This window comes from Talpa europaea (genome assembly GCF_964194135.1).
Source record: "Talpa europaea genome assembly, chromosome: 8".
In the NCBI taxonomy this organism is placed as follows: Eukaryota; Metazoa; Chordata; class Mammalia; order Eulipotyphla; family Talpidae; genus Talpa; species Talpa europaea.
The window spans coordinates 56,883,108-56,953,654 of record NC_140075.1 but is presented as its reverse complement, the minus strand read 5'-3'; the positions used below and the strand labels follow the sequence as shown (position 1 = coordinate 56,953,654).

General features: G+C 47.8%; 2 protein-coding genes across 6 annotated transcripts; both read left to right on the top strand.

The window, feature by feature from the left end:
• Positions 1-13,619: 13,619 nt before the first annotated feature.
• PKM (pyruvate kinase M1/2) lies at positions 13,620-30,972 on the top strand (the record flags this gene model as incomplete). 4 transcript variants are annotated; one of them, XM_084240549.1, is made up of 10 exons in its annotated part: positions 13,620-13,653; positions 15,769-15,935; positions 20,245-20,376; positions 20,854-21,040; positions 21,561-21,831; positions 23,044-23,194; positions 23,493-23,645; positions 27,999-28,165; positions 29,980-30,161; positions 30,866-30,972. In XM_084240549.1, the coding sequence occupies 10 exons, from the start codon at positions 13,620-13,622 to the stop codon at positions 30,970-30,972; spliced, it is 1,551 nt and encodes a 516-aa protein (XP_084096675.1). The 4 variants fall into 4 exon arrangements, with proteins under 4 accessions (XP_084096675.1, XP_084096673.1, XP_084096674.1 ...); XM_084240547.1 differs by lacking the exon at positions 13,620-13,653 and adding an exon at positions 16,482-16,573; XM_084240548.1 differs by lacking the exons at positions 13,620-13,653; positions 27,999-28,165 and adding exons at positions 16,482-16,573; positions 27,454-27,620 and having other exon boundaries at positions 15,782-15,935.
• A 1,901-nt stretch (positions 30,973-32,873) lies between these two features.
• Positions 32,874-63,954, top strand: GRAMD2A (GRAM domain containing 2A; the record flags this gene model as incomplete). 2 transcript variants are annotated; one of them, XM_084241005.1, is made up of 11 exons in its annotated part: positions 32,874-32,914; positions 57,415-57,507; positions 58,643-58,697; positions 59,058-59,133; positions 59,790-59,893; positions 60,498-60,596; positions 60,691-60,762; positions 61,309-61,371; positions 62,381-62,525; positions 62,757-62,856; positions 63,734-63,954. In XM_084241005.1, 11 exons carry the CDS (start codon positions 32,874-32,876, stop codon positions 63,840-63,842), a joined length of 957 nt encoding a protein of 318 aa, XP_084097131.1. In that variant the 3' UTR covers positions 63,843-63,954. The 2 variants fall into 2 exon arrangements, with proteins under 2 accessions (XP_084097131.1, XP_084097130.1); XM_084241004.1 differs by having other exon boundaries at positions 61,309-61,383; positions 62,360-62,525.
• Between the last annotated feature and the right edge of the window lie 6,593 nt (positions 63,955-70,547).

Sequence of the window (70,547 nt, the reverse complement as noted above, 5' to 3'; positions counted from 1 at the left end):
TGGCCCTTTTAACCAAATCTGCCCAACTCTGGGACCTGAGTTCTTAACCACTCTTTTACTTCCTCAGAGATTCTCAGACATTCCCACTGGTATTCCAGAAACAGAACCTAGGTGCTACATTTTTGCTCAATATTCAGAAATTGTTAGTTTTTCTCATTGTAAGAATTTCTTAAAATTTTTCTTTATCATTGCCATCTAACTCAACAAATACTAGCATAAGAAATAAGAAGTTATGAATAGTGTTTGTTACAGAAAATTCAAATACTGAGCAAGCCTTAGAAGTGTCACTTTTTTATAACAAATATATAATTGTCTTATGTCAATAAAATTGTAATGAATTAAATATACCATTTTATACTGTTCCACCAAAAAAAAAAACAGGACTTTTTGAATTTGAGAAGTTTGAAAGCCATACAGAATCATATCTGAAATTCAAAACATATATGGTATAAAGCATATCTTATTGAAACCCACAGCATTTCTGTATAAGAATGTCTTCGTTGCAAGAAACTTGCAGCAGGGGGCCTTGCTTCTCTGGAGAAGGTCCTTTCCCAATCCTGGAATGGGAAGGAGGTCCCTTTCCCCCACCTAGGTTTGGCTACTGTGGAGATAGGGAGGTGAGTCCTGTGAAAGCCAGGACTGAGCAGGAGATCATCCTTCACAGAGGCCAAGGCTATTATAAATACTGCACACAGAGGTTGACAGTGGCCTCTGATCTTTCCCATAGTCCTGAACTTAAGCAACCTTACTTCTTTTAAACCTGGATGTACTTAGAGTTATGGCTAGCAGAACTATTTTACTTATAGTTCCAAGTGGAGAGTAGATGGCTGTGATTTCTGGATGGAGAGCTCAAAAACCCTTGGAGTTTAACCTTCCCTTTCCCTTGCATGGTAATTTTCCATCCAGGCAGGGTGTGGCTATGACTCAGTTTGTGGTGAGGATGTGACCATCCTTGGGGAGGAGCCTTCTGTTTGATTCTGCCTTTCATTATGGCCTGTGGGGAGACAGAGGCATGGTGCTGAGTCATTACTGGGTTACTTACCAGCTCCTCACAGCATGGATTCTGATATGAATTTTTGAGAGTTGTGTTAGCTTCTGGCACCACTTGTGAGTGGTGGGTAGGAGGCTTCGTGGGTCACATAACTCCCCCAGGGCCCAAGAGGGGTGAGAACTAAATGGAGCTCCAATTTATTTGAAGATATATCAGTCTCCTTGAAATACAGAACTTGATATAAATATTTCATAGTTCCCCTCCCCAACAAAAAGAGGCCAAAGATAGCACCCTTTAAATTAAAGCACTGCCTACAAAGTCTCCTTAATTCTAGCTGTCCTTCCTGGGATAAGTGGATCAGGTTAGCTGGTAGCCAGTAAACATGGAGGTAGAGACTAGAAGTAGGATGCTAAGGAAAAAGCAAACTTTGGACTGTAACAGGAGGACATGTAAAGTAGGGAGAACTTAATCTATTATTCATTGATGCCTTTTTTGGTCTTTATCTTGATTACTTTGGCGGGGTAGGGGACCTGTTTATAATTCCACTTGCATTGTAGAGAGCCTGAGGGAAAAAGGAGAGAACATAGGGCCTCCAAGGGAGTGGCCTGGTGAATAGGATTAAATCATCCTAAAGAGGTTTTGTCCTGAGATCCCTCACACTTCTGGACTAGAGAAAGATTGCTGAAGGAGTTTTGGTTGGCACGTTGGAATGGACTAGATTCCTGGAGCTTCTTCCTTCCTGCTTCTAAGTGCTGATGAGGCATTTCTTTAGGAGGAAGAGGAAGAGAGTAGAGGCCTAAATACACAGAGGCAGTTCTTTACTGTTACTTTCTGCTGGAATAAATTTCACATACCTGTCTATCCTCACCAACCCTCCATGTCTCCTCCACCATGAGACATTTCCCTCTCGTACATAATCTGTTCTGTATCCCTAACTCCAAAAGGACAACTTTCTCTTCCTTCCAGGATTTGTCTGGGGGAAACTGTGGAATTAAGATTTTGTGCCACCCTGGTAGGCCTGAAGAGATTTTGGGAGTCTGAAGGAAGCCGTAAAATAAAAGTCTACCTGATCTGACTCTGAAGAGGGCAGATAAAGTCCAAAGTAACTATATCTGCTCTAAACCTGACATTCTGCACCCGTGGGCTGCCCTAGAAATCCGTATGGCCCTGAGAGAGAACTAACAATGCTGATTTAGGCAGAGGTCATGTGATGGTTAAAGTGGTACGTTAACCAAACTTCAGGGCTGAAGTTTGTCTTTGTGTAACCAAACTCAATGTGTCTCTTCTCTGGGTGGGTGTGCGGGCTCAATAAAAGACACTGCCAAGATGGAGTGCTTAAAGGACAAGTATTGATTTCCTTGTGATAAGAAAAGGAGATAGCAAAACTGGTGTTTTCAAAGAAACTCCTAGAGGGGGCAGTGAGATGAAGTTATGTAGTATTATCCAGTGTGGGAGGGGGTCTCCGGTATGTTTTTGTTCCTGATGCTGGCATCTTCTGGTCCTTATCTTCAGCTTGAGAGGTCTGCAGAAAAACATACCTTCAGGGAAACATGAAAGTTTGCCATATACAAGGTTTTCTCGGGGTTTTTTTGTTTTTGTTTTTTATCTTGTCTAGGTTTTACTTATGGTCAAGAAGCTTGGGTACAGGGTGACCTATGCCTGCTGACCTGGGCCAGCCAGGACAATTTCTTGTCTAGGTTTTATTTATGGTCAAGAAGCTTGGGTACAAGGCGACCTATGCCTGCTGACCTGGGCCAGCCAGGACAATTTCTTGTCTAGGTTTTATTTATGGTCAAGAAGCTTGGGTATAAGGTGACCTATGCCTGCTGACCTGGGCCAGCCAGGACAATTTCTTACCTCTTACCACCTTCGGCTACAGTATTGTTTGCTGATATACCTTCTTTCCACAGTCTCCAAATGACCTTGGGGAGTTAAACTATGAAACTCCAGAATCTGTGACTAAGAAACCAAGCAGATAATAGCAGTCTATACCTTCACTTAGCCCCAGTCCAGTGAACCTAGCAGCTTCCCCTCCCATCCTGCCAGCTCAGTGGAAGGGCTGGCTCTAAGGGGAGAACTGTGGATTCTAGGGGAGTCTGTCTCCCACCTCAGCTTCCTCCAGTTTCTATAGTCCTGGGATAACTTGCTGCTGGGTCAAAGGCATGAAGATGTAGGAAGCTGACCCAAAGTAAGGCAACCAATATCCTCTGGCACTAGTCATAATGACAACCCTCCGTGACTAGTCAATTCCCAAAGGAAGGATGCCTACTGGACACTGCTATAATCATGTACATATTTTATCTGGTCAAATCCCACCCTATGAAATAGGTATTGTCTTCATTTTACTTAAAAAAGGCTCATATTAAACTACAGGATATAGGAGTAAGTGCAGTTGAAACGAAGATAACATGGAATCGAAGATAACATGGAATTGATGCTTCTGTATTGTTGCTGCTCAGTGAAACAATGAATCACCTTAAAACTCAACTATGATAAATTTTCACTATGCATCTAATTTAAGCAAGAATATGCTGGACTAGTCTCTGCCAGAGATCACAAGCAGCATTTTTATAATTGATCGATACTGGTAACTGAAAGGCACTCATTTGAAACCAGCTCTCCAATTTAATGCATTTGAATTTCAATCTTGGGACCATATCTAGATTTAGAACTTTAAGATGCGACATGGTTCAGCATTGACCAGCTGGCTGCTACCCTAGGGTTAGTCCATCACTGTACCTGGTTGGTCCTTAGCTTAGGGCTATGTATGCCACCCTTCTGGGAATCTGAATCTATCAGAATCTGAAACAGGAGAGGAATCTGATTGTCCCTGGTGAGCATGGTTCATTTTCCTCTCAACTTTGTGTTCTCCCATCACCTCAGTAGCTAAACATTTACTTCTATCTACAACTAAGGGTACAGGAAAAGGCTTACAGAAGAAATTAGAAGATCTTATTTCAAGCAGAAATTTACTTAGGCTGTCACTTTCTCCTCCCAGCTTATCTGAGCTAACAGGAAAGTGTAATGAAGGCCTGTGATTCAGCTGCAAGCAGGGTGTCTCCTGGAGCAAGTCACACCCATTGGTCTCTATTCCAGGAAACGGAAAGAACCTGAGAATAGTCTTAACGATTTTTGATTAGGCAGCATTTTGTCTGCGCTCAAAACTTGGCTAAATGACGGCAAGAGTTAACAGCTGTTGCATTGATAACTGCTGTCACCACTGGTTGTAGACTAACGATTGAGAAATCAGGAAACAATTCGGGGATCAACGTAAAAAAATCTCAATACTGCTTTTAAAACCCAGGGTTGAAAACAAGTGCAGATTCCTGCAGAGGTCGGCTCTAACGTTCTGACTCGATGTTTCCTGACGGTCAGTTCTGCACCAATATTAATAACTTCTGTTCGTTTTCTACTCTCAGGCTCTTGCTCTGCAGAGTTCCTAGTAACCACGGGCCCCAACCTGTCCTTCCCCATACCAGCCCTAAGAACAAAAAGGCCTCGGGCTCTGTGCACACGCCCCTTCTCCCTGGTTTCCCTCATCTCGCCCCAGTGCCGGATCCCCTGGGAATGCAGGCTGGCTTCCAGCTATTCTCTGATCCCCCCTTCTGATCCCGTCTCGGGCTCCCCCCCCCACCTCGTGCTGTTTAGTTCACCCTCCGAGGCGTGAGCTGGAGCGGACCCCAGAAGAGAGGGGAGTCGCAGGGCGGGGCTGCGGGAACGCTGCCCGGGCACCCATAAATCTGGGCACCGCCCGGGTAAGTCCAGGCAGCGGCAGCGGCCTAAGCCGGGGGTCAAATGAAGAAAGAGGCCTCCCTCAGCAGCCTCACCGGGCGGCGACAGGTGGCCCCGGCGCCCGGGGGTCTGGCGGGCGTCTCGCAGGCTTCGGGGGCGGGCCCCGAGCCTCGCCGCTTTCCCATTGGCCTGCGAGCGGCTCGTCGGCTTGTATGTGAGTGTCCTTCCGCCAAAGAATTAGTCCCCCGCAGCAGCGCGGCCCGCCCCGCGGAGCTTCCCTGAAGGTGACTGCGCGCCGCGAGGACGCGGGGGCGGGGCCCCTCGAGCCCGGAGCCGGGATTGGGTGGGGGGCGGGGCGGCGGAAGGATTGCGGCGGCCCCGAGTCGGGATAACCTTGAAGCCGAGGCCGCGGATTCCCGCACAGCAGCTGCGCCCGCGGAGACTCCGGCCCTGCCTGCGCTCTCGTCTCGCCCCCGAGCCGCCCCCGAGCCGCCCCGCCGCAGGTGAGCCGGGGAGGAGGCCGGGCCGTCCATTCCCGCTTGGCCGCTGCCCGCCCCGTTGGAGCGGGATGCCCGCCCTTCCGCTCTTTCGGGTCCCCAAATTGGGGGCGGCGCAGGGTCCTTGGGGTCTCGAGGAGGGCGCTCCGGGCCCCCCGGCTCGTTTCTTCCAAGATCCGACGGGTCCACCCAGCCCCTTTCCTGCTCCTGTCCTCGCCCGCATTCTGGTCCCCTCCTCGCCGCCCTCGCACCCCTTCAGCTGCTTCCATCCTCACCCCTCCGGTCCCCTCCTGATCGGATCCCTTCCTCTCGCCTTTCTTCTCAGGCCACGCCGCTCCCCTCCCCGCCCCCTCCTAGCTCCTGGGTGTTCATTGCCTCCGGGGCTGCACTTTGTGGGTGCTCCGCTCATCCCGATGCTTTGCTTGTAACCCCCTCCCCCGCGAGGTCCTTCTCCAGCGCCCCGCCGCCCCCCCACTCGGGTTCGGTCCACTCTCCCCGCGCCCCTCGCCTCCTCGTGCTACCCCTTCCCCATCTCTACCCCACCCCCCATTCAGGCCCGGGCTCCCGCCCCTCCCCCTCCATTCTGGTCACGTCCGCCTCCCCGCATCCCGCTCTCCTCCAGTCCTTGGCACTGCCCGGCGCCTCGCCTCGCCCCTCCCCTGCCGGCTCCTCTCGGCGTCCGCGTCCCGCGTCTCCCTTCGCGGTCCTGCCCCCTTGTCCACCGCGGGCTCCCGGACCCCAGGCCCGAGGAGCGGGGCTTGGGGCTCCGGGGGGCTCGTTGTGCTGAGGTCTGCGGGGCTCTGGCTGACCGCGCGGCCCAGGGATGCTGCGGGCGTTCGGGCGCATCTAGGGGTTACATAACCCGTGGCTCTCCCCGCCTCGCTGCAAGAGGAAAGGGTGGCCGCTCTGCGGCGCGCGCCTGTGCGGGGGCGCGGGGGCTCCATGTGGGGGCCGCGGCGTGGCACGTAGCCGCCCCGTCGCGCCCCCAGCTTTGCCGCAGACCTCAGCTGTTGCAGGAAGCCCGAGGATTCTTCGCCCCAGACCTGTTTCACTTTGCTTAACAAATAGGATCGTAGAACTCGGAGGCCACGAGGTTGGGGAGAGCGGAAATATTTCTAGAGCTTTAAAGCAGTAAAAGCTACTCAGAGCTGTTTAAGGGAGGGGTGGAGATTAGGGTGTAGAGTCCACTGTGAAATTAAAGAGCGATCTTCCCTGGGGGGTGCAGTTGGGACGGCGGACTCTTCTTGATTTGGGGTGGGACTGAACAGGAGTCTTTCCAAAGTGCAGTCACACGGGGTCTAAGGAAGCTTTTGAAAAGCACCTTCAGGTCTGAGGATTATTTAAAGTCCCGAGTCATGGAAAGGCAGGCTTCTTACCCGTGTTCTTTTCCCATCTGAGTAAAGGAGCCTGATAATTAAGGTCCAGACTTGCTAGACAGAGGCGTTAGGAACTTGGAAAGGGGCTTTTAGAATCTGAACTCATCAACATACTGACCAGAATGATGGAGGGAATTCAGCCCTAGGACTTCTGTTTCTGGTGTGTAAACCGAAAGTATATTTTCCCCGTGGTTGTTGAAAGAACTGGTGTCTATGCACACACCTACAGGAATATATATTCTCACTGCAGTGTCTAATCTCTGGTGAGATTTTTTTTTTTTTAAGATTTACTTATGCATGCAAGAGGTGGGGTACAGGCCAGAGGTGCAGGGGTGAGAGGATTCACCAGAGACAGAGTGGGGAGCAGAAGAGGCACATTGACTGAAATACACTGCTGAGGGGAGCAGTGGGCAAGACAGGAGAGGTCTGCCATGCCACGTGGGTCAGCTTCCTAGCTGGGGATCTAACACAGGCCAAAGCGGTGGTAGTGCTGGGCCTTAACCCCCACTAGGCCACCAGTGAGACCCTTCTGGTGAGATATTTAGAAGAGATGCCTTCAAATGTATTCTTTCGGTCATTGAGTACAGTAACATCGTCCATAATTGAGCATGAGGGCTCTTTTCTTTGCCTTCCCAAACACATAGTCATAGTTACTCTTTGGCAGTCAGACTCTAAATACCAGACATCTCCAGGAAACCAATCCCCCTAGGGGTCTGGGTACAGTGTTTACAAGTAGCTAAGAATTCTCTTGTAACAGGGACTCTTTGGTCTCCTGAGAATGGGGACCTCTAAACAAAGGAAGGAAAGGAGTTGTAGCATTTTCTCAGCTGGGAAATAGGTTAGGTTTGGAGGTAGGACACAGATGATAGCCACCTGTTGGTGGTACAGAGGATGTGGCCACCCCTTCGGGTACAGAGGGCCTACTCCTGCTCTGCAGCATTGTTAGCAAATAATTTACCCTCTGGTTGCCTGTGGATGCTGTTGGGACTGCAGGGGGCTGTTCTCAGCAAAGGATATGTGTGTAGCCCATCACTGGTCTGTGTGTAGAGGTGAGGAAGACTCTGGGCAAGATGACTCAACCGTTAAACTTCTCTGCTGTTGAGAGAATGCTCTTCATTGGGTGAGTGGGGAAACTGCATTATGGTCTTCATAGATTTAGAAATTCCCCTTTCCCGGCTTGTGAGTCAAGCAATGAATCATACTTTTCCCCCCCAGTTGAAAATTTTTCAACTAAGTGAAAAAGGCTCAGTCCAGGTTGCTCAGGCACACTTTCTACTGCCCTAAGAGCTGGACTGCAGAGTGGCTGAGCCCATTCTGCAGCAGGCATGCCAGTCTTTGTGGAATAAGGGCTGTAGTGGACATGAATAACGATAACTTAAAAATGTCCTTGAACTCATTCTGAGCTTCTAGACTTGCGTCAAAATATATGGATGTTAGTTTCCTCCAGTCGAGCATAGTTGCTCCTATTTTAGGCTCTGCATTAGAAGTAAATAATTTTAGTGTTGAATTCATAGTTTAACAGAGAGCATTGCTGGGTCTTTAAGAATTGCACCCCCAGTGGGCCTCCCCTGGTGGCCCAGCGGTTGAGCCCTGGGCTGCGGGGCCCGCAGCCTCTGCAGCGCCTTGTTCCCCGGCTGCCCGCAAGGGTCCCACAAAAAAAAAAAAAGAATTGCACCCCCGGTGAGTTGGCAAATTTGGTAGCTGTGGTCCAAACAGAGCTTGCACCTTATGGGTGCAGCCTCTCTGCTTTGAATGTTGTGACATTTATGTGGTGTCATAGGAAAGGGCATTTTATTTCTTAAAGCACTCTTAATGTTGAAACAGTGAAAGAAATGAGGACGTGGCTTTGAACAGGAAGGTGAAAAAAAATGCAATTCTTGCATCACAACTCACAGCATACGAGTTTTATTTTGCCCCAACTTTTATGGCGGCAAGTCAGGATATGTCATCTTGGCCAAGAGCTAAGACTGACTTAAAGGTAAGGAAAATTACTCACTTGACATTATATATATTTTTTGAATTATTATGAATGTCTACATCAAATCCCAATTAACTGCTATACCACAAGAATGAGTCCCTTGTGTGAATTGTTCCCATGCAACTTTGTTGAGGATCTTGTGGGCTCTGTAGGTAATCTATTTGGTAAAAGATCTTAGAGGCCTCAGTGGCATCACTTTAAACATCAAATCCACTACAAGTAGGAACAGAGCTGAGGGAACACCATACTTTCTGGGAACTTTCATTTTTTCACCAAAGCCAGCTGCAGATGACAATAAGATTTGATTATTTGGAGCTTTGTTAAAGAAGCTGTTTGGGTGTGAGCTAGTGTGGGTGGTGAGGGGCAGTCTGCAGCCTCTCTTGGCCTTTTGGTATCCTGTTATGACTGTTCAGCTCTGGAAGAGAGGTTGGCAGAGTGACCAAGCGGTGCAGCCACACCCCTTCAGCGGTTTGTCGCGTTCTGCACGGTCTGCACGTAGGAGGGAGCCAGGCTGCAGTACCTCCTGTGGCCTCTGAGACTCACTTGTGTCTGAAGGCAGAGCTTCTGACAAAAGAGCTCTGTCCAAAGCCTCTCCTTTCTGGTACCAGCCAACTCTCTTTGGAAGCCAGCAGGGGGCTGTGGTGGGAGGTGCCACCTTTGGTAGGGTGGTGAGTTGCTGGTCCTAGCACTTCAGAGTATGGAACAGCCTCGCTGGTCCAGTCAAAAAGATTTGCTGAAAGGAGCTCATCCCTTCCAAACATCTTTAATCAACCTGCTGAGAATAGTCAGTTCAATCTGAAAAAAAAAAAAAAGGTCTCTTCCATATCTTCAGTGATAAGACCAAAAGAGTCATCCCAGTCAGCTGAGTCAGACATGCTCATGAGACAAAACCAGGCACATTTTGGAGGAGTTTTAAGTTAGGTGGTGGGGGAAATAGAGACTTTGTAACAAAACTATTACTCTTGTGTTACTCTACTAGGGAGCAGACTAACCAGTTTCACCCAAGAGATGGGCAAACATTTTAAACTTCTGACAGTCTCAAAGTCAATACTTTGGGAAGGCATTCCTGGTTGGTAGTAAATGTATATAATGACTTTGAGGAATTCAGCAATATTTTATAAAATAGAAAATAAACATGCCTAGTGACTCATGTGTTCTGGATTATATATAGAAGTGCAAGAAGACTTGTTCTAGGAGAGTGTTATGGTATTGATTAATAGGGGAAAAGTTGGTTTGGGGGCAAGGAAGGGATGGTCAGCTAGTAAGGAAATGCTTAAATAAATGGTCTACTTGTTCAGTGGACTAGTATTATAGTTCCTATAAATCAAGATGTGTACCAACTGGATGGATCTTAAATGGAGTGAAAAACAAAGTTCAGTGATACTTGAGCAGTGTATTACTTAGGACATTTAAAAAAAAAACAACCAAAATCTTATAGTCAGTATAGATATACTGTCTCTACAGTATAGATATACTGTCTCTAAATGAACTGGAAGAATATACAATTCACAACAGTAATTAGAACTCATGGTGGAGAAATGAACTGTAAAATTGTAACTAATTTTTAAAAGAAAATCCGCTGAATGTTAATGGTTAGCTCTGGGTGGCAGAAATATAGATATTAATGTTTCTTTTCTTCAGTTCAAAACAAAATGAAAAAGAAGCAAACCTGTGAAGGTCAGTGCAGGAAGACCAGTTTTACTAACTAGGTCACTGCTCTTGGAGAGTTGGCGCTGCCCTTCTTCCTTCAGCCCCCCTTCTTTTCCCTCCAGCCGTGGGCAGCTCTTCGTTTAAATGCCGAGCCACCGCCTCACTTGGCTGAGGCCAGGTTGTACCTGATTTGAAGGGCCAGGAACGATGTCCCTTGCTGTTCCCAAAGTATGAACACCATGCCCTGAGGGTCTGCCCCTTTTGTTTGAAGGAGGTGCCATGCCCCAGCACCACAGAAGTTTCCTTTTTCAGGCTGTATTGCAGCGTATGGACTGAGCATCTGTGATCAGACCAGGAAATCCTCTGAAGACTCACAGCTTTTTCCCTGACTTGGAACTTCCTGCTCTGGAGCTGAGTGGTCCTTTGGGGGATAGGCCCATTTACCATCAGCTTTGGTGCTTTATTCCCCTGGACCTTACACAATTGCTTATAAAGTTGTTTTTTTTTTTTTTTTAAGATTTATTTATACAAGAACCAGGGTACAGGCCAGATGCGCGGGAGGGTGAGAGGATTCACCAGAGAAAGGGCAGGGAACAGAACAGGCAGCACTGATGAAATACACTGCTGAGGGGAGCAGCGGGCGAGACAGGAGAGGTCTGCTGTGCCGTGTGGGATTCTCTCTGGCCAGCCAGGATCGAACCCATGCTGCAAAGGCTGCGGACAGCTTCACAGTGCGGCGCTCAACCACCTGCGCCACCAGGGAGGCCCTGCTTATAAAGTTTTTAAGTCGCTTAGTCCAATCCCTGAATAAAAGAGCAAGGGAATTCTACTTGATCCTACAAGTGTACTATTTTGTTTTATGTAATCTGCTAACACCAGGCTTTATGTTATGAGGCCTGCTGAGTGTAGAACAGACTTCAGAGTCACATCTCTTAGCTAAAAACTGCTTATCCTTCATCCCCTACTCCATGTGTGCTCTCTGTAGGCTAGTGGTACATCAGTGAAGAGCACCCAGTCCAGACCTTACCAGATTTTGTGTTGAACCCAGCAGGCATCTTGATTCTTGTGCTGCCATAGTCCTATGGAGGTTAGACTTGGGGAGTATATTTCCATGCTCCGTCATCATCGAGGACAACAATGCCTAGAGAGCAGGCCACCCGGAATACCATGTGGAGCATATTATGATTCAGATTTTCTGACAGATGCTAGGGATTTCTAAGGTTTTGAGATTGTGAAGTCTTCGTGCTTAAAGGCTTGGGAGTGTAGGTAGCAAATTGACAAGGAACAAAATTGTGGGCATCAAAAGTGCCCATCATTATTGTGTTAGTCTGTGTGATGAGACTGGTATTGGAGCACAGTTGGTACAGATACATCTGCACAGTTATGCAGATATAGACTCCTAGGCCAGATCAGTTTACTAGGGCAGAATGATTTGGGCCTTTTTGAAAGATAGAATTGGCAAAGTGTGAATCTTTGCCAACAAGGCCTGCTAATAGGACTGGTTCTCAATGGTGTGTCAGGTGTTATTTTTTATGATTTATGATTCTTACACCCTCTTCCTCTTTTCAGACAGTGGGCAAAGACTTGTGTCTGCCACAAATGAAACTGTAGTTTTAGGGAACCAGGAGCTTCTTGAGATGAGAGAGAAATGGCGGGGCTAGGGGCACCTGAAGCTGTGCCTGGTCCATCCTGTCAGCATGCACTAAGGCTTCTGATGGTGTCTTATTTCAGAGGAGAAATGTCTCTGAGGAAGATTCTCCTGCAGGGGCTCAGGCTCAAGAATAAAGCTCCTGTTCCTGGGCCTGCCACTTGCCGTCATCAGTGGCTACACCGGCCTTCCACTGCAGACTGTAGGTTGGCTTTGCACGCCTGTGCCTCCCAAGGAGGAGGATGCGTAGTGAGTCAGTCTGGCACAGGCTGGGTCGCATGTCCTGACAGGCACTGCCCAGAGGATAGCATTGGAGAGTAGTTATTCCCAAAGGCCGATCTTGAGAAACCAGGACTGGGGAGGAGTCCAGAGGGTGGACTCTAGGTGGTAGGTGGTTGGTGGAATGGACAGCTTAGGCTGGAGAGAAAAGACTAGTCTCCACAAGACCTTGGAGGTGGGCTGGAGAGCTCTGACCCTCTTTGCCAAGGGAGGCTCCAGCCAGAGGCTGGGGGAGAGAGACATGAGATCTCTCTGGATAGTAGAGGGCTTTAAGGAGGTGTTGAGACCTTGTATAAGAGTATGAATTCATTTGCAGACAAGCACGTTTTTATTGATTACTGGTGTGCAAATCCACTCAAACACCTAACAAAATCATTTGTTGGTTTGGTACTTGATAACCTGGGTAAACAATAAACCTCCGATTTAACTCAAGATGGTGGAATAGGTTTGTGTTTGAGCCCAATATAATTTGATTTGCTAATGGGTCCTGTATGCAGCCCTTTTATACCAAAACATCCTTGTCACAAAGATTTTTGCTCTAAGACTGAGGACAAACTAAACTGGAAGTTTCCTGGATTTGGGCTTGTAACTAACAGTTCTGGAGCATAGTCCTGTGGATGATAGGAATTTTTTGTTGGTTTGTTTTGAGGTTCTGAATGGATCATGGTTGACCTTGTGAGGCTAGTGAAATTGCCTTGCAATGTATTTGTGATTGGGATCTAAAATGCGCATTTCGCCTCTGCCACATTTAAACAGAGTGCACTTGAAGTGCATAAAACAGCAGTTTATTAATGGAGCTGGGACTGACTTTTTTTCATTCTTACAGTTTTACCAGGATGCTTATAAATGTATCATTTCTGGAAGAGGAACATTTGTAATTTTCCTTATTAGAAAAATATTTCATATGGACATGTTGAGACTCATTTGCAGACAAGCAAATTTATTAATGAGGTATATTTATTAATGAAGGAAAGAAAAAAATTGCTGTAATCTTAATATTAACATGCTGTTAATATTTTGGTATATATCCTTCCAGCCCTTTTATGTGTTTAATTTGGGACCCCTCTAACCTGACGTCCTAAAAAAAACAGGGGTACCGGGTTCTTAAATAAACAGCAAAATGATAGAAAACCACAGATTTAAAGAGACCTTAGAGGGAAGACAATCTTTGGCTATTAAGGGAGGGGATAAAGCATCAGTGATACTTTTGAGTTTTTCACACTTAGCTTCTTAATATTTTCTGGGGGAAGGCGTCTGTGTTTTTCTTTGTAACATAGCTGAATCTATACCTGTAGTTACCACCTGGATACATGGTTATTAAAGTAATTTCTCATTACCCCAAAGAGCTTTAGTTATACTCAGCTTTTACCTTAATCCTTGTACAGCTCTGCAGGGCAAACCTTTCTCAGCTCTGAGCGGTCTTTGCAAGTGGGGCCAAGGAGCCACCTTGAACCAAAAAAAGAGCATTATGTCACCGGAAGCCCAAGCCCAGAGAATACAAGGTATGACCCAATAATCACTGGTCCCAGCCAGGTCTTTGCAAGGAGACTCTAATGACTCCTTGTCTAGAGAAGAGCCAGCTGATGATTTTTAGAGTGTAATTAGTCACTCCAACCCACTCATTCAAATCCTGTTCTGTTCACGAGACAATCCTTGGATTGGATGACTCTCTCTGTTCAGAGGCAACTGCAAGGACTTTTTGTTCCAGCTGGCTTCGTTTGACACCTGGTAACATTTCTTCAGTAGTATTCTCCTACCAGACAGACTCACCTAAGCCCAGCTGCGTGGGTGCTCTGAAGCTGTGCAAGCCCTGCCTCAGCCATGAGTAGGGAAAGTGACTCTGGCTGCCCAGGCTGTCCTGTTGGTAATTCAGAGCTGTCCCTCAAATTTGGGATGGCTGAGGAGAGGTATAATTTTGGTTTTGACAAAATGGCACTAAGGTACACTAAGAGGTCATTCAGCGGACATTGGAATACTTCACGCACTAGATATACAAAATCAGATAGGTTACAGAGGAGAGGATTGATTTTTCACTTTGGTATCTGGTATCATTAGGAGTTAGGAAATACACATTGAAAGGAATGCGCCAAGTGGAATGTTTAGCTAGTATTTTATTTCTCTGTTTTTAAAGGTTTAGATTCTGTAGTTGAGGAAGGACCTGTAACCATCAGTTTTCAGATGGGTTGTCCACAACTGGTGTTAATCAAGCTCCTTGGGCTTTTGACAGAAATTGAAGATAGCAGTGGCTGGTGTAGATGCATACGCTACTTGAGCCACCTGGAGATTCCACAGAGTCCGAGCAGGAGGGAAAAGAAAGAATAAGAATTCCCTTTCTGGGGTGCCTTGGTTTGGAGCCCTGAGATTTAGGAGACAGTGGGGCAGGCTAGAGAGGGACTTATTCTCGAACATGGGTGGGAGTATTTGGGTTCAGGCATTTCCAGAGGAGTAGCCCTTGGTCTGAGAACTTGAGGAAAAGGATAGCTTTCTGCTGTAGAGCTTCTGGCTCATTTCCTTACCTGATGGTTATTCAAACACTGCCCAGAAGCTTCTCAGGTCTCTAATCAGCTAACTAACCGGCCGAGTGAGTTTAGTCAAAGAAAAGCAAAGGTCGGGGCAGTTGTCAGGATTGTGACCTGGGCTGGTTAATTGCCTGGAACAGATGCTCTTTGTTACTGGTGCACTTGTCAGATGTAGAAAGGGAATCAGAATGGTGTCTCAGAAAGTCAATTGGAGCAATCTGACAACATTAATTTCCTCATGTTGCAACTGCCCTGTAAGTGTGGTTGTAATAATTGTAGAGGCAGACCAGTGCCAGTGTGGTAACCCTTGGTTATATGCAGATTATATATCTTACGATCCACCTGACCAAAGGCAGATGTGGTTTGTGGGTACATATTTCTAGGATGAAAGATTTTGCATTTGGGTTCTAGTTGGACTTTGCTTCCTGTCCAGGGACTGGTTTTTATTGCCTGTCAGTAGCTTAGGACTTACGCTTTGCTCCAGGGTGTGAATAAAGGAATGAACTTAAGTGATGTTCTGGGTTAGTGAAAATCTAGGACTCAGGAACTCAGGACCCCTTGAATGGGGATTGTCTATACAACCAGGAAAATCACTGGGTTTGAATGGGGACAGTTTTAAAGAGTCAATGTGGGTGTTCTGCCACAAGGCAGATATTTGTAACTTTGAGACAACTTGCTATACAAATGTCTAGATTTACCAGGGTACTAAACTGGGAGTCGGTTGTTGGTATCACTAAAAGACTGGTTACAACTTCCTTTTCAGGAAGCTCCTTCAAGTACATCAGGAAAACTGTCAAGGTAGATGTTAGTCCAACGTATAGGAGATCTGCTTACAATGGCTGCCTGGGAGGTGCATGCATTGGGCACGAGGCTTTAGCATGTTCTTTAAGGTCCTTTCCACTTGCTCATGGTTTTGTGAGTTAGCCCTTTGAGGAGCACCTACGTAGCCAGAGCATGGCGGGATCTCTGTGGCTTGTGCACACAGCGTGCTGATGGAGTTAATGTGTAAGCAGGAAATGGCCTCCTGTGCCAGGCTGCATACGAACCACCCTGGGCTTCTCAGACTGATTACTGTCTCTTCACTTCCCCTGGACCCAGGACCTCAGAAGCCATGTCGAAGCACCACACCGATGTCGGGACTGCCTTCATTCAGACCCAGCAGCTGCACGCAGCCATGGCTGACACATTCCTGGAGCACATGTGCCGTCTGGACATCGACTCACCACCCATCACGGCCCGGAACACTGGCATCATCTGTACCATCGGTGAGTGGGTGTGATCCTCCCCAGTCCCAGACCAGGGCCTCAGGTGACCATGATCTTCCTCTCCTGAGCATGCAACACAGATTCTTAGGGAAGCAGGTAATAGGAAGTTGCAATAAAGCATTAGTATGCTTTATGTTTTGTGCTGAAGACAAAATTTAGAGGGTGTCTTCCTTATCAGATCTTTTAGGAGTTTCTCACAAACCTTTTTGACATGCTCTGTGCAGCCAGGTTCCTGCACTTGGACATCTGGCTGTGCTTCATTACGAGCAAAGAGGGCTGGCCAGGTCTTACGCTTTCTCAATTAGATGGAGCCTATAGAATTTGAAGGAAACATAAGTATCCATCTAATTCAAGAAGGTGGGCTAGCACAGTAACAGTCTGCTGTGTGTTTTTGAAAGAAAGAAGAGCTATTAGGCGGGGGTGGAGGTAGGGGAGGAATTTTAGGAGGAACAGTGAACTATCCAGAGTTCTTTGAACTTAAAATTTAAAGGGTTATTCCTATTCTGAATAATTAATATTGATAGCTTTAAAACTTTATTTTACTAGGCCCAGCCTCCCGATCAGTGGAGATGTTGAAGGAGATGATTAAGTCAGGCATGAATGTGGCTCGTCTGAACTTCTCCCATGGAACTCACGAGGTGAGCCTCGCCACCGGGACATCTTGTAGGGAGCAGGTGGGGAGGCAGGTATTCCATTTAACCACAGTGGATCAGGCAAGAGTGAGTCTGGGGTTCACAACCATTGTCTTCACACTCTACCCCTGCTCTCCTCTCCATCCCCCAACACCCATACACATCTGCTGCCATATCAGCCCTCACAAAGGGGCATGTTCTGGCATATAACCCCCCACTTCACCAGCATTGTGTTCCAGTATGTCCCATCCCAGGGGTTCTGCTACATTAAAATCAAGCCAGTCAGCACACTTCTTCAGGAGCCTAGTAGGTGGTCTTAATGCTGGTGCAATTTATGAGCTGATTTGACCTATGAACAGAGACCTGACCTAGAACCAGGCCACAACTTTTGGGGAGTGTGGGGGCTTCCTGAAGAGGAGGACACTGCCTTTTTTAAAGCTTCAGGCTCAGCCATGAGCCTTGCAGTTTCATACTGGATTTGGTAGAGGAGTAATGACTTCCCTGCTTGGTAGACTGCTGTATTTATTTCCTGTTGATGCTAAAGAACTGCTACCCTGTAAGGTCAAGTGGCAAGGGGTTGCCCTCTGGCATTTGGAAGATGGTGTTGAGACTAAAAATAACGCCTCAGGAAGTGCAATCCAAGAGGTGAATTCCTCCTTTCTGGAAACATGAGACTCTTCATAGATTCCCTAACCCATGTTCCATAAACAGCCTATGGCCTGGCAGGTGGCTGGTCTCCAAATGTCATGGGACCAAGTTAGAGAAACTATGCTCAGCAAGCCCCTCAGGTTAAGATATGCCCCTAATGACATTAAGTAATTTTCCAAAGGCAGGGGTCTGGGGCAGGGGTCACCAGGACTTATTTCAAGTGATAGCTCAGCCCAAGGGGAGAGGTAAAGCCAACAAGTGAGGGTTATTTCGTTATTGATTCTTGCTGTCCAAGTGTGTCCAGGTCTCCCGTGTGCAAGGGAAGGAGCAGAAATAGATTTTGAGAAGTTGACCTTTAACTGGGCTGATGGCCTCTTCCATCCCGTAAGATAAAACCTCTCAGCTCTGAAATGGCAGGGCTGAGTGGGATCTGCTGCACCTGCTGGAGTGGAATTGGCTTTGGGGGTTTGGGTTTTTAAAACTACAAGAGGCATTTGAAGATTATCTGTGCTTTTCTTATTCCCAAATTAGAACTAGAATTTAAAAATAGATAAATCCAGAACCTCTTGTGTCTTTAATTTTGAGGTTTTTGACAAGGATAAGGGGGCTCCTGGGATCAGGGTTTTGGAAATTGATCTGAAATTGTCCTAATATATATATAATGTAATGCAAATATTTTTGTTTGATCACATGTCAGGGACCTTATTTGATATGCACCTTTGACTAGAGGCTGGGCCATACCTTTTGGAGCTCTGGGGAAGTTTTCAACATTCCTGTAAGCAAAAACATTGCAATTGAGATCTCTCCTTCACCCAGGCGGAGGGACATCACTGTCTCATTGTTATGAGCTTTTGACAGCTTTGCTAGTGTCTCTGTCCCCCATTTGTGGCAGTTCATGGGGCAAAGTCTATTTATTGAATGTGTGTGCCCATAATGCCGTGTTGGTCAGAAATACCTACTTTTAAGCAACCTAAATTTTGACCTTTCATAGGGACAACATTGATTGATGGGATTATTAAAACTTGAAAACATTCAACAAAGCTACAATCACAGTAGAAGAGTCCAGTATACCTCCCAGATATATACCAAAAGATGGTAATATAGTGGCTTTGAATAATTGGGTATATGATTAGTGTATACTTTTATGTCTCCAAGGCTAAAAGTGTGTGCTTTTTTTTTTTCAGTATTCACGGTTTAAAAATACACTAGGCCACCAAAATTAGAAATTATATAGATCACATTCTCTGACATTTTTATGAAAATTAAGAACAAAGTCTTCCATAGTAATCATGAAAATGTATACTCTTAAATCTACGTATCAGAAAGCAAAGGTCTGAAATTTAACAAAAAAAGAAATTCACCTAAACACTGGAGGAAAAAACCTAAACCTTAAAAAGGTGAAGAAAAGGAATTAACTTACAAGCATAGCTTTATGAAATGGAAAATAAACCTGATAAATTAAGCAAAGAACTGATTCTTGATAGTGTAATAAATAATCATTAATTTAAAAAGTTGGAAACTTCTAAAAAGCCTGGTCAAGAAAAAGATGCACAAAAAAAGATGAAGAACAGAAAAGAAAACTATATATAAAGAGTTTTAAAATCATAAAAGACTTATGCATTAAGTCCTGTAAATTGAAATAAAATTGACTCTTTTCTAAGGAAAGGTAAATATCCAAGAATTCAAAAATTTGAATAAACAGCCTTAAGATTGAAAAAGGTAATTAGGATCTGGACTCTGATCGGAACACTAGGCCTATAAGATTTTGAAGGTTCATACGCTAGACCAGTCTCATTTAGAATGTTACATAAAGCATAAAGTTAAGTCTAATAATAGTGTATTAAAGGAATTTCATGACCCATGACCAAGTAAACTTTAATTCTGCATTTGGATTAAATATGGTCAGTGCAATGCAAGAGAATGATAATAGGTGACACTAAATAACTACTCTATGCTCACCTCTATATACTTAATTTACACACATCAACTCTGAGAAAAAGGCATTTAATAATATTTAGAACTCATTCCTCTAAAAAATGATTTATACTTATAGTTGATAGTCTATACTATTTTTATTGCAAGCCAACAATAGAAAGAAACTTCCATAACTTAGACTTATGAACTCTACCCAGTGACACCAATGGTTCTCATTATAGACTGTCTAAATGGCACACTGAAGATTGTTCTGACACCAGCCTCAAGTAATACCAACCTTGGAGGTGAAGCTCTACTTCCAGCTCCCTTCTATCCACCTATTTGCAGGACAGTGGTAGCTGGTTAAAGGACAAGACCCACAGTGCTGAGTGCTTCTGTTATCAGCAATGTCATATTGATAGGGCCTCTGTTATCAGCAGTGTCCTATTGATTACACTGAGTACTTTTGACATCTTGGCCCTGAATCCACTTTAGTCAAACAGTAATGGCAAGTGGAAAGAGATAAGGGATGAAGAGAGAAGATTGACCAGGATTTGTTGCAGATGAAGAATAGCAAAGGGCAACTCAGAGAAAGGCACTATCTCCCTTTCCCTATTCCACTTGCATCTCTAATCATACTCTAGAAAGTGATTGCACAAACCAAGTCTGCATGACCTTTAGTAGTGTATTATTTAGCTTAGGCTGCTGTTAGCTAAGTAAATAATTTTGAGTTTGAATTTTAGTTAGAATCAATAGAGAAAAAACTCACAATTACCAGGTATATCAGAATCTGACTCCAATTGCAAGACCAATATTATCCAAACACAAATTCTAGGTCTTTGCTCTAGTTGTCTGCTTTATTTGATGAGTCTTAGGCAAGAGAACACCCGAAAGGACACAACTTTTTTATGTGTTGAGACACTCAGACCTTTAATGGTTTTAGTGGCAAAATCTTAAAGTTCCTAAGTTTTGCCCTCAGAATGAGTAGCTGAGCTTGTCAGATAATGGATGTGGAGGTCTAGATCATCTGCAGGTCTATCTTGAAGGAGCATTGTCAGTTCCAGAGGTACTAGTGTTATGGGAGGACACTTGCCATCTTCCTTCCTCTCCCCTAGTATCATGCAGAGACCATCAAGAACGTGCGCACAGCCACAGAAAGCTTTGCTTCTGACCCCATTCTATACCGGCCCGTTGCTGTGGCCCTGGACACCAAAGGACCTGAGATCCGCACTGGGCTCATCAAGGGCGTGAGTATCCTGGGGAGAAGAGGGAGGGTGGGTCCTTCTTCAGCCTTCTACAGCAGCCTCTCCTTGCCCAGAAACCATAGGCTTGAGTTTAGGTCTATAAATGAGGGTTTTGTTCATCACCGTCAAAAATGTTGCTTTGTCTTAGCTCACTAAGAGTGATAACAGAAAGGGATCTTTATAGTCTACAAACCTACTTCCAAGTCTCTCTAACTTTAGGAAGCAGTTTCTTTGTCTGTCTTTCCCTAGCATTAAATAGCATAACTAAAACATTATGGTTTTTTTCCTTTTTTTCCTTGGGTTATTTCTTAAAATATACGAAGTTAGAGAATACCATTCTTTATACCCAATGGGAAATGTTTTATTGTTACTTGTAGCTGAGATTGGAGCTTTGCTCCTTGGAGAAAAGAGCTTTTCATTTCCTGCCAGGCAGGCCTGGCCTCTGTGGTTGGGACTCAGGGCTTACTCTCCTGTCTGTAGAGCGGCACTGCGGAGGTGGAGCTGAAGAAGGGAGCCACTCTCAAGATCACCCTGGATAATGCCTACATGGAAAAGTGTGATGAAAACGTCCTTTGGCTGGATTACAAGAACATTTGCAAGGTGGTGGAAGTAGGCAGCAAGATCTATGTGGATGACGGACTTATTTCTCTGCAGGTGAAGGAAAAAGGTATGTTCAGTATTCAGGGTCTACTTATCTAAAACCATCTCCTACCTCTAAATTTCTTTGACAGAAGGAAGAGATAGGAAGTTTGCTTGGCTGATAGCAAGGTTGAGTCTTTATATCCTGAAGAGTTATTGCTTATCCTCAAAACTAGACTTCAAGTAATCATGTTCTTGGGAGCACATGAGATTTCTTTTTGAAATCTTTTGGCTTTCTGCTTCCTGCCTTCATCCCTCAATATGATCTGTACAGGACTCCAGTGTGACTGAGAATAGTAGGGTTCTTTTAAAACAACCCTATGAGTAGATACTATTATCCCTATTTAACAGGCACAGGGAAGTGAAATGACTTCCCCCAGGTGACACAGTGGGGCTAGGATTTGAACTCTGGCAATACGACTCCATTGCACAAGGTACTGCTTCTCAGTTGACAGTACTGTGGGGAGAGACAGCTGGTCCCTGGCCTCTTCGTGTGGAGGACGTGTGCCCTCATTGCTCTGCATACCCACGTGCTCCATTTCACACAGGTGCTGACTTCCTGGTGACAGAGGTCGAGAATGGGGGCTCCTTGGGCAGCAAAAAGGGTGTGAACCTTCCTGGGGCTGCTGTGGACCTGCCTGCTGTGTCGGAAAAGGACATCCAGGATCTGAAGTTTGGGGTGGAGCAAGATGTAGATATGGTGTTTGCATCTTTCATCCGCAAGGCATCTGATGTCCATGAAGTCAGGAAGGTCCTGGGAGAGAAAGGGAAGAACATCAAGATCATCAGCAAAATTGAGAATCATGAGGGAGTTCGGAGGTCAGTCCCTTGCCTGTCCCTTGCCACCTCCTTCAGCCCCAGCCTCTCTAAGAGCAAGATGTTTCCTATGAATACCTGGTTCGCAAACCTGGCTACCTGCCCATCAGTATGCAGACTCCTCAGCCAGTCCCAGGCCCTCTGAATCAGAATACTTTAAGAGGCTAGTCAGTGGAAGGCATTGATATTACCAAAAAAGCATCCCAGGTGATTGGGATGCCCGCTTATCTCAACCCTTTTCTCTTGGCCCAGATATCAGCATTGCAGAGGGAGGACAGGGCCTCTGCACTGTGTTCCAAGTTCAGAGCACTGCCTTTGTTTGCTGGAATGGGGGGATGGTCAAGAGAAAGTTCTTGGAAAGGGGCTCTTTTTCACTTGGGAGCCATGTGGAAGAAAGCTCAGGGCTTGGTGTAGACACTGAAATCATGGCTTCCAAGTCTTCACTTGGACAGCCACTGGCTGATGATCACTATGATCTGACATGTGCCTGCTTCCCAGAGCAAAGCCTGTGGTTCTCCTCCAGGTTCAGATTGTACCAACTCAAGGAGGAGCCAAATGACTGTGGCGAGCTTGGTGACATCTGTTCCTCTTTGGCTTCCCACTGGAAAGAACTCAGACATGCTAAACCCCACACCTACTTGTGTGAGTTTAGGCATATGCTTAGGGAGGGTGGGAGGAGCAGCTCTACCCACTGCTGTGACCCTGCCATCCTTAGCTTAGTGTTGATTTCCTTTGTACCAGGCCATTTGGGGTCCTCCCTAGGCCATCCTTGATAAGCCATGGGTGATAGCTGGCTTGATCCCAGCCAAAAAGCCCCTGACCTCCTGTCTTCAGCAGGTTGGAAGGGGCCATGGGCCTTGTGTCAGAGTAGTCAGCAGACCTCAGGTAGCTTTTTCTACCCTGGCGTACTGACTGCAGTGGAGATAGTAGAGACACATTAAGTGGGGCCTCAACAAGATATCGATGGGGAGGAAGTGAGTCCATGGGGCTTTGGAGGAGACCTCACCCGTGCCCCTTGCCCCCAGTGATGTATCCACATGGGCACAGTTTGCTCACTGCGGGAACACCCACCCCACCACCTCCATGCACCCATGATTATGTCCTAGGTCATGGGCAACTGTCCTTGCACACAGACACCCAAGTTAGAATCCCAGTGATCTTTGCCTCACTGTTTATTTTATGGCTCCTAACCTCTCTTCCCACCTTCCCTGTCAGGTTTGATGAGATTCTGGAAGCCAGTGATGGGATCATGGTGGCTCGTGGTGATCTAGGCATTGAGATTCCTGCAGAGAAGGTCTTCCTTGCTCAGAAGATGATGATTGGGAGATGCAACCGAGTTGGGAAGCCTGTCATCTGTGCCACACAGGCATGTGTCTCTCCCCTTATACATGGGAAAGCTTTGGGAGCTACCTGGTCTCTTCTCATGGACCCTGCCCCCACCTCCCCTACCCTTCCCTCTCTTTCTCTCTCTCTCTCACACACACACACGCACGCACACACACACAAACACACAGTCCCTCTCTCCCACCCACTTTTCACCCCTGCAAAGTGCCATGCTCTGTGCACATACATACACAGTTATGTATGACAGGGGTACAGACTTCAGTCATTCATCTCTGAAGACAGCCCATGTCACAAGTTTCTAATGTTTTATCTCCTCCCAGATGCTGGAGAGCATGATCAAAAAGCCTCGTCCAACCCGGGCTGAGGGCAGTGATGTAGCCAATGCAGTCTTGGATGGAGCTGACTGTATTATGCTATCTGGAGAGACAGCTAAAGGGGACTACCCCCTGGAGGCTGTTCGCATGCAGCACCTGGTAAGTTCTTTGGGCTTTCCTGTCTCCCTGGACTCAGGCTGGGGCTGGGATGGGGCAAGCCCCAGTACAAAGCAACACCTTACAGGCTTCTGCACTCAACATCTTTTATGATCCTCCAGGTGACAAGAGGTGTGTGCTGGGGGGTAGAAGTGTCTTTTTTTTTTTTTTTTAATTCTACCTCCCATGCTCACATTCCCTCTCCTGTTTCCATCTGTTTGGGAGGTATTCTCCTCCATTGGACATAGCCCAGTTTATTTCTGGCTTCAGGGTTATAAATCCTTCCCGTGGCTCGATTATTGAAATACTTGTACCTCTTTCTCTGAACAGCCCAGAGGACTTTGCTTTATTCTGGAAAAGGCCCAGAACTCCTGTTCCCAGTTGTCCTCTTTGTTTGATTCCCTACCTGTCCTTCAGGGAGACAAGTGCCTCCCCCACAGGGCCTCTGACTGCACTGGGGCTGTTGTCCGCACTGAGCTGACTGCCTGCTGGGTTTGCATGGTGTCTGCAAGTGGGTCCTGCTTTGCTGGGCTGCTGCACTCACTCCCCAGACTAAAAACTGGATTTAAGTGATGGGTGACAGGTCCACAAATAGAGACAGGTGGTAGGATGGCTGTTTCTGGAGTGAGAGCATCTGGAGGGTCCTGTGTGTGACCCTTCTTTTCTCCCCAGGGGCTAGCTGGTCACAGCTCCTCTGCTGGGCCATGTCCCACTGCCTGGCTGCTTCTCAGTGTTGGAGACTCAGTGCCTCTGCCCCAGTTGCGTATTTTCGAGCTTACTGAAGAGTCAATGCAGGGAGCCATTATCAGGCTTATTATGCCTGGGAAAATGAATGTTGCAAATCAGTTTTCTCACATTTGTCCTGGATCAGGTTTGTTTTTTTTTTTTTTCCTTAAGATTTATTTATGTAAGTACTGGGTACAGTCAGAAGTGTGAGAGGGTGAGCGAATTCACCAGAGCCAGAGCAGGGAACAGAACAGGCAGACTGACCAAGTACACTGCTGAGGGGAGCAGCAGGTGTGACGGGAGAGGTCTGAGAGCCATGTGGGACCCTCGCTGGTGGCCGGGGATCGAACTGGCACTGCAGAGGCTGCGAGCAGCCTCACAGCCCAGCGCTCAACTGCTGTGCCACTAGGGGAGGCCCTGTCCTGGGTCAGTTCTTAAAGTGAACAGCTCAGTAAATTTGTCTCTTACCTTGAAATGTTTTTTCTTTAACCTTCCTATTCACTTTGTAGCCCATTGTCTTTATGTGGCATCCCCCTCAAAGAAAGAACCTCTAGACTAGACATCTTCCTTTTCTCCTTCACTTCCTTTGTGTACAGTTCCTAGGCTTCAATAACTCCCAGAGAAGACACGTGTTTTTATATTAAACTTTTTTTAATCTCTTTTTTTTAAGATTTATTTATTATTTATATAAGCACTGGATACAGTCAGAAGCGCGGGAGGGTGAGAGAATTCACCAGAGCCAGAGCAGAACAGGGAGCAGAACAGGCAGAAGGACCGAAGTACACTGCTGAGGGAAGCAGCGGGCGGCAGGAGAGGTCTGCGCACCATGTGGGACCCTCCTCCTGTGGCCCGGGGAGCAGTTGGGGATCAAACCGGCGCTGCAGAGGCTGCGGGCAGCTTCACAACCCAGCGCTCAACCGCTGTGCCACCAGGGAAGCCCCTATATTAAACTCTTCCAGTAGTAAACAGAGATGTCTCAACTAAATAGATCTCCTGGGGTCTCCTCAGCATCCTTGGTGGAGTCCCCACTTTGAAGTTGGGAGAGACCAAATACCTTGGCTGAGATGCCACTCCGTGTGACGTGATTGCTGTTCTGAGCCCAGGGTCTCTGGTGGGAAGGTGCCTTCTCTCCCCCAGGAGTCAGTAGACCTTAAACCAGTCTCCTCTAGGTGGCTGCTGTTAAAAGTGTATGATCCTCCGTGTACCCCCTTGCTTAGTTGTGTGGGTTCATATCCTTAGAGGTCAGTAAGTGACCTTGACCTGATTTACTGAACCATGAAACCACCTAGACTTTTTTGTGACCTCTAAAGACCTTATCAGTAAAGTGAATTAGATGAGATGTGTTTAATTGCAGCCTTAGTAGTAAATATTTACTACCATTAAATGCTTGGTAAGTTCCTGTGTAGATTGATGTAATATTCATAACCTCTGTGAGGTAGATGACCCCAATTTATAGATGAGGGTTCCATGATGATAAGATCTGGGTTTGCATCCAGACCCATTGCCTCCGAAGCCAATATGTCCTGCAACATAGCACTTTGGGGGGCCTCCCTGGTGGCACAAGGAGTTAAGCGCAGCACTGTGAAGCTGTCTGTAGCCTCTGCAGCGCCAAGTTCGATCCCCTGCCAGGGAGCAACCCACATGATGCAGCAGACCTCTCCTGACTCTCCCACTGCTCCCTTCAGCAGTGTATTTCAGTACATCTGCAGGTTGTGTTCCCCGCTCTGTATCTGGTGAATCCTCTTATCTCCCAAACCCTCTGGCCTATACCCCAGTTCTTGTATGCATAAATAAACAAAATTAGCACTTTGGTAGCAGGAAATTAAAAAGGACTCGTCTCTATTTGAGGCGTCTCCTGTGCTCAGAGACTAAAGTCAGGCTCAGGGCTCTGAATGCCATGTCCATCCGTCCATATCCCAGTCTTCCTGTGAACAGAGAGACCATAGAAACTGCAAGGTTTGTGTTACATGGCACTGCTCCCATGGGGTCTGAGCTGGGTGTGCAGGTCGCCCCTTCCCGTGTCTCCCATCAACGCTGACAGCTTCTCGTCTTCACTGTTGACTGCTCTCTCCTTTGTCTTAACTGGTGCAGTTAACGACCTGTAACTAAGGGCTAGGCAGTACCAGGTATGGTTCTATTTCCTATTCATGTCCCCTGTCTTTGGGCTGCATGCTTTCTGTTCCTACAGAAAGAAAACCTTTAACCTAGTAAATCCTGCTATACATCTGCATATACTGTCTAATTAATGAGATGGCATCACTGATTCCTCATAACCCTTCATTCTCTTAAGAGGCTGGTAATTAGATTATAATCTTCGAGATCTTAAATTTTCTTCCTAATTTTTGGTGTTCTCTGAGCAGGTGCTCTATAAATAACTTGATGGCTTTCTCATGCCTGTTAATCATTAGAGTTTAATCATTTGTCTAATTAAACGTAACGTGCGCACTTCCACAGGCATCTGTCTCTTCACATGGCTATTCGGTGTGCCCCCTATTTGTTCACCATCCTGCTTAGACGCAATGAAGCTTTCGCCAGCATTCCAGTGCTTCTCAGTGAGATTCCCTGGCAACCATGGGAAAGGTTCCCAGCACCCCCGTGTCTGAGGCTGAGCAAGCATTCCACATGTACTTGGAAGCCGAGCAGGAAGTCCTGCAGTAACCAGACAGCCATGTGAGGAGGGAGGGCCTGTTCCTTTCTGTAAGCTGTGTCGTGAGGCAGTGTGGTCAAATCCTGCCAGGGAGTGTTGTGGGCCCCACCTGGGCCTGATTTCACACCCAGGTGCTAGAGCCTGCTGCCATATTGTATACCGCCTCCACCCCAGCCCACCACAAAGTCCTTCCAGAATGGACGGACCAATTTCGCCTCTATTGGAGGGGAAGCGGCAGCAGTTGACACTGGTAATTCACACATCCCTGAGCAGGCTTTCATCACCCAGCCTCTTTGCATCTGCCTGAGGACAGATTTAGCCAATTAACCTAAGATTACCTTCTCTCTGATTAATTCCCCATTCTGTCTTTCCATGTGTGTTGTCTCTTTTTTTCTCCCTTTCCCTCTTCCTTGCTCTGTCTCCCCCTAAACCTTACAGATAGCTCGTGAGGCTGAGGCAGCCATGTTCCACCGCAAGCTGTTTGAAGAACTTGTGCGGGCCTCAAGTCACTCCACAGACCTCATGGAAGCCATGGCCATGGGCAGCGTGGAGGCTTCTTATAAGTGTTTAGCGGCAGCTTTGATAGTTCTGACGGAGTCTGGCAGGTAGGGCCCTAAGGGCAGGTAATTCTGCAGGATAACCAGCCTCTTGCTTCAGCTGCTAGAAGACAGCCACTACTGAGACTGGGCTCAGAGCCTCTTCTCATCTGCAGGAAGCCAGCCAGAAAGGGCAGGGCAGGACCAATGGGCCTGTTGGTTCGGTAGGCACAGTGGATGACCAGCCACCTGGTGAAGGACTGGTTCCTGTGAGTCAGTCTTGCTTATCACGACTCTCCAGTGATTGGGTCCTCTTGACCTTTGCACTCAGGGACATGTTCCTCACCATGTGTCTGGGCAATTCCTCCCCTCCCTCTCCCATCGTGACACAGCTCTGACAGCTCTGTCCCCCCTTCTCGTCCCTCTGGACGGATGTTGCTCCCCTAGATTGCCCGTGAGGCAGAGGCCGCCATCTACCACATGCAATTATTTGAGGAGCTCCGCCGCTTGGCGCCCATTACCAGCGACCCCACAGAAGCTGCCGCCGTGGGTGCAGTGGAGGCCTCCTTCAAGTGCTGCAGTGGGGCCATAATCGTCCTCACCAAGTCTGGCAGGTAGGAGGTGGGAGTGGCTCCTAGTGAATGCTCTGCACATTTCCTCGGGGGCCCTGGGAGCAGTGCATTGAATGGTGCTCAGATGGTGCTGAGCCCCAAGGTAAGACCTCTCTGCCTGCCACCTGGACCCCACAGGGAAGGAGCATCCCCAGCTCCAGGCCAGAATCTTGAGTGACAAGAGTCCCTTCCCCGGGCCCAAAGGACTCGATGCAGTGCGCATAAGGCATGTTCGGCCACTTACCAGGAACTGGAAACTTCATTGCATAACTGCAGATAGACTGACTACAAATGGTTATCTGGTATTTAAAAGCTTGTCTCTAATATGATAGAAGACAATCAGTTCTGCTCATTCCAGTTGTCATGTACTCTTTCAAAGTTCAGTTTGCAGAATTAGCGCTGTTCACTGACCTGTTGATTGGTTGGTGCACCTGTCCCTGTCCATCTTCAAGACCCAAAAACAAATGGATTCTAGCCTAGGAAAGGCTGTCTTGTTGTCTGGCTGGCATTTCATGGTAGGTACCATGCAGTTGAGTGGAAGCCTGGGCCTGGCCTCGCACTTGGGATTCCTTCCTGGTCTAGGACATGGAGTCAGCCTCCGTCACTCCCCAAGCTTGTGCTTATGGGGCCACTGGGGCATCCTGCAAGAGGAGCAGGCGGGTGGTCCCCATGCACTGAGGTGAGCTGCCTGTAGAACCAAAACAGACCAGGCAGACTCCCTCAGCAGAGGACTCAGGATAAACAGTTCCAACCATTACATTGACCTTTATGAAAAGGTCCATCCTCTGCTATTTGGCTATTATTAGCTCCAGTCTCCTGGGGTTTTACTATCAGCAAGTTCCGACTTCAACAGCTGCTTCCCTCTGAAAGCCTTACATGGAGACCAGGCTTTTTAAATAGGACATGGTATTTCCCTGACACCTCTTGAGTGCCCCCATCATTTGCCTTCCGGGGTCCAGCTCCTCCTGAAATCTTCTTCCCAAACCTTAAGACATCTGCAGCTCCAGGTGTGCGCTGTCAGTGTTTATGCAAGCACCTGGCATTGGAGCTTCAAAGGGGTCCTCTACCTCCAGGGGAGCATTCACAGGCAGCCTCCCACACTTACCATGCTCATCTCCTGGCCTTGCCTCTGGGGCAGCGCCCAGACTTCTAAGCCTCACTTAGATAATCAGTATAAGCCTGGCTTAGATAATCAGTTTTGCTGCTGAGGCTCTTTCCAGGAACCTGAGGGTCATATGGTCAGGGTTGTCCATTCTTTGTCATCTACTCATTACTGAAGTTTTTTGTAAATTGACTAGAGCTGCTGCACTGTGGAGTGGCGCACACACAGATCTTGCGCTCATGTGGCCTTTGGCTTGCATTGTCGATTCCCAGGGGCACTGGTGGGCTCTACTCCTGTTCTCTACAGATGTCAAGAGTGAGGTGGTGTTCTTATGCTGCTTGGCTTACAGCTGTTGCTGGCAGCAAGAGGAATGGGTGCTGGTGAGGTTGCCACATGGGACGAGCCTGGCTGTGCTGGGTCAGCATGATCCTGGAGTCCTGCCTATGGGGGTGGAGGGATAGAAGGCAAATGCAACAAAGAAAAGTTTTATGCTGTGGAGGAGACAGAATGTCTTTGAGGCTGTCCTTGTCTTAAGAGGCAGCTCCCCATTCCAGAGAGGACCCAGGAAGCACATGTTGAAATTACTAGAGGCTCAGGCTGGCATAGTGAGTTGGAATAGAGGGCGAGCTATTGCTATAGATCCTGAGGAGCATCCCAGGAAATTCCTGGGACACTGCTTAATGGTTTTTTCTGCCTGTCCACCACGCTATCTCAGGTCTGCTCACCAGGTGGCCAGATACCGCCCCCGTGCTCCCATCATTGCTGTGACCCGGAATCACCAGACAGCTCGCCAGGCCCATCTGTACCGTGGCATCTTCCCTGTGGTGTGTAAGGACCCAGTGCAGGATGCCTGGGCTGAAGACGTGGACCTCCGGGTGAACTTGGCCATGAATGTTGGTATGTGGCTTTGAGTAAGAGCTACAGCCTGGAGGGTAGGAGTACCTAGGCAGTGGGACACTACTGAAAGGGAACATGCAGGCCTTAGGATGCCTTAGGAATGTGCAGGCCTAGCTGACCTCGCTGGGAATGCTCCTCTGAATTCCCCATCTCATTCCCAAAGTGTTAGGCTCAGCCCTGGGTGAAGGGGTGGGGGGACCAGACCTTTGCATTGTGGGTCTGAGAAATTCATTTCTTCTCACTCTCCTCATTTATGGCTCAAAACAGGATTCTGGACAAGTCAGGTTTGTCCATTCTTTGTCATTACTCATTACTGATTTTTCAAATTGACCACAGAGCTGCTGCACTGTGGAGTGGCGCACACACAGATCATGTACTCATGTGGCCTTTGTCCCTGTATAAGAGAATGTCATGGGATGAAAGGAAGCAGCTTACCTTTGAACGTGGGCAAGGCTCTCCATCCTCTGGACTATGAGATGGATGCTGTCCCTTTTTCTTGCCAACTCTGCCATCTGTGCCAAGTTTCAGAACTGCCCTTGTCCCTTTTGCCTGCACTTGGGAGGCTGGTGCCACCTTGTGGTGTGAGGAAGTAATGATCAGCCCGCCCTGCTCACTGCTTACTGCTAGCTGGGTGATGAGTAATCAGCTATGTACATCTCTACCTGGCTTACTTTTTCTCACCAAACTTCCTTCTCTTCCTCCAGGCAAGGCCCGAGGCTTCTTCAAGAAGGGAGATGTGGTCATTGTGCTGACCGGATGGCGCCCTGGCTCTGGCTTCACCAACACCATGCGTGTGGTGCCAGTGCCATGAAGGGCCCCAAGAACCCCTCTCCAGTCCCCATCCTATCCCCTTCCCCCGATCCATCCGTTAGACCAGCAATGCTTATAGTGCTCACTTGGGGCTGTAGTGTGGCACTGGTGGGCTGGGACACCAGGGAAGACGATTAGCGCCTCTATGAGACATGGTAGTTTTTAAGACCCTGCTTGGCTGGGGTAGCCCAGAGTTGGGCTGTCTATCATGTGGCTCCAACCCATGAAACAGGCCAGGTTGGGGTGGAGGCTCCAAAGCTGAACACAAAGGGCAATAGCCCCTGCTTCTTCTCCTTTGTGTACTGTGTTCAGTTCCTATAGAAATGGATTCCCAGAAAACTTCCAACCCTGGCCTGGGGTCAGGAGACAGCCAGCAAGAGAGGGGCCTTCCAGCATGGGGCAGTGTTCCAGTTTAAGTAGACTGTCCCTGGTCCTTAATTGCTTCTCCAACACCCCTGCCTTCCCACCTCCCGCCTTGTGCATAGTGCACTTTGTTCCTGCACTCCACTCAGCTACAGACAAATACTCCACTTCCACCTTCCATTTTCCCTACGGCTGTAGCCTGTTGCTATAGAGCCTACTTGTATGTCAATAAACAACAGCTAAAGCTCCTGTTGCCTCTTTCTGATTTTTTTGGGGGGAAGGGGGGGCGTTGGTTTGAACCTGGTCTTGTGAGTGAAAATGGTAAGAGCCTTGTGCCTCCTGTGGGTGATCCTGTTACTCCAGCCACCACCTATCTCCAGGGCACAGAGGTGCTGGGAAGCAGTAACTACTTGGGGGATAAAAGTTCCCTTTTCAGCACCCCAGGGAGGTGTGATAGCTCTCTCTCAAAACTCCTGCATCTGGAGAAATCTTGAACCAAAAGATGGGAGAGGGCACCATGGAGGGCCCCTACCAGAGTTCCCACCTTTTTGCCTTGGTGCATAAGCCAGTAATGAAGTGGTCCTTGGCTTGCCCCTCCCTCCCTTAGGTATTCCTGCTTTAGATGCCCCGAATTTAAAGGACCTGTAGGATGAGACCTGGTTCCCAGTGAAAGAGTCAGGACCTGGGGCCAGATTCTGTTTTCAATGCCCAGAAGGCTGCAGCTCTGGGGTCCCTTTGTGCCCCTTTTGTTTGCTGATTACTTCATCCCATGATGAGGCAGGGACCAGGTGGGGGAGGCTTGGGAATGTAACTGAAAATGCCTGCTTTTTTCCTCTTCTGACCATTCAAGGATCAAAGCCTATCAGGTGAGCAAGGGAAGAAAGGGTTCACAGGCCAGCTAAGTTAGGGGGTAGGACTTTGGTCCCATTCTCAAGACTCAGTTCATTGCCACGCCCCATCAATATCGAAACTGTTCTGCCTCCCATCCTCACCCTATTTCTGCCCACTTTCCGTGCCTCTGCAAGCTCCTCTAAAATTTTGCCTGGAAGTACAGAAGTTTCCAATTCGAGAAGTGCTTAAAAGCAATTCCTGGGCTCTCCAACTATCACGTTCAAAAATCCCCACTGGTGTTCCCTACTCAGTTACTCTGGTGCGGAGAGAAATTGAAACCTACTCTGGAGTTCAATTTTCGGGTTGGGAGGCTGGCGGGGAATCGGTTCCTGCAGACGGTTTCAAGTTCTGAACCGGGGGAGCTGAAGAGGAAGACCCTGGAGGGAATCCCCGGCCCTAACCGTGAAGGGCTGGCGGTACAGCCCCGTAACTTGGCCTCCCAGACTTTCTCGTCGTGAGCTGGAGCAGCAGGATCTGCGCAGAGCTCGGGACACCAACCTGGTTCTGGAGAGGGAGTGGAACGGCCAATGGGTCGGGCCCGTCCCGCGCGGGCAGCCAGTAGGCGCGCGGGGGCGGGCCCTCCCGGGACCGACGGGGGCGGGCGCTCTGGCCAGCGCGCTATTCCCCGCGCTCGCCGCCCGCGCCGCGATGACCGCTCTGAGCCGGGGCGGCACCGCCGAGGCTGGCAGGTAAGGCGCTGCGGCCCTCGGGTCGGCTTCAGGGCGCCGGAGACCCGCGCGACCGACGCTGCCGGGCGGGGTGGGGCGGCCGCGAAAGCCGCGGAGCCTGTGCGCGCAGGGCCCGCGGGGCAGGCACTTCCCGGCCGCCGGAATGCGGGCTCCGCTCCAGGGCTGCGCGCGCGTGCCGGGGCGCCCCTGGTGCTGGGAGGTGACCGTGCGGGATGTCGGACTGTGTCTATGGCCCTGGAGCGGGACCTGTAGCCTGGGCGGTTAAGGACGGCCTGTGGGCATCAGGGTGGTGGGGGTGCCCACCTTGGGGCGCCGCTCATCGTCCGCCCCCACCCCTCCGCCGCGGTCCTGTTCATTCATTCTAGTATTTACTCATTCATTCCCAGAACTTTATGCACCCCAGTTGCTATTGCCTCCCACCAAAGGATGTCGCCTCCCTGGGGACCCTCAGAGGGGTCATGCTCTCCCCTATACCAGCCGGTCTGCACTTGCAGCGGCCCGCGGCTGCCCAGAAGGCTGCGTGGAGCTGTCCTGGCACGACTCGGCCGCACCCGTGCGCCGCGATCTTCCCAGTCGGGCGGGCTGGGGCGGGTCTCTCAGCCCGGAGAGCTGATCCCGCGTCGCTCCGAAGAAGCAAAGCTCTTGCAGCTGGAAAAGGGGCGAGAAGGCAGAGCGGGAGGTGGCTTTTCAGGTGACATCAAGAATTGTGGCCTTGGCCCTTTGAGGTCTTGAGGCCCTGGGAGTAGGATTTAGGGGGTAGATAGAGCCAGGGGAAGAAACTGTAAGTTCCTGCCCTTCCGCAGGTCTCAAACTCCACCTCCTGAGCTCTGGAGGTCTTCGCACCCCTGGCTAGCGAGCTCTAGAGCAGGTAGCATGAATGTGGGAGCCCTGTGTCTACTTCACAGAGGTATTATGGAGCTGGGGAGATGCCAGGGGTTCCCGCTTCCTGTCCTCAAAGAGGGCTCTACCCAGCTGACATTTGTCCTTCTTTGCTTGCTTGCTCCCCTTCCCACACTTCACGATGGTTTAAGGGTGCCCATTACTGCAAGGAGCCATCACCTAGGGAATGACGTCTATGATGTCTTTGTCATGGCTCTGCCTGACTCTTCTAAGAGCAAAGCTTTAGGGGTGGGGCAGGACTGGCAGATGGAGGTGAAACAAAGAGTGTCCCTACCACCCTGCAGTGAGTGAGGATATGAGGATGTCCCCTCCAGAGTCCTCTGATCACACTGGCTGGAGTCTGGTGTGGTTCATGCCAGTAGTCCCTCAGATTTAAGGTTATCATTTGACAGGGCCAGTTAAGTAATGAATAGGTCTGTGGGGCACATAGGTAGAGCTGACCTATCCATGCCTTGATGTAGTGAACTGCATTGACATTTCTGAGCTTAGGGAAGCCCTCAAAGTCTTAGTGCAGACCAGAAAGCCATGTGTACCCCTTCATCTACCTGGAATGACCCACTGAGGTTGAGGTGGGCACCACTCAAGCTGCTTTATGCCAGCCAGCTCCCTGAAGCTCTTCCAGGAGCATTCTTGGGGAGTCCCACCCAGTTCTTACCCTGATTAAATCTTTGTGGTGGCCTTTGAATTCCAGGTATCAAGGCCTCCCTGGTGACACAAGGGGTTAAGACACAGCACTATGAAGCTATCCTCAGCCACTGCAACATGAGTTCGATCCCTGGCCAGGGAGGTGACCCACATGGCGCAGCAGACCTCTCCTGTCTCACCCAGTGCTCCCCTCAACAGTATATTTCAGTCAATCCACCTGTTCTGTTCCCCACTTTGTCTCTGGTGACTCCTCTCACCCCCCACACTTCTGACATGTACCCCAGTTCCCCAGTTCTTGTATGCATAAAAAATATTTAAAAATTTAAAAATAATTCCAAGTATCAGGTTTATCAGACCAGCAAGAATCAGAAGTGGGTTCACAGCCTCACGATGTTCTATTCTATTTTGCTGAAACTTAGGACTAGTCAGTGCCCTCTCTGGGCCTGCTTTGCCATCAAAAAGTAAGGAGATGGTAGCATAGGCTTTTAAAGGCTTTCTCCACACAGTAGTTCTGCAAATCTGCTAACTAGCCTAGTCCCCCCCTCAATTTCTGAAGGTATTTATTTCTTTACATCACTTCTCTTTTGTTATGACTACCAATGAACAATCCATGAAAGTGCAAACAGTGCAGCTTTCCCATTTGGTGACCAGTACATAAGTCTGAACACCAAAAAGGAATTGGCTTTTCTCCTTTCCTGAGAGGTGGGAGTAACTGATTCTGCATTCATGTCTGATGCAAGTGTAACTCTGGCATGAAGTCGGTCTTGGCCACTGTGCTGCTATTCACCTGGGCTGTAAGGTGTTGTCTGTCACCACTTGTTATCACCAAGCTTTGAAGCTTTGATTAATTCCCCAGTTGTTTGTTATAGTAGGAAAGGAAGGTGGGGGGGGGGGTCGGCAGAAGCCCCTGGGAATCAGCTTCCTGTGTAATTAAGAAGTAACTGCCTCCCTAAGGAGTACCTGCCTGCTGAAGCACAGATTCCAGAAAGAAGGAGTTGTTCCCAAGAATAGAAGTCTCTACAGGGCAAACCAGCTCCCGCCTTCTCCCTACCACAACTAGGCATTTTTATGAGTTTAGAAATGCTTGGTCATAATTTAGGACTGGAGTGTTTTAATAACCTGTGGAGGTTGAGCCAGCCTTTTAGTTCTTGTCCTATGTTAGTGTTTCCTCAGGTCATAATTAAAATCCACTAGAAAATTACACTTAATTTTTAAAATGGACATTACTATTTGGCACTATTTTTTTCATCATCTGAAATAAGCATGTAGAGAATTGGTTTAGATCAGACATGCTTTTCTTTCTGATGTGTTGACAGGATACATCAATGGTATATTTTTTAAAATGCTACAGGTATTTAATTTCACTGGTGTCCCTTTGTTTCCTGACTTAGGATCAGAGCAGCAACTTGGGTGGTATGTCTGAGCACACAACTGTGACTGGTTGTAAGGTTTTTTTTTTCTTTCTCAAAAACTTGCCCATAGCCAGCCAGGCCATACAAAATGTGATTTGAAAAATAATTTTTGAATTTTGGAGAACTACCCAGAAATTTTATTTTAAAATCACCCAGTGACAATACTTCAGAATTGATAGTCAGGCTGGGATTCTTGAAATCCTAACATGTTGAAAAATGTTTACATTTTTAATTGTTAAATCTTTTTATTGTGGAAGATCCCAAACATAACGGAAGAAGAGAGAAGAGTATGATAAGCAGCAAAAGCCCATCACCCAGTTTGGACAATCATCAAGACATGGGCCGAGCTTGTTTCATTTGTTCCTTCCTCCTCCCTCACTCCTGGGTAATTTGAACCAAATTTAAGATAATGTATTATTTCAGCCTTAACTAAGTCAGTGTATATGCATAAAAGTTAAGGTCCTGAGCCTCCCCTGGTGACGCAGCGGTTGAGCGCTGGGCTGCAAGGCTGCCTGCAGCCTCTGGAGCGCTGGTTCGTTCCAGGGTGTCGGCGAGGGTCCTACAAAAAAAAAAAAAAAATTAAGGTCTTGGGCCTCCCTGGTGGCGCAGGGGTTAAGACACAACACTATGAAGCTAACTGCAGCGATCCCGGCCAAGGAACAAACCACATGGCACAGCAGACCTCTCCTGTCTCGCTCTCTGCTCCCCTCAGCAGTATATTAACTCAGTCTGCCTCCTCTGCTCCCCACTCTGTCTCTGGTGAATCCTCTCACCCTCCATACCTCTGGCCTGTACCCAGTTCTTATATACATAAATAAATAAATCTTTTTTTTTTAAAAGTTAAAGTCTTTAAAAATAGAGCTATAGTACTGTTATCTCACCTAAAAAAAAACCAGTAACTTCTTAAAATCATCAGCTAGTCAACATTTAAAGTCTCCTTTCCACCATGTTATAATGTGTCCTAGTACTATTTGTTTATTTTGATAATGATCCAAATTGGGTTTAGCAATTGTTTGACACATTGAGTCTATATATCTATATCTCTATGACCTTTTGTAATCTACAGGTACCCCTTCCATATCTTTTTTCCCCTTGAAGTTTATTTATTGAAGAAACTGGATTATTGTTCCTATATCATTTCCCAGATTGTTGATGTTGTTTAAAATGTTCCTATGACTCTGGCATTTCCAGAAATCAGGAGTTGGTTATAGACATTGGTCAGATACAAGAGGTATTGAGTTCTTCAGGAAGCACATGAGGTCTGATTATTTCTCTCTGGGGAAATGTTAGCAAACGTTGATGATTATTTCATTTTGACCCATTATTTCATTAGTGATTGCAAAATGAGCACTACACTTATTCAGCTACTCTTTTGTCACTGATTAGCTTGAGTATTTCTATAAATAGAAAAGTCCTTCAACTATTTATCTTGAGATAGATATAGCTAGTACTAGAAAGGCAGAACAAATACCTAACACTTTCCTTTTACTTGCAAGTTGTTTAAAGAATGAGATGTGTTCCTACTGGCATTAGAGGTGACCAATGAGTCATTTTTGTATTATGATGTGTCTCAGTTCATTATAGACTTTACTCTACTTGACACTCACATTAGTGTAACTTTGACTCCTGAGTCCTTGTGCCACGATGCCAGTCTTTGATGATTTCCTTGTTTTCTGGAGTACTTAGATGCTTTAGATTCATCTGTGTATTTCCTGCCCTAGATCTGGAATCAGCCATTTCTCCAAGGAATACCGTTTCCTTTTAGTGGGAAATAGAATTTACAGACCAAAGGTCTAAGTACCAGGGGTGTTCATAGCTAACTGATCATTTTTTTTTTTTAAGTAATGAGTTTTGGAGTTTATATTTTAAATGGATTTAAATAATTCAGTTTAATTTAAGCTGTATTTGCTATAATTTTATTACATTAAAAATTTAATAAAAGTGGATTATTTTCCTTCCGTGTCCCTTTGTTCAGACAGAAAAATTTTGCCTAAAATTCTTGGAGTTTATAGACCTATCGTGCAACTTTTGCCTTGGCTCCTGAGGAATATGATTGACATTAGATGGTCAGCTGAGGTCCATAATGATGAAGGCAGACCTGGGAGGACTGGAAATAACCAATTGACCCCACATAACAACAGTGGGTGGGAAAACTGATGGGTCCTGCAATATCAGGCACAGGAGAACAGAGGACGGTCAGAGTGCTCTTAGCCCAGATTCTACACAAGAGATCTAGTTTCATCAAGGAAAGAACATGATGATAAAGGTTTGTTTTATGATGAAGGATCACTAGATAAAACAAGATTCATTTGAGTGTTGGAAAGAACTTCCTTTTTTAAAAAAAGTTCTTTTTCTATTATTTTGGAAAGAACTTTCTAATAATCAGGACTGCAGTGACATATTTAACCGATGATGTTCACTTTACAGGCCCACATTTTGAAATTCCTCATACTTAATTGCAGCTCCACCCTTTTTTTCACCCACTCAACTATTTATTTCTTATACTGAATTACTTGACATGGATAACAATGAATACATTTTCCCTCTCTTTTAAGACATTCTCAAATATGTAGTCACTGTGCTACAGTAAGAAGAGCCTGCGCTTTCAGAAAGACCTGCGTTCACAAGTTATGGCTGAGTAATTACTGACTGGGAGTCTCTCTTTCTTCATCTATCAGAGTCACATCTGGCCCTCTTCAAAGATCTCAGGCTGTGTGATGCCTGGTATATAGCAGATGCTCACCATAAGTTAGTTTCCCTGCAGTGCCTCTGTCTTTGAGAATCTGAGACTAGGCTCTTAGGTTCTCTGTGACGATTCAGGCCCAGCTCTAAGAAAAGGTTCAGTTGCTCACCTTATTCAAAGTGCTAAGTTAATTTAAAAAAAATAAACTTAATTTTTGGGAAGTTGTAGATTTACATGCAATTGTATGAAATAATACAGAAATCTCATATATCCATTTTCTCCCAGTGATAACATCCTGCATAACCATAAAAAAAATCACAACCAGAAAATCTACCTTGGTATAATCTATTGACCTCACTCAGATTTCACCAGTTTTACATGCACACACTGTGTGTCTGTGAGTGTGTGTGTGTGTGTGTGTGTGTGTGTTTAGTTTTGTGCAACTTTACCTCATGTGGATTTGGCAAAGTTCATTTTAAAAACCAAAATTTTTTTTTCCAATTGGATTCTGAGTGTTTCAATTGAAGAATGAGGCTCTAGAAACTTGGAATTTCATAGTGTCTATTAGTTAATTTTGCTGCCATTGGAATAGTTTTCTTTTCCTTGCCTTTTCCTTCTCCTTCCTCCTTAGTCTATGATTTAATTAAGTTGGGCTTTCTGATCATGTAAGTCAGGCAAAGCATATAGAAAAAATATAAAGCAGAATTAAAAACATATCTAAAATAATCAGCTATTGTAATTAATTAGTATTGTTAGAATTTTGTTGTGCGTCCTTCCCACATATATTGAATTATGATGCTATATTATGTCATGTTTTTTCCAATATTATATGATACTGTCCTTTCATGTTTTTTTAATTAATGAGTTTCTTATTGTTATTTTATTTTATTTTTGCACAGAACTGGGGTGTAGGCCAGAGGTGCAAGGGGAAGAGGGTGGACAAGACAGAAGAAGTCTGATGTGCCACAGGCCATAGCAGTGACAGCATTGAAACTCAATCCATAGACCACGAGGGAGGCCCTATCCTTCCATGTTAATAGACAGTTATTTTTAACAAGTTTTAATAATAACTTGATAAATACCTTAATAATTATATAGAATTCCAGGCTATGAATAAACCATAAGTTGGTGATACCCTATCTTGTACTCTTCTAACAATACTTCAGTGAACGTTCTCATACATTAAATTTGTATCCAATTATTTCCTAAGAATAAATTGTTAGCAGTAGAATTTTTGGGTCTGAAGTGTATGTAGACAATTTTTGTCACACTGTCTCGCTACAGCAGTGTGGGAAACTACCCTTTCACCCGTGTTTATCAACAGTAGATATTCTTATGCTCCTAAGCCTTTGAACATGTAATAGGTAAAAGAAGATATAATTTTTATCATTTGTTTTATTTTTATTTTTTATTTTTAAGATTATTTATTTCCTTATTTATACAAGACCTGGGTACAGGCCAGATGCGCGGGAGAGTGAGAGGATTCACCAGAGACAGAGCTGGGAACAGAACAGGCAGATGAAGAAATACACTGCTGAGGGGATCAGTGGGAGAGACAGGAGAGGTCTGCTGAGCCATGTGGGACACTTGCCAGCCGGCGGCTGGACTTGAACCGGCGCTGCAGAGGCTGCGGACAGCTTCACAGCATGGCGCTCAACGGCCTGCACCACCAGGGGGGGCCCTGTTTTATTTTTAAATATCTTCATTATTTTTGCTGATTTTAAAGGTATTATGTGTTTGTTGTTATACACTGAAACAAAATAGAAAGTATGGAATGAAAAATCACCCCATAATTCTTTCCCCCTATATAATCAATATTTGGAGAATGTATCAATTGTTTAATTTTATAAGTGGATTATATTTTACTAGCCTATACCTACTTTTCACTACATAATAGATTTTGGATTTTTTTTCTATATTAACACACATAACTACACCCATTCTTTTAGTCAGTTGCATAGGAATCCATTATACTGATAAAACACTCGTTGAGAGTTTTTACTTGCTCCCTATGATTTTTACCATATAAATATAAAATTTTATCTCCTTGTCCATTTATTTTCTTATTTCCAAATTCTGTGGAGTTGTTGGACCAAAGAATTTGCATTTCTTGAAGGATATGATGTATGTCAGAAAAGCAATTCTGATTCAATATCATCAAGGATAATAACACTTATTTTTGACATCTGTGGTAATATTGAGCACCATAATTTTTTAAGTGTTTACCAACAAGATAGGTAAGGTAGATATTCTTTGGTAACCTGTTAATATTCTTTTCCTACTTTTCTGTTAGATTATTGACTTTTATTGACTTGAATAAGGTAATATGTTAAAAATACCAAACCTCTCCGCAGTTTAAAATTTCATGTAAAAAAGTTTTTACCTTTGTTCTTCTCACTCAAGAATAGAGTTTTTATCTCTCCATTTATTCAAGTAGTCACTATTTCATTTTTAAAATGTTTATGTTTTTCTTGTCATAGAGTTTCTGCCTTTTTTTTTTAATAGAGGCATGTTTTATTTATTTATTTGTTTGTTTGTTTTGTTTATACATGCACTGGGTACAGTCAGAAGCGCGGGAGGGTGAGAGAACTCACCAGAGCCAGAGCGGGGAGCAGAGCAGGCAGAAGGACCGAAGTACACTGCTGAGGGGAGCAGCGGGCGGCAGGAGAGGTCTGCGCGCCATGTGGGACCCTCCTCAGGTGGCCGGGGAGCAGCTGGGGATCGAACCGGCGCTGCAGAGGCCGCGGGCAGCCTCGCAACCCAGCGCTCAACCGCTGCGCCACCGGGGAGGCCCGAGTTTCTGCCTTTTTAAAGTTTACACTTGGATATTTTTATTTGTTGTTGCCACATGAATAGAATCTTTATCCCAAAAATATTTTATAACTTTTATTGCAGGTATACAGAGTAACTATTGATTTTTATGTTGATTCTGAAGCCACTACAATAATTACTAATTCTATTAGAGTTCATTATGTGTCTTTTTTTTTCTTTTTTTTTTTTTAAAAGATTTATTTATTTATGGATACAAGAGCTGGGGTGCAGGCCAGAGATGTGGGAGTGAGAGGAGTGGAGTTCTGCTCACCAGAGGCAAAGTGGGGAGCAGAACAGGCAGACAGTACTGAAATACACTGCTGAGGGGAGCAGCAGGGGAATCAGGAGAGCTCTGCTGTGTGATGTGGGTCACCTCCCTGGCCGGGGATCAAACTTGTGCTGCAGTGGCTGTGGATAGCTTCATATTTGCTGCATCTTATCCCCTTGAGCCACCAGGGAGGCCCCATTATGTGTCTTTCCCCATCACAGTTCTGCCTAGCCCAGTACCCAAATATCTGGGCCACTTACTTGGATTTTTCAACTGGTTATGTGTGCTCCAGGTGGTTTATCCCACCATATTCCCAAAATAGTCATTTCATTTTTAGTGTATCAACCTTTTATTTTTCTCGCCTTTGAGCAATGGCTAGAACTTTCAGAACAATGGTGAACAATGTGGGGGCAGGCATTTCTAGGGGGTTCTCATCAGTCAGACACCCTGGGAGAAAGAAGGTTCCAGCCCAGCCAGTTCCTTAAGACTAGGTCATCACTCAGGAATCCGAACCTTTAGCCTGAGCACAGGTTGGGGGAGCCGAGTTGGCCTCCCTGGGCCCCTGCTTGCGGTGTCCCAAATCGTGCTGGAGGCGGAGTCGGGAAGGGGGTGGGTCCCCTTTTCCGGGAAGCCTGAAGGTGCGGGAGCAGCTGCTGCGCCTCCAACAGGCCCGCAGTTTGTGCAGGCATTTGTTTCTACCCCCAAGGCCCACGAGCCCCCACCAAAGGATCCGCCTCGGGGGTCGGTAGGCTCTCTGGCACCCTGGCGCCGGCACCGCCTCGGGGAGCCGCGACTGAGTGCTGCGCTGGAATTCTGGGTGTGGTTGCCCTCCCCAGCCAGTGACCCTGCCCAGCTCTTCCGAAGGCAGGCGCAGAAAATGGACTTGTGATTCGCTGGCTGCGGCGCAAAGCACCAGAGGTGGAGGGAACATCGGGTGAGGATGACAGGAAGGGGTGACCAGGCAGTGAGGTTACAGCACGCCCTCCCTCCGGGAACCGCGAGAGGAAAGTTGGATCCAGTCTTCTCTGCCTGTGTCTCCGAGGTCTTTCTCTGGGAGAAGGGGGCGGGACGCAAGTCCAGGGTTGAGTGGCCCAGAGCTGCCCAGGGATTTGGGATTCCCGCTGTGTTTAGCAGCACGCTCACTTGTGTTCACACACCCGCCTTTTTCACGGCCCATCCCGGGACACAGTCACCAGCCTGGGAGGGAAGGAAGAGGAGCAGGTCTTTGGCACTGGAGTCAGCATTCCTGTCCCCTCTGCTTTCTCGTGGTAGTTACCCATCCTCTCTCTTTGTTGATCAAGTCTGCACAGCCTTTTGGTCTTACTCCACTTGGTCTCTCAGCAAACTTCACTGCTTTCCCATTTCTTATTTAGGAAACTCTTATTTGACCTCCAGGACAACTTGTAACCTAGTTTTCTTGCTACCTCTTGGGCTACACTCTCCTAATCTCTTGGGGGCGGGGGGGGGGGGCTCCTCTTCCTCCTCCAAATATCTTTAAGCGCTGTGGTTCCCCAGATCCCAGACTTCTCCTCCCCCAAACCCTTCCTCCTCCAGATTTAATTCTTATACCATAAAGCTCACTCTTTTAAGGTGTACAATTCAGTGACTTTTTAGTATATTTACAAAGTTGTACAAACCACCATCACTGTCTTAACTCCAAAACAGTTTCATCATCCCAAAAGGAAACTTTATGCTATTGGTCATTTCCCATTGTCCTTCCTGCCTCCCAGTCCCTTGCAACTACTAATTTATTTGCTGTCTCTATGGATTCCCCAAAGTTGAACATTTCCTAGCCATGGAATTATAAAGTATGTGGTCTTTTGCGACACTTCTTTCACTTAGCATGCTTTTAAGGTTCATTTATATTGTAGAGTGAATCACCACTTCATTCCTTTTTATGGCTGAATTATATTCCATTGAATAGATATACCACAGTTTGTTTATCCATTGATCAGTGATGGGTATTTGGGTTGTTTCCATGTTTTGGCTATTATGATAATAATTATTAGTTATCAGCTGTGAGCATTCTCATACAGGATTTTGTGTGGACATGTTTTTGTCTCTTGGGAACCTACCTAGAAGCGGGTTTTATAGTATATGGTCATATAAATGAGCTTGGTTATATATTAACTCTTTGTTTAAGCATCTTGAGGAAGCACCAAACCGTTTTTCCATAGGCGTTACACCGTTTTACATTTTACCAGCAATGTGTGAGGGTTTCGATTTGTCCACATCCTCTTCAACACCTGTTATTGATTATGGGTGTGTAATATCTCATTGTGCTTTTGATTTGCGTTTTCCTGATGACTAGTGATGTGGAGTATCTTTTCATGTACTTGGTCATTTGCTATCTTCTTTGGAAAAAATGTTTATTCAAACATTTGCCCATTTGTAATTGGATTATTTGTCTTTAGTTTTCTTTTACTTAAAGATTTTATTTATACAAGGACTTGGGTACAGGTCAGAGGCATGGGAGGGTGAGAGAATTCACCAGAGACAGAGTGGGAAGCAGAACAGGCAGACGGACTGAAGATACTTGCCGAGGGGAGCAGCGGGTGAGACAGGAGAGGTCTGCCACACCATGTGGGCTTCTTCCTGGGCAGCTGGGAATCGAACCTGCACTGCAGAGGCTGTGGACAGCTTCACAGTGCAGTACTCAACCTGCTGTGCCACCGGGGGGGCCCCTGTCTTTATTTTTCAACTTCAAGTTCTTTTTCAATTTTTGCATTGTGGTTTAAAAATCACATACCATAAAGCTTATCATCTTAACCATTTCTAAGTTCATTGTATAGTTCAGTAGTGTTAGTGTATTCATATCATTGTGCAACCAATCTCCAGGACTTTATCATCTTGCAAAACTGAAACTCTATACCTATTAAATAGCATTCCATTTCCCTCTCCCTCTAGCACCTGGTAACCACCTTTCTATTTTCTACTTCTATGAATTTGACTCCAGATACTTCGTGTAAGTGGAATCACACAGTATTTTTCTTTCTGTGACTGTTTTATTTGACTTAGTATAATATCTTCAAAGTTGTAGAGCTCTTTATGTGTTCTGATCACTAAGTCATTTAAGAGATATATGATTTGCAAGTATTTTCTCTCATTCTGTGGATTGTATTTTCACTTTCTTGATGATACTACTAGCAACATAATGTTTCTAATTTTGAAGAGGTTCAGTGATCTCTTTTTTCTGTTTCTTGGTTTTTTTTGTGTGTGTCATAGCATAGAAGACCATCACCTAGTTGAAGGTCATTGCCTAACTGAAGAGTTTTCTTCTAAGAGTTTTATAGTTTTAGCTCTGACATTTTTTGTTTTTGTTAATTTTTGTATATGGCATTTGATAGTTGAGCTTAATTCTTTTACATGTGGCTATCCAGTTGTTCCAACCTCATTTGTTGAAACGACCACTCTTTTCCCCCATTGAACTGGTCTTGGTACTCTTGCTGATAGCTTCTCTTCTTTATGTACCCACTTCCCCTGGAGATCTTTTTAGTTTCTATTCCCACCCATGTACAGTAACACAGACACTTATTCCTCCAGTGTGGGACTTTCTTCTGAGCCCCTTATTCATATACAGCTTGATACCGCCTCATACATGTTCAAGACTGAACTCATGATTTTTCCTCCAAATATGCTCTTTTCCAATACATTTATCTGATTTGTCTCAGCAAGACAGTGTCCTGAACGCTCAAACCAGAAATCTATAGTTGTATTTTACACTTTGTCCTTTTATGCCTCTACATTCACTTGATCATCAAGACAGGTTGATTCTATTTGTAAATATATTTCTTGAAGCCACCCCTGGCCCTCCATCACCAGTGCCACCAAGTCTGACACATCATTTCTGCTGGAATACAGTCTCCTAATTTATCTGTCTCCATGGAAAAATTTAAATACATATAAAAGACAAGAGAATTGTTTGGTGGACTTCCATGTTTGTATCATCCAGCTACAAGAACCACCAATGTAAGATTGTCCCTATTTCATCAATATCCAAACTCCACTCCCCATCCTACTCCATCTCCATTGGATTACTTTGAAGTAAGTCTTTGTATCAGAGTGATTTCTTTAACACACAACCTAGACAATGCATTTCCCTGTTTAAATCCCTCCATTGAATCCCCATTTCTTTTACGATAATGACCAAAACCCACAGGACCCACAGGACCCACAGGCTTTTTCATGATCTGGCTTGGTCAACCTCTGCAGCCTCATTGCTCCCTACTTCACTACTCACCTCTAACATCCAGACACAAAAGCTCTATGTTCCTCATACATGCCACACACTTCTGGCTTCAGGTCCTTTGCACATCATATCCCCTCTAACCCTACCCTCACCCCCCATACGATTAGCATCTATGGCTATCATCTCAAATCCTTCTGTTTCTCTAGGGAAGTTTTCCTTGCTTTGTACAGTTGAGTCAGGACTCCCCGAGAAAGGTCCTCCTAGGACACTGCTTTTTCTTCATAGCATTTATTGCACAGTTATAATTATGTATTGACTTATATAAATATTTGTCTCATGTCTGCTGCTCCCACCAGGCGTTTTGGGGATAGTAGCTTGTCTTATCCGTCTTAGCATACACAACCCTCATACAGAGCTGAGCGAACAGCAGGCATTCAGTAGATGTTTGTGGAAGGGAGGCAGGGAGGTTGCCGGCGGCCCTGTGAGGACTGTGCTCCTGCCAGCCTCTGCTGGGACAGGGGTTTTTCTGACCACAGACATCCGGGTTCCTGACTCTACTTGGTTCTTTCTCTCAGACAACATTTGCTTTCCCTCCAGCACTGAGGCTTTTTTTTTGCCAGTTTGCAGGGCAGTAATTGAGGCCTGGAAAGAGAGTGCTTTCCCCAAGGCCCCTTTGCAGTGAGGAACTTACAGGTCAGCTTCCCTGTCTTCCTGACCCCATGCCCTGGACCCTGAGGACTTTCAGACCTGCCTGTGTCCTGAGAAGACCCTGGTGGGTGCAGAAAACCAGAGATTCTGAGGTGGATGTTGCAGGGTGCCTGGGGTGGGGTACGCTGAATACTGTCTATGGATGGACAGAGCTGACTTGTCCCAAGAGTAGCCACACCTCCTGGCAACTGTGAGTCGGGGTGCCTGAGCTGCTAAGGTCGTCTGTGGGCCTTCCCCTCAGTCGGCCCATTGGAGGTAGCCACGAGGAGTACAGGGGTGCTCTGTTTCTTAATGAATACAAGTCTGTTTTTAGACCTGAATGACCAGCTTTTTGTCTGGAAACGGCCAGGCCCCAAGTGGCCTGCCAAGAAAAAGTGGTCTGTGACCAGGTTCTGGGGGTGCCAGCTCAAACAAATGCTGCTACAGCAGTGCGCACTATGGGATGAGGCCAGCAACAGGCGGGTCACTCGGCAGAACCAACCGCCTGCTCCCTATTGTGGCCTAGGCTTCGCAGGAAATCCTGGATCTCCCCAGGAACAAAGCTTCCCGGTTTCAGCTGTTTGTCCCGTCTGTCTCCCTGGTGACTATTCTCACTCTGCAGTCCTTTGAGTTCTGGCCAGGAAGGGGGCAGCAGTTACTGGCCTCAGACCTCTAGTGGCGGGAGGAGAGGAGTGGAGAGGGTGTGAGCCTGAGCAAGACTGGGCCTGCACTGTGGAATGCCTCAGGGCCCGAGAGGGGTGGGAGGCAGTAAGTGGGTGTGGTCCAGGTGTAAATATGCCCCTTCCCAGCTGCTTTCTCTGGCTGTCATCCCAGGGGAGGATTCACTCATAAGGAACATGTATGGAGCCTCGTGGGTGCAGTTTGGGACCTGGTTGTACCTTCCCTGGGGGGAGCTGACCCTTTAGGCATCCCATAAGGGACATGATGGGACACAGGGCCCTCTCAGCTCTCAGCAATGTGAGGCTCAGCGTGCCTTCCTCTCCAGGACTGGGCCAGGACTTCTCTCGGATTCTCATAGCAACGTCACAGAGCTGCAGGTTAAGGAGGGAAGGGGTGGAGGAGGAGTATCCAGAGGGCCAGGGGAAGCTAGAAGCAAACTTGAATAAACTGCTCTCATGCCAGGTCTTGTGTGTTCCAAGATTCCACTGCTGCCTAAGGAGCTTTTCAGCAGGGAGCATTTGTTTACTCAACGAACAATTATTGAGCACTTACTATATGCCTGAATCTTGGCAAAGCCCTGGGATAAGAGATGAATAAGACAGTCCAGTGGGGAGGTGGCCACATGAGCAGGTAGTGCAACAAAGAAGGGAGGAAGGTATCTGCTCTCCCCAGAGGTACAGGCTGTCCAGGCTTCAGGGATAAGAGGTATTAGGGGATAAGAACATGAGGGGCTCCATCTTTGGCAGGAGGAGGCTCGCTAGGAGGATTGAGCTGGGAGGGGCACCTCCTGAGTCCAGGTGAGGAATCAGCCTGGGCACTTTGCTCCTAAAATCCATTTCTATTAGAGCTGGGCTTTTCTGATGTGCTGCGGGAACACAGGCCTGGGTAGGAGGTTAGGGAGCAGGGAAAAGGGGTGGGGGATTCAGTCACTCTAAGTAGCTAAGGGCTAGATTGACCATCTCTAGGTTCCTTGAGAGCCCTGGACATGGGGCAGCAGGCAGTGGGAAGGGTCATAGCTGCTGGCAGTGGGAAGTGGGGTGAGCCTTGCCCTTGGCCCTCCAAGCTCCCATTGGATAGAAGATACAGGGATTCTGAGATCCCTGTAGGTGGAAGGAGTTCTTGTTTGTACCACAGCTCAAAGGGGTCCTTGTTCAGGCTGGAGCCAGCCACCTCCAGAGGGCTGGGCCAACCCACATCTCCTTCAGAGCAACTAGCTCTCCCAGTTTGTTTAGTTCTTTGAGTATGAAAGATAAAGCATTGTGGGGGGATCTGATCTGGGGAACCCCACTCCCCAGGAGGGTCTCTGCATCATTATCTCGGACTAGGAGATTCCCCGCTTCTCCCTCATTCCCTACTACTGAATGGGACCTTCGGGGAGAGCCGGGGCTGGCCCCCCTGCAGCCGTCTATAGAAGGGTAGATTCCAGGGCCCTCCAGCCTTCTAGCAGATGCCATGGTAGAATAAGTGAATACTTTCAATTAGACTGAAATTTGAATTCAAGCTCTGTGACTTTCATTTATGTAGTCAGGAGCAAGGTATTTTAGCTCTCTGGACCTCAGTTTCCTCACTGTATAAGGGAGACCATACCATCTCCCTTACAGAACTAGAGCTGAACTGAGGATGACAGGGGTTCATGAGACAAATCTGTTTGCCTCCTTTCTCCCAGGGGTTCCTTGGGCTACTAGGGCTTGACTTGCTTTAAACATTCTCCAGCGTCTTCTTCCCTTCCAGGACCTGAAGACTGTGAATTTAAGGTGGACTCCAGGCTTGGGTGTCAGATGGCCCTGCATGGAGTCCTAACCCTGCTAGTGACCGAATCTCCATGCTCCACCTGTGACCTGTCACTAGCTCCCCCACCCCATGTTAAAGGCCTGAATGAGGTCACGTGGGTGCCCTGACTCTGGTTTTGGGAAAATGGGGTGTGAGCTGGCCACAAGCTGGCTGCAAGTATTGAGGCCCTGGAAGCAGAATTGAAAGTTAATGAGCAGCCAAGGGGAGTACATGCTCTTTGCTCTCCCCTAATCTGGGGGCATGGCCCATAGCCTCCCTGCTTCCCTCTTTGCTGTCTCCCTTTACTCTACACCCAGTCTACCTGCACACCCAGCATTCTGCTCCAACACACCCGCAGAGGGTCCTGCTTCTGCACAGCTCTGGCTGCCCACCTCCCATCTCCTTTTCCTGTTAGGACTCATTAGGAAGGGATCTGATTGCTGGCTCATTTTCTCACTCTGATGAGAGTGAGAAAGTCGGCTTGCGGATGGCTTTGCTTGGGCCTGGAGCACACCAATGAGTCCGTCCACCATGGGACCAAAGTGACATGGTACCAACTGCAGTGTCTGGGGAAGCAGGATCGGGCCTCCACATCCTCTTTCATTGCCAGGATGCCACAGTTAGTAAAGGGAAGCTCAGCCCATTCCTGGCAGCTCAGCCCATTCCAGGGGTCATTGGTCCAGCTCCTGGCAAGTCAGAATTGTGACTGTGCTTAGAGCCTGCCCCCCCGCCACCTTTTCCAGGAATAGTGAACTGCACAACCGGATTAGGAACCAGTCTGTGGCTCCCAGCTCATCCCCAACCCCCTCACACTCATTATGGAATTCAGTTTTGGGATTTTCTCCTTAAGTTATCAGAAAGGTTATAGCTGTTGTCTTACATATGGAATATCAGCTTAGAAAGTTGAAAGTGAGGGCCTCCCCGGTGGCACAGCGGTTGAGTGCTGGGTTGCGAAGCTGCCCGCAGCCTCTGCGGCGCCTGTTCGGTCCCCGGCTGCTCCCCGGCCACCGGAGGAGGGTCCCACATGGCGCACAGACCTCTCCTGCCGCCCGCTGCTCCCCTCAGCAGTGTACTTTGGTCCTTCTGCCTGCTCTGCTCCCCGCTCTGGCTCTGGTGAATTCTCTCACCCTCCCGCGCTTCTGACTGTACCCAGTGCTTGTATAAATAAATAAATAAATCTTTAAAAAGAAAAAAAGAAAGTTGAAAGTGAGGTACAGGGTCATGGAAGTGTGGAGATGACAATCGTAGAATGATTTCTTGCAAAGGAAGGAAATGACCTTTTTTTTTTAAGATTTATTTATTTATTTATACAAGCAATGGGTACAATCAGAAGCGCGGGAGGATAAGAGAATTTGCCAGAGTGGGGAAACAGAGCAGGCAGACTGACGAGATACACTGCTGAGGGGAGCAGTGGGTGGCAGGAAAGGTCTGCGCGCCATGTGGGTCTCTCGCCTGGCAGCCGGGGATCGAACCAGCGCTGCAGAGGCTGCGGGCAGCTTCACAACCCAGCACTCAACTTCTGCGCCACCAGGGGAGACCCAGGAAGGAAATGACATTTTATCTTCAAGTTTGTGTGCTCATGATGACCCTGACTAGAGCCACACTATTCTACCTTTCCTTTTGGGAGAGAAGGGTTTTGTGACTCAGTTTCTGGGCTGTGTGTTGGGCCTATGGCCCTGAGAGAAGATAGGGAAGCCCCCAGGAAGGACAGTGTATTTCAGAGCCTGTCTGTCATGTGCGTGCGCGCTGCCGGCCTTCTTGCTTCTTTGACACAAATGTGCTGTGTGAATGTGCACAAGAGATGGGGGGCTCCATATTAATGGTGTTAAGGGCAGGGTCCTAGACCCAGAATCCAGGTGCAAAGATTTGCCTTGACAACCAGGCGGTTTCTTCTCCCCTGAGCCACAGGAAAGACATCCTGGGCAGGGCGCATCCACCGTTTCTTACCACTGGCTATGGGGTTAAAATCACCTGAGAGTCTTGAGAAGCCTGTGGCTGAAGAGCTACCTGCTTTATGACCCAACAATTCCAATCCTGAGTGTTTACTCATAGAAGTGTATGTACTTGTGTCCACGAGACAGGTATTGGAATGTTCTTAGCAGCACTTTTGTAACAGGTGAAAACTGGAAATGGCATTTTTGTAGTGTGTCCAAGTAATGGAATTCCAAACCCCAATGGAAGCGCAGTTTACGACTACACACTAGACTGTGACCCAGTCTCACCAATGGGTTCCCGAGTAAAAGAAGCCACCTAAGAACAGGCAGTGCACGATTCTGTGTTGCCAGAGGCCAGAGGGCAGTGATCCTTGAGATGGGGATAGAGGGGGGCAATGAGACTGGCAGGAGCAGGAGGAGCATCTGAGGGGCTGGGTTCCAGGTATTGGGAAGTGCACTGACTCTTACTCTTACTTTATATGCATTTTTCTATTTGAAATTATTTGTAATAATTTGTTAAAAATATCTAGTTGCTTAAATGTCACCTCAGAAATTCAGATTTAATTGGTCTATGACAGGGCTCAGATATTCTTTGTTTCTTTAAAAAGCTCTAGAGATGATTCTAATGTGTATCCCACAGGCTGCACGTTAGAGTTAGCAGGATGCAATCTTCTCCCTCAAGTGGGAGGGGAGCTGGGTGCTGAGTGAGAGGTGGAGTCTGGAAAACTGGGGGTACCCAGAGCAGCTGCTGGAGAGGCACCCAGGTCTAGGCTGCTGAGCCCCAGTGACCAACATTCCTTCCAGGACATGTCCACTCAGTGTCCTATCCCTGAAGGGGTAATTCTGTGATCTCTGCTGCTAAGAGGCATGTTTTTGTGTGTGTGTGGAGAAGTTCCCTTCTTGGAGCTCACTAGGCCCTGAAGTCCTGGCTGGCCACAGGAGAGGGTGGAGCTGACCTTGGACCTGGCTTTGAGCAGAGCTTGTGGAAGCCACAGGATGCTCTAGTATGTCAGATGTCCAATAGAAGTCAACTTGGGAGAGTGTGGGTGCCTCCCTGGAACCCGCCTGTGACCAAGACCCAGCTGGCTCAGGCTGCCAGCCCAGCCCAGCTTTCTGCTTCTGCTTCAGCGCCAGGCTTGCTCCTGCCAGCAGCTTGGAGTTGCTCTGGAGGGAGGCTTGCCCTGTGGTTAGGAAGGGCTGGGTTTGGGGGAGGGGGATGGGTAAGCTGGAGGAGTGTTGCCAAGCTAGTGACAACCCAGGGTGTGCCGCCGAGCAAACACTGCAATTGAGGTAGGGCAGGCCCAGCCTGTGCTTTCTCCCACATACCCCATCCCATCCTGTCTGGGCCATTTATCTTTCCTATATGTCTTCTGCCTCCCACCTGAGTTCCACATTTGATCAGTCAAGCATGAGGATTGAGGATTGAGTGATGTGGGGCCAGGACTACCTGCTTACCCCACAGACTAGGGCTCCTGGAGGGAAGGGCCTGTCTCTGGATGACCCTCATTAGTTCATGTCCACCACCCCCACCTCTCCTCCCTGCAGGGTGTCAGTTATTCTGTGTCCCTTCACTTTTATTGCCTTGCTTTTTCTGTCCCCTCCTGTCTCCTGGAGAATCATCATCTCTTTCGGTCTGTCCTTTACTCATTCTTTTAGCAAGCACTGGGTGCCTACTGTGTGCTGGGAATAGAGCTGTATGACACACTTGGTGGACCTCAGAGTCAATTGGGGGTGACAGAAGATTAACAGACAAGCAGGTATGTAACAAGCACAGGCTGGTGTAAGGAGTGCTGGTAGGAGGGATCATCTAGGAGGGGTGACCAGCTCCACAGGGGCACACCAGGAAGGACTTTACAGAGGAGGCAACATTTGAACTAGGGCCTGGAAGATGACCTAGAATTTCCCAGATAGATAAATGTGGGAAGGAATTGCAGGTAGAGCAAGCATGCAGGCGTGAGGGCTACTGTGGTGAGGAAACACAGATATGTAAGGGCAAGAAAGGCTAGAGGTGGGTTGAGTGTGGGAGCTGCTGCCAACTTCCAAAAAAAAGGATGATGGTGGCCTGGTATGTCCCATGCAGCAGGAGTGGAGAAAGTAGATGGTAGCGTGAGGTGAGTGTGGTAAGGTTCTCGGAGCCTTGGAGACTGATTTGGCTGTGGGGGTGGGGAAGAGAATGAGTTGAGGATTCTGGCTTGGCTCCCTGTGGAGGGTGGAGTCTGTCAGGGATATCGATGCTCAGAAGGAAGCCGATTTGGGGGTTGATGCTGAGTTCACTTTGATGGATAAATCTAGAGGCAAGTCTGACATTTAGGAGGAGCTAGAGGGTCAAGGTTAGAGCTGGAGATTTGGAAGTGCCTGCCTGGGGGAGGCTTCCAGATCAGATTGCACAAGTGTGGTGTCCCCTGAGGTCCAGTCTATGGGGTCTGCAGAGGCAGTGCAACTTGCATCTCTGGGGTCCCTCCTCACTGCCTCTCTCTCTCTTCTACCTTCTGTGTCTTCCCTTTTGAAGGACCTAGATCCACTCCTGATATCTCTGGTACTGGCTGCCCATCCTGCCCTCTCAGCCACCCCTCAGACTGGGCAGGCCCATACTGGGCTCATGGTGTGATAAGCTCAGTAAGTATTTGTGGAACGAATAAAGGAATGGCAGTGACCCGCGTTCCCGCACCAGTCAGCCACCAGGCGCCTGTGTTCTCTGGAAAGACCTTCCTGCTTCAGGCAAGGCATGAAAGGGCCTTGTTGGAGGAGTTTTCCAACCTTTTCTGTCTTCCTTAATGTTACAAACTACTGGATCCCCTGCTCTGTTCTCCTGAGAAGGATGTTTTTTGTGGCTTTGGCTGAAAAAAAAAAAGAAAAAAAGATCTGGATTTGGGAAACTTGATGCTAACTCCACAATCTGGATGTGGAGGTAGGAGGTGTCATCCATAACCCAGAGTATGAGCAGCTAAGTCCTGAAAAAAGTCTATGTGGAAATGGACGGAGATTGCCAGGGAGATGCAGGCAGGTTGAGCAGGCTGGTTCCCCGCTCTGCAGCTCCCTCCTGGCTTTCGGGTCAGGGCCCAGATCATCCTTGGGTGTTCCCATCTGATACTTTCTGCTGGTGTGTGTTCAGCAACCTTGCTACCCAGACCTTTTTGTCTGGTGTTTCTTTATTTTCATTCATCTAAACAAACACTACAGGGGAAAAGATGAATTGGCAGCAAGAAGATAACTGCATTGAAGATAACTAAAAGCAGTGCATTTCCACCACAGGCCCCTGTTGCTCTAAATCAGCAGCATTGTCAAGACAACCAGAGGGACTGGCTTAGTGGGTCAAAAGAAAGATGTGGCTCATAACCATCACACCTAAAGGGGCTGCTTTTAATTGAAAGGTACTTGAAAGTCATTTTTGAGTCCTGTCAATGGCCATGATTTTCTCTCTAGAGATGCTGTGGGAAACGCACCCAGCATTTTGCTATTCCCCTGGTCTGTCTCTCTCCAGCCTATCTTCTTGACTTCCCTTAAACTGTCTTTACATTCCTCCAATGTGTCTCAAGTGCTTGCTCAAGTGTCTCCAGTGTGTCTCAAGGCTAACCTTGCACCAGGTTCATGTGGGGAGCAGGGAAGAGGGGGGAGGTCAGGGATGGAAGAGACAGAGTCCCTGACATCCTGGAGCCCCTGGAGATGGATAGTTGGAGCACACTGACAGTGTGACCGGAGCCATTAGGGTGCTGTTGGGCCTGGGCTCTTTGTCTAGGCTTGGCACCCCTCCCTGAGAAAGCCACATTTGGAGCTAAGAGATAAGGATGAGTTTGATTCAGAATCCATGCAAAAATATGATTTTCCATGCAAGATTAGATTATGTAATCCAGCAAGATTTGGTTAAAGCACAGTTGCTGTGACTTTCTTTTTTTCAAAAGATTTATTTTTATTTATGCACACAAGAACTAGGGTGTAGGTCAGAGGTGTGGGGGTGAGAGGATTCACCAGAGATAGAGTGGGGAACAGAATAGGCAGATCTACTGAAATACACTGCTGAGGGGAGCAGCAGGTGAGACAGGAGAGGTCTGCTGCACCCTATATGGGTTAGCTCCTTGGCCTGGATGAACTCATGCTGCAGTGGCTGGCAATAGCTTGATAGTGCTGAGACTTTAACCCCTGTACCATCAAGGAGACCCCAGTTTCTGTGACTTTCTCCGAGCTTCTAAGCTCTGAGAACCACAGGCCAACTTCCTTCTCTTAGGGGTCCAGACTGGAGTGTGTGTTCCTTAAAGCAGAGCCCATTTCATCTCTTCCTGGTGGCTGAGTGGACTCCTGGGCTCAGGGCTCAGTGGTTTCTTGTACCTGCTTCTCCTTCCCTAAGGAGGCCTCTCCTGTCAGAGCACCCAGTTCACACCAGGAACAGAGAGACAGAAGAGCGGGCCAACATCTACTTAAACACAAGTGCAGCAACAATACCAAACAAAACTAAAAGGCCAGTGCCAAACTGGGTGAAATATTTATAAAAATGATAAAGTAAGGATTAATATTTTAGTAAAGAAGTTATACAAATCAGTAAGAAAAATAAGATCTCTGTTGACAATTTACAAGTGAAAAATTTTTTAACTTTTAATTTTGGGGTTACATTTCTGCTCTGCCATATATGCCCATGTTCCACTCACCCTTCCCCAAACCACCTGTGCCATTACCCCATCTTTTCCAGTCCTTCCTCCATTCCCTAGCCCTTGCTCCCACAGATGAAATTCTAATGACTAATATATATTTGAAAAAAATACTGTTCGACCTACCTGTAAGCAGAAAGAGAATTGAGAACAGTGTTTTTTTTTTTCACCTATCAAATTTGCAAGTGAATAAAAGCTAATACCATGTGTAGAGTTTGAATATAGGGAAAAGGGCACCCCAATAGTGCTGATGACCATGTTAATGGCGATAGCATCTGGAATGCATTTTGGAAGTGGGTCTAAAGAAGCTGAGAAATGTTCATTTTCTGTCCACTAATTTCACTTCTGAAAATCTATTCCAGGAATGGGCAGCGACGTAGGGAATTTCTCATGAAATCATCTTAAGCAACAAAAGTAGAACATACAAATTATATGCTATATAATCCCACTCATATTAAATTACATACTTATGCATAAATATTTTCTTTGAGCAATTTTGTTTTTTTTCCTTATGATGATTCTGATCATCATATTTTGTAATTCTTGTATTTTCTATAATGAACATTAAAAATATCAAGCGGCGGGGATGGGGGGGTGACCTTTTATGAAATGTGAAGTGATAAAACCAAATTCGGAAATTAACCTTGGTTATCATCTGGTGAAATCATTAGCACAACATGTCACTTTGCAAGATTCAGGAAATAGATGTTGATGTGTGTACCAAAACTCCTCATTAGGTTGAGGACAGGGTTCCCAGGCCCCATGGCTGTGATTGGCCTGGCTCTTTACTGTGTAACACTGAGTACAGCCTGTCTGTTGGTTGGTATTTGTTTGTTATTCTACCCAATGGCATGGGAGGGGAGGGTCAAAGAGTTCTCTGAGGGTCTTTCTAGATCTCAGCTGAATTGGTAACTTGCTCTTGAAGAAGAGAACTTTGACTTGCCCTGGTCACAGAGCAGAGAGATATTGAATGCTGGGATTTATAGGTTCAGGTTCCAGCTCTTCTCTCCTGAGAGACCATGCACAGGACCTTGCCACCTATTCCCGGTACCATACTGACCTGGTCAGTGTGGAAACAGGCCTTGGTCCTGTTTCCAGCCACCCTCTCTCCATGTCAGTCCTTGGGTCACTCAGTTGGGGGCTAGTTTGACTGCTCAGGCTTTCTTGATTCCTACCTAGTTAGTCTGCCCTAGAGGGGCAGGACTGGGGGATCCCTATGCTTTGGAACTGTTTAGTGGAAGCATGAGCTCAAAAATCATTAGGGAGCCCCATCTTCCCAAGGAGAGGTGATCTCCTCTCTCTGGGGCCCGTTTCAGGACATTTATGAGGTGGTTTGGTTCTAAGGACAGAGTGACTGTCTGAAGGCCATCAAGGCCACTTCCTGGTGTGGGGGAGCCCCACCCCCCCCCACCACACTCCCTGTGGGCTGACAGGAGTCCACTCCCACAGCATCAGCCGCATCAGTTTCTCGGCTTTGATAAGGCCTCTGTGTTCAACGGCCCTTCTCAGAACTTGACGGTTTGCAATAAAGCTGCCCCGGCACCTCAGAAACTGTTGCTTTCTGTATGAACAGTGCTGAGTCCTCCCTCCCAACCTAACTTGTCAAGGGTGGGACTGGAGGCCCAACAGCTTCCTGGGCTCCGGATAAGGTATTTATTTCCTTCGCACCCAGGTATAAACTGAATTTCAGACTTTCAGGAAAGAGGGCAAGTGAGACTCAGCCTTTGTCAGCTACTCTAGAGCCCCTGGCTGAGCTGTGATTCTGGGTTGCGATGCCTGATGGGCCAGGGCAGAGGCAAGCTGCCCCAAGCACAGTGGAGCTGGTAGGGAAAGGTATCTCTATGACTCCCCCTTCCTGACATGGCCCTGTTTCTTTTTAGCAACCAACAGATGCATGGAAAGACGGCTTCTCTGAAGAGCCCTGTGTCCTGCACAGAGAAACTAGACAGGGTTCAAGAGTTCCCGGACTCCAGGTGAGGCTCCCCCTAGTCAAAAATACATGCAGATTGGGGGGTTGGGAGCCATCAGGAGGTGACCTGTTAAAAGGGGATTTTTTTTTAAAGATTTATTTATTTGATTGATTGATTGATTGATTGATTGATTTATACAAGCACTGGGTACAGTCAGAAACGCGGGAGGGTGAGAGAATTCACCAGAGCCAGAGCAGGGAGCAGAGCAGGCAGAAGGACCAAAGCACACTGCTGAGGGGAGCAGCGGGCGGCAGGAGAGGTCTGCGCGCCATGTGGGACCCTCCTCTGGTGGCCGGGGAGCAGCTGGGGATCGAACCGGCGCTGTAGAGGCTGCAGGCAGCTTCACAACCCAGCGCTCAACCGCTGCGCCACTGGGGAGGCCCTAAAAAGGGATCTTAAGGCTGAGTCAGGATCCCCTAGTGGGTCTGTTAGGTTGCGCATGGCTGCACAGGGCCTCTTCCTCCCACTAGCAGGACTGTCCTAGGGCACTGGGACCTAGCCGAGTCCCAGGCTTCTCAGATTACCACCCTCTTCCCTGCCCACCTGTCCTCAGGCCAGCCTGGCTAGGGCAGCCTTTTGCATTTCAGCTCCTCCTCCTCTCCCCTAGCCTTGATAACCTCTGTCACATCAGGTGAGTCGGCCGGGAAGAGGCTGCAAAGGAAGGCAATCCTTTGGGGATCATGGCCCATGGCCAGACCCCAAAGCCGTGAGTCTGACACCTCCATCCCACACCCTGCCTCTAACCTCACCCCCCACCCCCCAGGTCCCAACCTGTACCTCCTATTCATTTATTCTTGGGTCTGTGCCTCTGCCTATCCTTTGGCCAGAGAAATGGAAGAGGGTTTTAGACACACGGACGTGGGCAGCTCCTAACCGTATCGCTCATACTGAGCAGAACTCCTGGGGGCCGCTGCTCATAGCTGTCCCAGGAAGACGGCTCTTAACTATTACTCCCTGCATCCAGGCTCGCCCTGCCCTGGGACAAGCTATGTGCTGTGGTGATGATCCTTTGTCATGACCCCCTAGTCTCCATTCTGCCCCAAGCTTCTAACTTGAAGCCAGGGCAGAATTGGCACTGAGGAGCCATGGGCAGGACCCGAGGTTTCCTTGTCTCTGGAATGGAATGTCTCCTTTGCAGTCTGCCCTGGTCAGAAGGCTTGAAGAGCGAAGAGATAAAGTGCAGCCGCGAAGGGGTAAGTGTGTGGAAGCTGACTCTCACTGCCTGCCAAGGGAGGGCCTTGGGCTGCTTGAATTCAGTGGCTATTGACTCCTTAGCCACCAGATCTATCACCAGGAAACCTAAGTGGATGTCCCCTCCTGGGTGGTGTGGAGTGGTGAGTCCCCCTCCAGTCAGAGGCTGCCTGTCAAGACCTAGTGTCACCAAGAGATGAGCTGGGCTGGGAACTCAGTCCTCCACACCCACTACTTGCTTATATTAGCTCTCTGCTAAGCCCCCAGGGCCCACCACTGCATTATTTCCTGGTGGTGGGAGCTGGGCGGACTTTGGTGGTCCATCTCCTAGGACTTCTCAGCTACAGCCCTTATGTTTGCAGACTCTACAGAGTAAATACAACCAGCAATACCACAAGCTATTTAAGGACATCCCTTTGGAGGAGGTGGTTCTCAAAGGTGAGCTGTCTCCCTGGTGTGGCTGGACAGGTGCCTCCAGTGCCTGAGGAGGCCCAAGTCCTCTCCTCCAGAGCCTCTAAAGCACAATTTAGATATGGGAACTGGCTGTCCTTTGACAACAGTTGGTCCTTTTTTCTTAAAAAGTGTGAGAACACAGGGCTGGTGGGAGATGTGAAATTGAATTTATGAAATTTTACTTGAGGAAATTAGGCTTCCAAATCTTATTTCTGTTCTGCTTTTATTAGTGACTATTCTTTCCTGCTCAGGCCTGCTGTCACTGAGCCTGTGGTAGCAATTACACAATCAAGGCCTTCTCTCCAGGGCAGGGCAGTGCAGAGCAGGGTAGGGCAAGGTAAGGGATTCTGCCTGAAGGAACCAGGCAGAATCCAGGCTTAGGGAGGCAGAGCCTACCAAGACACTTTGGGGCCTGGGTAGAAAGAGAAGAAACATCTAGCAGTCAGGTGGGGTGGGATAAGGGCAGTCAGAATTTTTGGGGTTTGGGGGGAAGGGATTATTTGGGACCTGGAATTGGGAAGGGAATTCTGAGGATGAGAGTCCTTGAGACTTGACTCTGGATTTCTGAGTGTGAGGACGTAGGCCCTGGGGCTTCTTCACTGACCTTGCTCATGGCAGTCTTCTCTCCTGTGACTTCCCAGTGTGTTCCTGTGCTCTCCAGAGAGATCTTCTTCTTCACGGTCGGCTCTATATCTCCAAGAACTGGCTCTGCTTCCATGCCAGCCTCTTTGGCAAGGATATCAAGGTAGTAATGAGTAAGGGTTGCCAGTGAGACCCTATCCTTAGCCTGGGGAAGACAGGGCCCACCCAACCCCAAACTTGTGGAACTGCCCATGCCTCTGCATGGTGGTCCGTGGTGAAACCTTTCACTAGTTGGATGAACTGCTGCAAGGCATGACATCAGGTGTGCAGGGAAGTAGCCCTGCTCTTCCAAAACAGGCGCCCATCTAGACCCCACATTTGGCCGAGCTGATCTCGACAGTTCACAGTTAGACCATTTTGCCTATGGGTGTCTCCAAAATGTCTTCAGAAATCAAGTGGGATGTCACACTTAGTGGGAGCCATTAGTGTGGCCAGGAGATGGCTCAGGGAACTTATTTCTAGAGTATGGGATTCACCAGAGGAAAGATCCCTGACCTCCTGGTTAACTGGGTACAAGCCTGGCTCGGCCTGTGCTGCCAACACAGGAGGGGTGAGGGGGGTTATAGAAAAGGAGCTGCATGAGAAGGTGGAAGGTTCAGATACTCTCCTACATGGGACCAGTCTTCTTGGTGCCTGAGCTTGGCTCACTGCCAGCGGGGGCTGGAGCCCTGCAGGAGCCATGTTGTTGAGGAACCTCTTCTCCATAGGTGGTCATCCCTGTGCTATCTGTGCAAATGATCAAAAAACACAAGATGGCGCGGCTCCTTCCCAATGGCCTGGCCATCACCACCAACACCAGCCAGAAGGTCAGTGAGTCCATGGGCCAGGGTGTCCTTGTCAGTCTCCCCCTTCCAGTCCCAGGAGTCCACAGCCTGACTCTGTTTTCTTTCCATGTCCCAGTATGTCTTTGTGTCACTGCTCTCCCGGGACAGTGTTTATGACATGCTGAGGAATGTCTGCACCCACCTACAGGTATGGGGCTCAGGGCAGGAGGGGTTGGGGAGGCTGCTCACATCTGGAGTGAAGTCTTGAGACAAGGCCCATCTCTTCAGTACAGGGCCCAGGGAGGGCCTGGGGAGTAAGAGGCTCAGATTTGGTGTATCGCACGCAGCCCTTGGACTGTGTGTCTGTGCTTGTGAGCACATGTCTTTGAGGCCAATGGCCCTTCTGTGCCCCACATATATGCTTGTACTTGTGTACAGACAAGTGCAGGGCTCCAGCCCCCGCTGACAGTGTACAGACAGGGTACATGGCTGCTCCCCAATATGCCTACAACTCCCTCTGGTCTCCAGTGAGGAAGGGAGAAGGACAGAAGCATGGAGAGCACATTGCTTTGCACATGCCCCTCTGCTCCAATGTTAACTCGGGGAATCCCTGCAACTTTGGGAGCTAGGGTCCATCTGACCTGAAGTGGCTTATTTGGAGGTCAAGCTCTCCTGGAGGGTGTGTACACCTCCCCAGTGCTTGGTTTTGGCTGTTCCAGATGGTCATGTGATCCTTGTTCCCTTTCGTCCTCAGCCTTCCAGCAAGAAGAGTCTGAGTGTAAGAGAATTTCCAGAGGAACCTGAGTGCGCGTCTCTGGTGAGAGCTGAGGTTGGAGCAGAAGTTTCTGGCCTGACATCATATATGGCTCTGAGACTTCAGGGCCTCCCTGGCAGGGCTCTGAGAGGCAGAACTGGGGCATCAGGCACAAGAGCCACTGGCTATGCTGTGCTGGGGGACCCCTAGACCTGCCGCTCTCCAAACCATGCAGAAACCCTGGGTCCTGGGCAGATTTGCTGACTTTCTGAGCACAATAGATGTCCAGCCCCCAGAACACTGCCCAGGTTGGATTCCATACTTGTGTGGTCAGAACCAGGGACTCATCCCCTTTCTTTCCTCAGTTGAGTCAGGGGGGCCTTCAAGGGGCTAGAAATGTCCCTGTGGAAGAACTTAAAGGCTATCATTGTCAAACGCAGACAGCCATTCTAAATTTGTTGAGGTCCCTGTGGTTTCCTTTGGCCATCTGAGCTCTGAATAGGCACGGCTGAAGTTTCTAGAATAGAGAAGGGGGTGGAAATGGCCCCAGGGTGTTTGACTCCTCCTTCCACAGCTGTTAAGCATCTAGCCAAGCATACCATATGCACAATACCACACAGGGGACAGAAGGTAATGTTCCCATTTTTGTTGAAATGGACTCTAGGTGCCTCTTGCTAAGGTTAATATCGTGTTTAGGGTTAGAGCCCAGATGAGAAAGAGTCATGATTTATCTCATCTAAGATTCATTATCCTGAGCTTTTTTGGTCTTAGCCAATCTGAGCACATTCCTGTTGGCTCCTGCCAGACTAGCCCTGGGTCTGGCTCATATTTCTACACTAGCAGTCTTCAAAGACATGGTTTCCTGGAAGAGTGACCGTTCACAGCAAGGGAGCAGATAGGAAAGACATGCGGTGCTATGGCAATGGTACCTGCCCGCCTGGGTACCTGCTTCCATGCCTGGTAGGCATCCATAGTGGTAATAAAACTTTGGTGTGAAGCCCAAAGGGCTTCAAGCCCTTGGCAAGTGATCCCAAGGGCCATGATGAGACAGCTTCTCCTGTCTTCTCTGCAGGAAGCCTTGATCCCAGAGATGAAGTGGAGAAAAGTATGCCCTTCCTCCAGGTCCCTGTCCCTCCCAGACAGCATCCCTTGCATCTCTCGGGCAGCCATGGACTCCACAGACAGCTTCTTCCCCTCCAGGAAACCTTCAGGGACTGGTAAGTTCCAGGGGCTTTTCCAGCACAACTGTGCACAAAGACCACACTTTCCCTCCTCCCATTTGCGCTAAAAAGGAATGTTACAGTAGAGCTTCTGAGAGCTGTTTATTTCTCCAAATCTATAAGGGAAAGCCAAGAAATCCCAAGAATTGCGGGGGGGTTTGGGGATGGCCATGCTGGGCTGGGGTCCTGCTTGCCCCCAGGAAGATGCCTAACTACTCTCCTATGCAGAGAATGCTGTCTGTGAGGAGAAGAAGCTGGAGGAGGAGCTCAAGAGCGATGGGGACTTGAGGCTCTGGGATTACCGGCTCCTTAAGGTCTTCTTCGTGCTGTAGGTGACCGTATCGGGGGTGGGGGGCAGGCCCATCCTGGTGTCTGGGTGTTTGGAGCAGGGTCCTTGGTGTCATGGGGAGGACACTTTCCAGAGCCAGGGGATGGTTCTAAGTCAACTGCTCCTGGGAGTGTCTGGAGGCCTCATGGCAGACCCTCTATAGCAAGACAAATTGTTTCCAGTTTTTAATCCTTACAACCCTGTAGTTCTGGGTTACGATGATGAGGGGCAGGATGTGAAACTCTTGAAAAAAGAAGTTGCACAGAACTGGGGAGGGGGAGAGCTAGCAAAATTTGATGGGAGCATCAGATAATTGAGGAGAAATACTAACCAGGGAAGACCATGACCTCCCCACTGCCTGACCTTAGGCAGTTTCTAGAACCCTAGATTTGTCTGTAACTCTGCCTCGAGACCAGTGGAGTCATGAGCATGGCAGGACATTGCATGGACAGCACCCCTGGCTTCCCCTCGCCTTCCCTCATCAGCTTCCTCTAGCTCTGTCGGCAGCGTTTTGCCTCCTCAGCCTTAGCACTTACTGGTGAAATGGTCCTACTGATTTAAGGGACAATCTCAGTGGCCTCCCTGAGGAGGTACGGTGCCATGGTAGCTGGTCAGGGGGAAAGTGGGCTCAGCTGAAAGACCCAGAACTCCTGCTAGGCTTTGAGGATGAGTCTTTTGGGGTGGGTGAATATCAGGACCCCCAAGTGGCTTCTGGGAAGCAAAATGCGCAGGCTTGAACATGGCTGCAGGGAAACAGGTTCTTTAATTTCTCCATTTGCAGGGGTAGCTTAGTTCCCACACCTACTCTTGGTGAGCCTCTGAAAATGTCCTTTTTGTAGAAGAGAGATTCAACTCCTTTTACCCCCTTTTTCTCCAGGATCTGCTTCTTGGTCTTGTCCTCATCCTATCTGGCATTCCGCATCTCCCAACTGGAACAGCAGCTATGCTCCCTGACTTGGGATGGCTCAGTCCCTGGGCACAGGTGATGCCCTTTCTCTTCCTAGTCCTCTGGGATTGAGGGTTAAGGACAAGAGCCAAAGCCTACGGGCAGGCTGCTTGTTATCCTGACTGAACTTGGCCCTGCCCTTGAACTGGTTTTATGGGAGGGTTGGCTGGGCAGTGTACACATCCTGCCGGACCTATGCTCAGAGGGTTGGAGGGAGAGAAAGTCTCCACAGACCCATCTGTCTGCTTTCTCTGATCTGGGCATCTCTCCTGTGTGCAGGTAACAGCTACCTTCTCCTTCAAGAAGAATGCTTGGGTGCTAAGGTTCCCTTGTTTCAGGCTCCTGCTATGCTGGGACTGAGTGTGAAGGAAAATATTTCAGATCCCTCCTCTTCCCCGCAACTGTCTTCTTCTTCCTCCAATGAGTGACCCCAAGTACCTGTTTATAAAGTTGCTGTAATTTTTGGACTCAAGACAAAAAGCCAGATTTTTGGAACCAACTGAGGAATCTGTACACTAAGCTTCAGCAACCATTTAAATGAAAAGGCAATTCTGCCTGTTCCTTGGAAACAGTTTCGGCACACCCCCTGGGGACAAAGGCCAAGTGCTGATGCCACTGCAGGGATGGGGCAGAAGCCAGAACACCAGCTACCGCCAGCGTGGGCTTTGTGCTCTCAAAACCTGCTGTGCTTTCCTGGCTCCCTGAGACTCCCTGCTGGGGGCCCATGGGTTTCTCTGAAGGGAGCAGGGCATCTCACAGGCCAAGGGCAGGCTGGAGGGAGGTGCAGGGCAAAGGCAGAGAGCAGGGCTTGTGGCCAGGACGGCAGTGGGAGGATTGTGCTGCTCTTCATCGAGGCCGTTCTGACCCCTCATGAGGAGGCAGGCTGAAACTCGGACATTCTTCGCAGCAGGGGGCTGCGCAGCAGAGACTTCAATGAAGTAGAACAGAGGTCGGGAATTCTGTGTCCTCAGCTGCCACTTCCTGGTGAGACAGGTGGAGCAGGGCTTTTGATCCCTGTGGTCACAGACCTGGTACCAGGCCTTCCCCTGCTGTGCCCAAACGTTTCCAAGGGCCCCAGCCCTGGAAGTGGGTGTGGGGATGGCTGAAGCGGTGAAAGCTTTGAGGTCTGGCTTTGTATTCCCTGCCTGAGTGCCCAGCTCTCAGGCGCAGGAACAGCAGGGAGGCTCGGCTAGCAGGTGGCATGATGGTGCTGGGCCAATACGGGACAGAGCTCACTCAGGTCACCTGCAGTCAGCATGTTTCTGGCCACGGAGGAGGGTTTCCTGTCCATGAACTCTGTTTTTCATGAATAAGCTGGAGATGGAGGTGGAGGTGTTCAAGATGAGCCTGATACAGAGCAAGGACCAGGCCAAGGAGTCTGTCTGACAACTTTGGGGACAAGAGAGGTAGGGAGTGGGAAGGGTAGACAGGGTGGTGACTTTACCTTCTCTGTTAAGGCATTCTCTATTCTAAAAAGCATCTGTGCCCCTGAACTGTGCCCTGCTCTCCCTAGGACTCCCATCTACTAAGACAGGACCTTTGATGGTTCTGGAGGGCCTTAGTGGGGAGCCCAGAGATAGCAGGAAAAGTCACTGCTGCGGGCAGGGAGCTGGTATCAGAAATAGCCTCTGTTTTCCCTTCTTCAGACCCTGAGAGGTTAACTGGAGAGAAATTCAGGTGGAAATGATTTATTCCAGAGCCATGATGATCTGTTCTGTTTATGACAAACCCAACGAAGGTAACAATTCCCTAAGCTCAGACTGGAGGTCTCCACATCCTCTCCCAGGATCTAGGGTTAAGTATAGAATCTGGCCTTGTGACTTTCTTGCAACAAATCTGTCTGTCTCAGGTGAAACTTTCCATTCTCTGCAGTGCCACATTGGATGAATGCCCCTCCTTTTTTTTTTTCTGGAACCAGTCCCCTTCATCACTCCTTTCCATCATATTTTCAGGGAAATAATCCTACTTGCCCCAGCACCTCCCATCCCTGGTTCTTGCTGAAGGCTGCGGAGACCAGGTCCACTTCGAGCCTCTCTTGGTCAGAGACCATGAGAGGTGCCAAGTCATGAGTGACTGTGCCAAGATGCTGGTGGGCCTGGTCTCCAGCCATGCCCCAGCCTTAGTACTGTAAGAGGTCTGCTGCGGGGTAAGTGGCATTGGAGGTCCTCCTGGGTCCAGAGTTCAGAGTAGTATGGATGTGCCTGATCCTCTCTAGAGCCCCCTCTCTCCATTTCTCCCTTTTGTTCCCCCAGCCTGGTCCTTTGGGGGCAGTGTACCATCTGTTGTGCTCATTGATAAACTCATTGTATATTTATACAGACTTGCTTGCACTGGCTGATGCGCCTCTAATTCCCTGAGAGTTTGGTTCAACTAGCTTTGGGTTGTTCCACTATGGCATTAGCCTTTGAAAATGTTTTAAAATAAAAATCTGATTTTTCTAATGGCCTGTGGTATGGAGAGTTCATTTTTATCTTTTGACTACTCACAAAAGGTACTCTGACTGACATGTCTGGCACCAAGGAGACTGATGGGACCCAAGTGATTCCCAGATCCCTATATCAAAGGACATTAGCTGAACTAACTCATACTTCATGCATGGGGGGAAGCGGGGAATGGCTCTAGTAAAGCCTCTGCCTCTGCTGTGTGGACACTGAGGGTGCTTCTTTATTTCTTCTGGACAATTGCACAGCAAGGTCCCTGGTTCCAATAGTACTGTGCTGCAGATTCAGGAATTAAAGTCTGGAACTCAAACCCAGAAAACTCCTGCAACCGTTTCTATGACATCAAGCCTAGATTAGGGATGTCCAGTCCCAATCTAGGTCACAGCGCTATTCGTTCTCTCTAGGGTGCCCCTCCAGTAGTGAGTCATTCATTCTATAAATGCTGAGCTGACTATGGGCCAGATATTATGCTAGGCACCGGGGATATAGCAGTGAACATGTCAGGCAATATCTCTGTGTCCCATGGCACTTAACATTTCATGTAAACTTAAGTTCCAACTAAATATGTAAACAGGGCCTCCCTGGTGGCTCAAGGGGTCAAGTGTGAGCACTGTGAAGCTATCCTCAGCCACTGCAGCACCGCGTTCCATCCCCAGCCAGGGAGGTGACCCACAGGGAGCAGCAGATCTCTCCTGACTCACCTGCTGCTCCCCTCAACAGTGTGTTTCAGTCAGTCTGCCTGTTCTGCTCCCCACTCTGTCTCTGGTGAATCCTCTCACCACCCCACCCCACACCTCTGACCTGCACCCCGGGTCTTGTATGCATAAATAAATACATCTTAAAAAAATAAATACATAAACAAACAAGGTAATTGCAGATTGTGACTAAGTTCCACAAAGGAAAGAAGTAATGATATGAGATAGAGTAAATGGGAAGACAGCTTTGGACGGGTGGTGGTCAGAATAGGTTCTTTAAGGTGACATTTACGCTGATGCTTAAAGAAGGAGGAGTCAGTCTTGCAAGGAGCTCAGAATGGAGCATTCCTGGCAGATGGGTCAGCAACCCAAAAGGTGGGAAAGAGCGAATATATGCCTGAAGAGCAGATGCTGCGTGACTCTATGATACTACTTAGGTAAGGGAGTAACGAAAGAACAGGACGTTGGAGCAATCAACTCAGCAATAGCCCACCCACCTCAGGTACTTAAAAGAGTAAGGGACCCGGGCCTCCTCGGTGGCGCAGCGGTTGAGCGCTGGGTTGCGAAGCTGCTGGCAGCCTGTGCAGCGCCGGTTCCATCCCCGGCTGCTCTGGAAAAGTGGAACCCAGGACAGGAAGCGCGCAGACCTCTCCTGCCGCCCGCTGCTCCCCTCAGCAGTGTATTTCTTCATCAGTCTGCCTGTTCTGTTCCCCGCTCTGGCTCTGGTGAATTCTTTCACCCTCCCGTGCTTCTGACTGTACCCAGTGCTTGTATAAATAAATAAAATAAAATCTTAAAAAAAAAAAAGGTAAAGGACCCAAGTAGACATTCTCCAAAGAAAATACACAAATGGACAGCAAGCACATGAAAAGGTGTTGAACATCTTTAATCATAAGAGAAATGCAAATGAAAACCACAACAGATTCACTTACAGGTAGAAAAATAGAGAAGCCAAATAAAGGGTCAGGAAAAAGAAAACTTGCAAGCTGACCATAGATCTGAGGCATCCAGCAGGGGAGAGGGAAGGGTCACAACAGGGGAGGGAAGAGCACGAGGGATTTGGAGATGCATCAAGGATGCTATAGTGGTGGGTATTACACCTGAGGGGAGAAATCAAATACTGTCCAAAAATTAACAATGATGTAAGAAAACACACACACACACACACACACACACGTACCACTTCACACTCATTAAGATGGCTACTACCAAAGAAACAAAAGCCAAATATTGGCAAGGCTGTGGAGAAAGTGGAATCCTGTGCACTTTTGATGGGACTGTAAAATGGTGCAGCCACTATGGAAAACACTGTATCAGTCCTTAAAAAATTAGAAATAGAATTACCAAATGACCTAGTAATTTCACTTGTGGGTATTCACCCAAATGAACTGAAAGCAGAAAATTAAAGAGCTATTTGTCCACCCTTGTTCAAAGCGGCATTATTCACAGTAACTGAAAGTGGAAGCAGCTCATGTCAATTGAGGTGAATGAATAAACAAATGTAACACACATGAATATTATTCAACCTTAAAAAGGAAAGAAATTCTGACACATGTACAATATGAATGAATCTTGAGGACAATGCTAAGCGAAATAAGTTAGTCACAGACAAGTACTCTATGGCTCATTTATTTGAAGCACACAGGGTAGTCAAATCCATAAGAAGGGAATAGTTGTTGCCAATGGTGGGGGAAAGCAAATGGGAAGTTAGTGCTAGTGGGTATAGAGTTTCCGTTTCACAAGATGATAAGAATCCCGGCTGGTGGTGATTGCACAACAAAGTAAATTTGCTTCACGTTATGGAACTATATACTCACAGATAGTTGAGAGGATACATTTTATGTGTGTTTTATAACAATTTTAAAAAATTCTCAGAAGTTTGGCAAGGGAGGCAGAAGAGAGTTTGGATTTTATACAAACCTTGGGTACTGCAGCTAGATCTAAAAATTGGGGGCTGGTAGGATGAGTGGTTGCTGAAACCAAGTGCTTTCCTTTGCTAGAGGAGATAAACATGTGTATGTAATATGTGGGAAAATGAGGCTGATAATCTACCTATGATATCATATTCTCTTTTTTGCTATTCCCCGGTACTGGTATGTACAAACAATAGCATCACAGGGCATGTAGTAATATATTTTTAAGTTAAACTGAGCAAGCTTTGTAAGGGAGAAACAGCTGCTTTATTTACATTTAGAGAAATAGAGGGAAAAATATATTATGCAGGACTCCCAGTTTTGCAACAGGGAGCTCAGCTGAATGAGAAGGGTCATGGGGAGAGCAGGAGTGCTAGTGAAAAGGGTATTCAGGAGTAAGGGGGCTCCAGGGGAGCATCATCCCACCAGCCAGAAACTGCTTTCAAGCCTGCTCCCCCGGCCCCAGCTAGCCAACTCTGGCCCTCCTGCCTGGTAGCCATTGCATCAGGACACCTATTGAGCTGGGCGAGGTCATGTGGCTTCACTCTCCTAGTCGCTAAGCTACAGAAACAGGGTATCTGAGGACAGAGAAATTTCTCAGGTGGGACAGGACAGGCCAGATTTCTAGATTGGTCTGAGGGGAAGTAATGTCAACTGGGCCACTAGGTGGCAGCAGAGTCCAGCAGGAAGAACCGGAGTGAGGGGAGCAACAGACTTCATTCTTTGTCACAGAGAAGTCCACCACCTCACACCCCCACCCCCACGTCCCCTGGCTGAGTGGAGGGGCCCAGGCCACCAAGTTCAATGGTGGAAGGGAATCTCCAGCAGGTTCCTGCAGTCTTTTTTGCCTGCTTTGTCTCTTTTGGCCCTTGTTCTTCTCCCCTTTCCTCTTCTTTCATACCCTGGAGAAAGGCCCGAGGTGATCCTGAAAGGGAAGCTATTCCAGGTGCTCTCCAGACCTTCTGAGGACCAGGCCATAGGAAGGCAGAACTGGAAGGTATGCAGAATAAGGGTCAGGGGTTAAGGGTGTAGCCAGGGGATGGGAGCTCAGTTTCTCTTCCAAGGGTACAGAAATCCTGGCCTTTCCTCCTGACCTGCCCTCATTGTAGCATCTTCTCTTACTCAGGGCAAGGAATTACAGAAACTGGCTCCTGTAAGTGAGATTTCAGGAGTTAACACTCTTGCCCTCCTCTCTCCTTCATTTAGAGAGCCGGGGCCGGGCCCCAGAGCAGAGCGGATTCAGATTTAATGGTTACATGTACTTTGTCTAATGAGAGTGACAGTGAGGGAGGTGTTTAAACCTCTGAAATGATAACCAGAGAAGCCTGAGTTCATCCCTCTTCGTGCCTGACCTCCGCAAAGCCAAAGAGCACCTGGCGCCCAGCGGGCCCTGCTGGCTGGGCCGCCTTCCCTTGGCAGGCTCCTTGCCTTCCGGGAATGTGTTCCTTCTTGTTTGCCACTCAGTGCCTGGCCCAAAGCCAAACCTGGGCTGCTCGGAATACCATGCCCCACTCACTTCTCTCGCAGGATCTGAGATGAGGCTCTTCCGCTTGGGGAACGGCCAGGGCCTCCCTGCGGCCTCATCCCATTTGAGCCGACTTCAGGGACGTTAGCCCCTCCAGTGTCTGAGCGCACAAGCACTTAGGGAAGGACACAATAAAGGAAGAGTGTGAAACATTGCTGTCTAAAATCCTGT